The following is a 64,992-nucleotide window of genomic DNA, read 5'->3' as shown; positions in this document are numbered from 1 at the left end:
GCATTTTGCTGCCCTAGGCAAGATTTTGGGGTTTGGTGCACCCTCCCCCCCAACTTTTTAAGTAAAAACTCATACAATCAACACTAGTTTTAGAAGAAAACTTAAAGGTGTATTATGTAATAAATCTAAAGCAACTGACCATAAAATCCTCCTAATATGTCACAGAGACTCAGGAATAATGTTCATATAACAAACTGAACTCACCAACAACAACAGTACAGACAAAATATTCGCATTAAAAAAAATATTTTGCAGACTGCTAATCATGTTTATGTTTTGAAATCATGTTTTGGCATGTGGCGCCACCTACCGCCGTCTACCAATCTTTGCAGTCAGTAGAGTCTCAGCTGCCGAGCAACCACGGGTTGCCAGTGACGTCAGAAAACGAAACCTATTTTGAATTTGAATGTAGTAACCGTTTTTGGCCACATTCTTACATATGGCACCTTATACAAGAACGAGGGACTCGCATAATGAGACTGATGCGGTGTTCACACCGGACACAACGCAAAGACATATGCCGTGTTTCCACTGGCTTTACGCGCCTCAGCATGATTAAGTTGTGTTTCCACTAGCATAGTACCTGGTACCAGGTACTTTTTCTAGTACCGGCTCTGGCGAGGTTCCAAGCGAGCTGAGGCGATACTATGCGCGACGTCGCCAAACTGTGTGGCCTGAGTGCCGTCACAGGAAGAGACGGCCGTCACTAGAATCAGGCTGAACAATGCCTAACTGTAGATCAGTTAAAAAGACTTAAAAGGTGCCATATGTAAGAATGTGGCCAAAAACGGTTACTACATTCAAATTCAAAATACCGAGGTCTTTAAGGTTTCGTTTTCTGACGTAACTGGCAACCCGTGGTTGCTCGACAGCTGAGACTCTACTAACTGCAATGATTGGTAGACAGTGGTAGGTGGCGCCACATGCCAAAACATGATTTCAAAACCTAAACATGATTTGCAGTCTGCAAAATATTTTTTTAATGCAAATATTTTGTCTGTGCTGTTGTTGTTGGTGAGTTCAGTTTGTTATATGAACATTATTCCTGAGTCTCTGTGACATATTAGGAGGATTTTGACGGCCAGTTGCTTTAGATTTATTACATAATGCACCTTTAACAATCCTAAAAACTTGGGTTAATCTCCAACAGTAGCCAGGGAGCTGTCTAAAATCTTAATATTTAACAGAGGATCTCGATTGAGAGCGGCATCACAAACCCTGCTGCTGTATTTCAGTCCAGTGACTGTGTCAGACGGAGTCTGTGCTCCAGTCATGGAGGAAGTACTGAACAAATATTTTAACTGATTGTAATGATTCAGTTACACTGAAAACAACTGCTTCACAAGTCACGAGTCACTCGTTTGTGTGTGTCATGTGTAAATAGATGTCACGGCGGTTCCATGCAGCCGTGCGGTGATGACTCCGCCCACGTTGAGTAGGTACTATTTTGTAGTGGAAAACCGTGCTGGGACCATAGCTGGAAATGAGCTATGCCCTCCCGTCGCGTCAATCGTGTCATAAAATGTATGAAAGCATTGCAAACACATTAATAAACAAGTAATAAAATACTTTATAGTACGGTAATCAGCAATATTTGCACAAGAAAAGAAAATAACTGGTATACAAGTCAGTTACAAAAGTTACAAAACACTGCTATATTGCCTATTATTATATAATAAGATATGTTTATTTGTTGAGAGAAGTAAGGCAGACCTGGGTGGATTTTTATACAGTATTTTCTTTTTTTTTGTGGTCATCTGACGCCCCGCCCCCTCCAGTAGATGGCGCCCTAGGCGACTGCCTGTATGGACTATGCAGCTTGGTAAATGTGCATTGTGGCACACTTCTCTTTTTACAGCCTGTGTTTAATGAAGAAATTGTGATGTAATATTTGGGATTTTGAATCATATCAAATGTCTTTTTTCCCATATCCACCCTGATACAGATACTGAATATCATATTTCCTCATTCCTACCTATCACTATTTAACTAATTGGCCAAAGTCTACTTTTTTCATTAAAGCTCACATAGAGTGGTCCTGTTGCGCATATGAGTTATGGAGGTCTACTTACATACATTAACTTGTTTTTATTGTCAAAAACCTCCTAGTTGCTTTAAACGAGCTGATTGAAATCCTCTTTTCTGACGCTGTTCCTCAACCGTGATATTTCAGACTCAACTCTCACCCCCAGAAGACAGAGTGTGTTGTGATTGGCCAGCCAGTGTAGAGGCTTCCCAACTATCTTGTGATTGGCCAATACCCGGAAGTGACATAATCAGCTCCCCCCTCTGGAACGGTGGATGCACTGCTCCTCATTATCAAAACATTGTTTAACACTGTTTAAAAATAGCTTCGTCACGACTCCCCGCCGCAGTCTTTTATGACTTTGACCCGGAGTCAGACCCAGAGTCAGAAGACACTGTCGCTCGTGAAACACCTCCACAACGGACGTTATTCTTCTTCTGCGGTTCAATGTACGCAACCGAATGGGCCCGGACTAGTGCCCGGAGCAGGAGGATCTGCTGTTCAGGAGAACCGTTGTTTATGTAACCGGACCAGGTTTTTTCAGAGATCTTACTGAGCCCGAGATTACAATAAAATACAGTGTTCTCAGCAATGGCTGAACTGTTTGTTTAGAACCTTCAGGGCTTCGTAAACAAGGTAATGATGCATATACACACTAAAAAACAGCATTAATTGGAACTTCCGGTCTAGGTCCACTTTAACCTGTAAAATTAAATAAAAGTATTTACTGTTTAGTTAAATACCTTATTTTTCTTTAAAATATTTAAATGCACTGCAGTGCAGACAAAAATGCAAACTGGACAGTTGTACTGTATCTTTATTTCTTAGCACATCAACTGGAAATATTTAAACACAACAGAAGATGAACAACTAACTTACCAACTCTCTCTGATTAGAACTTTAAGGTTCAAGGTAACATGCCTTCAACAAGAAGCACAATTATGCTTGTATCTGAAAGCCGTCGGCAATCACACTATAAAAATTAAGTGACAGATTAATTGTAGCCTATTCTTCTTAAACATGAATTTCCTCTTAAAACCTGGTGTCCAACAATGGCAACACGGGCTCGGCTGTTCTTTCCCTCTTGATGTTTATCTATTCATTTTGTCTCTGGACACCAGTTCATTCATGTCCACTCATGTGAGCTGTTTCAAATGTATCCTTTTTAACTAAACTGCAGCAGTAACAACAGAGGTGGATATCTTAAAACCAAATTGTAAAACCACTCAGGCCCTGCAGCACTGACCTTTGACTTATTCACTATATAATTAGTGACTGTATCTCTCAGCTTTAAACTCGCTAAAATCATCCAGTCTGTTTAACACAACACTTATGTTAAGGAAATCTTCACATACTGTATGTAGCTGTAATTTGTATAAGAATTAAATTGAATAGCGACTGAATGCAGAAACCTATTTTCCCATTCATTGTTTGTGAAGCAGCATAAATAGACCCAGTTACGCCTCTTGGTCGAGGGCCAAGATGCAGTAAATACAGCATGTCTGTATAAAATTGTCCATCAAAATAAGAGGTGGCTTTGTCTTTATGTGACTCACTGCCTTGTGCCTCGTGCTTCTGGGATGTGCTGATGTCACTGAGGCTCAACAACGCTTTTGTGAATGAGATAATTGCCAGTTACAGGACGACGCTGTTGAGTCATATTATTCCCCCGCTAAAGACCAACACTGCCCCCTCCTGGACAAATATACTCTTATTGATCACATTAAATCAACAGGAGGGAGAATGAGTAACGAGGAAGACACAAATATGGTATACAGATATAATATAATATTATTTAATTTAAATTAATAATTAATGTAACATCTGCAAAAAGTACCATTTAGTATATATTAATTTATTTTATATTTAATTTTTCTATGTGATTATACAGTGTTTCATTTATGTTAGACAGCAGCCAATTTTATAAACATAAATGTGTAAGTAAGTACCAGACTTGCGCCTAACATTAATATTTATATGTTTATTATTAATAATTATTAGGGTGCTTCTCTTTAACTTGAGTCCCTACCCTTATCTAATGTTTGTGTATACCAATATAAGAAAGAAAGAACAACATAATAAATCACATTTGATGTAATTCAATAAGTAAGAATGTTACTGTGATTTGGAAGAACCGCCCTTTGAGAGCAGGGGTCTCAAACTGGGGGGCCAATTGGCATCTAGAGTTGTCAGGGCCAGTCAAGCAACAGAAAAAAGTCCATATTGTTTGGGGGAAAAACTATGACAGAGTATTCGAGCCACACTGAGGAAAAAAAAAAAAAAAGTCAAATAAAACTAACTATATAACTTTTCACTCAAAAGATTATGACTCAATTCTATAATATTAAGGCTTTATTCTCATGATGATATTGCAGAAATGACATTCATGACGATTTTCCAAAGAATCCAAAGTTTGTTTTGACATGGGATGATGCGTTGTACACAATAACACAATACATATATATGTTTATTTTATGTTTATGTTATAAAAACAAACAAAAAACAGACATAAATAATTCATAACTTGATATCAAGTAGAGGGGTCCTATGAAATCAATGTGGGGGCCACTGTTTGAGACCTCTGCTTTAGGAGTCAGGGCCAGTGCTCTGCTGTTGCATCGCTACAACAGCAGGTGGCAGTGTTTACCCATTACTAAAGAAGGCACTCTTTTTTCTTTTTTTTTACAGGAATCTGTCTGCATGACAAACTGCAAAAGTCCCTCCTTTATGTCTTTACCTATACATTCCCACATGAACTGTGTTTATTTCACATCACTGCCTCCATCTCCTGCCTCTGGTCACCTGTGTTTGTGTGTGCTGAAGGTGTTGGACGACACAATAATGACATGAACACAGCAGCTCAAGCACATCCAGATCGTGTTTGACATACTGCACAGCTCAGACACACTCCACTGATGTCACAGCAAGCATTGATTACGGACACAGGTGCTGTTTTCTGTATATTTAAGCTGCCTTCCAGTCACTCTGGTGCTGTGGGCGGAGTGTAATGCGTCGTCACTGCCTGCCTATCAGTATGACTGTGCTGAACACTTTTGTGCTGAGAAAGGATGTACTACACTCAAACAGTGAACTCATTACACCCGAGCCTGAGTGGAGCAGAGATGACAGCGCTGCATCGCTCAACAGGAGGGGAAATTACACTCAAGGACTAAATAGGTTTAGAACCAGTATCTAGTGATTTCATGTTTCATGCTCATCATGGTTTCTGTCAACTTGCTACAAATAAAGCAATAAGCACGTGTGGTAAAGTTAACAAAAACACTGTAAAATGGAAACAGAAAATGAATCAAACACAGTAGGGACACACACTTTCTCTAATGTTCTTGTATCTGTTAAAGTGCCCTGAACCTGCAGGGTGTTCCCATGTTTCTATATTAGTGCTTGAATCCTTCATGATCATCATTTGTCTTTAATACCATGTCCAAATCCCAGAATTCCTCCCAATAAGTGTGTTTGTAGTTCAGACACACACACGTGTGTCCTCCAGAGACTCAGTAGGACACCTTATCCAGGCCAAATTGCATTGCTGAGCAACATAATGTGTTCAGTAACCTACTTAGACAACAGATGAAGCCTGTAGTCTACGCCAGGTGTCCAATGCAGTACATGTCTGCTCCCGTGTTCTTGTAACCACAGCGTTTCCTGTGATGGATACACTTTCAAACCCTGTTCAGCTGCTGCGACAGTGTGTTCTCAAGTAAAACTGATAAATGAAGTTTGTGCATCATTGTTCTCTTTCAAAATCCCCCCCAACTCCATCCTGCTGCCTAAGTCATTTCCCTGACCGGTGCATTACCATACTCGCCTCGTCATAGCTAATGACGAGAAGAGCCACTCTCCAGGCACCCACAGCACACACTGATGTCTATTCAGGGCGGCTGGGTGCTGTCGGTGGGGGAGAACAGACAGTGTGTGTGTGTGTGTGTGTGTGTGTGTGTGCCTTGTAACATTTTGCTTGTGTCAAAGCAGCAGATCGATAACGCCTGCGTCCTACATCATTAAGTCCCTGTGGGATATTGATTGGGACGTTTGGCCTCAGAAGTGCTGAGTGGCACTTTATGGCCACAAGGTGTCTCACCACACACCCCTCCCCCCTCCCCCATTGTGGTTCCATCTCTGAATGGACACTGGGCTGGTCTCTCAGCTCTTATGGCCCAGAGCTGGATAGACTCTGGTTCCATTCAGTTCCACAGTGACTAGATAAAAAGTGTGTTTCTTCCCATAAGACTCTCCTGAGTGGTTCTGTCCCACGTGTGCAGCGTTTGATTGATATGTCAATGTGCCCTTTACTGTGTAATCAAATGCTGGCGTGGCCTCAACATAAACTCATATTTTTTACCGAGCAGCCTTTGCAGGAAAGTGACAACAATGAGCCATACGCAGGTCCACAGTTCCTGTGAATGCTGCTCTAGAATAGGCGGCATAAACAGACGCTTCCTGCCGCTCCAGCAAACACACACGGACCTCACTGTTACACATGCAGCGGCAAACAGCCAGAAATAAGTCTGCCAAAGTGCTACGTCATCCACGTCATTGTATCTTCACTAGTGTGGATGTAGACACCTGGATTTCGATGTTTCACTCATTGACTGTGTACTAAAGAAAAATGGCCATCGTCTCCCCTAGGTTCGCTCAAGCCAACCTGGAAGTAGCAATATACTGAATAGCCACTAGGAGAAATTCTGTTGGTTACTTAAGAAGTCAGTTTGAATGGAAGTCCACATATAGACAACTATCTATCCATCCATTTTCGACCACTTTATCCTCCACAGGTCACAAGGGTGTTGTGCCAATCTCAGCTGATATGGTGGGGTCATCAGTCCCTCACACGGACACATAGAGAGACAGACAACCATCCACTCTCACACCTATGGTCAATTTAGAGTGTCCAATTTATCTCATCCCCATATTGAATGTTTTTGGACTGTGGGAGGAAAGCGGAGAACCCGGAGTAAACCCACACATACACAGGGAGAACATGCAAACTCCATGCAGAAAGACTCTCGTTCCAAACAGGGCTCGAACCCGGGTCTCGTTGCTGCAAAGGTAAGAATGCTGGTAAGCCTTGGCTGACAACTAGTATTGTCGAATAGGACCCTGGCTGAAGGTGAAGCCTCTGAACTTCCATAAAGCCGAGAGTTCACCAGTACAATACTCTCCCACTCAATTTAGAATGTCCAATTTGCCTTATCCCCAAATCTGAACATTGTTGGACCGTGGGAGGAACCCGGAGAAAACCCACACACACATGGAAAACATGCAAACTCCATGCAGATAGACTTTTTATCCAACCAGGTCAAGAACCAGGGTCTTCTTGCTGCTAAGGCAGCAGAGTCCTCTGAACTTCTGTTTTTCAAAAATATCATCATGACACTGGTCAAATTGTGATTCTGGGGGCTTGAAAATGGGACTTTGGATTCTTAAAATAATAAGTCATGACTGGGTGCCACTGAGTTTCCACTCACATCCTCTGAACCATCTTCTGTCTCAAGTCCTTCTGTTGTGAGCAGCCTGAAGCAAGCAAATTCCTGCGGAAAGTACGGATGAGGCAATATGACATTCAGTAACGCGTAATAACGTGTGAGCGGATTGTGAGAGGGAAAGGCGCATGTGTGCCATGCTTCAGTGATTATGTGAGCTATGTGGAGTTATTCTAAGATAAAAGAAGAGTGTAATTTGTTTTCTATATAAAAAAAGAAGAGACAATATCTGACTGATATTGGTACTGGTAGATAAACTCAAGGTTGTGATATCGGTATCGTATCAGAAAGGGATGAATCCTATGCACGGTTCTGGCTCAGTTGGCATTCTGGAGCCTCAGAACCTTGGTGCTTTCTGGCAAAGCACCCTGCATTCACACCAGTTTAAGAGGAACCAAAATTGGAGGACGTTAATCCGAGTTACTCAGGCGGAAGTAAACACAACACTGGCAAAATCTCAATACTTCCTCTACTTTCCGCTCGTCTTCACAACCTAGAATATGACACGCCCACTGGTGATGTCACGGTTCGCAGGAAAGAACCAGTTATTTCTTGCTTCCCTCGAGAACCAACTTTTGCGGATCCGCACCTGTTATTTTTTCGGTCTGAATGAGCCGGCCGGTTCAAATTGGGTTTGGGAACCGGCAGCCGGTGTGAACGTCCTAATGGTGACTCTAATTTTGTCTCTCTCTTATACAGAGTGACCACCAGGAGGCCCCCTAGAGCATCTCGTTATGTTGTTGTTTTATTTTATCGTTTGTGCATGACAATAACAGTGAGTCGTATAGTTTTCAGTAGGACACAAGTTCTTAACACGTTTTGATCGTAAACTCTTTTGTTATCTTGTTTCATTTCCTATCTCTTTTTTTTACGATTGAAGTATTTTTATTTTTATTCTACACCGTCTTTTGTGCGGTTATTAGACCTTTCCTTGTAGTGTTTTATTTTTACCTTAATATTTAATGATAAAATAATATCAATATGTATTATAGTTTTCTGTTTTTTCCCCCCAAAACTTATAAAGTCATGGTTAGAAATAAATGCATTGTTTTATTTTGTTACTTTTTAGTAGACTAACACCATATTCACCTGGTTAGTATTGTGTCATTTTGAATACATTCTTCTGATTTTGCTACCATTGAAATCAGAATCCCCCCACATCATCATGTCATTTACTGCTTTATTATTGCTGTTGATAAAGGGCCCAACATCTAATTTCCTTAGGGCCCCATGAAGGCTATAAAAGTCTTTACCTATGGTGTTATATTAGAGAGTTTTCTATTATGTCTATTTATTTGCTCTGGCCACCTCACATTAATAATCTAATGGAGCAATCACTAGATTGTTCCAAGAGCTGGTTCCTACTTTATTTGCCTGTTGTGCCACAGCGGACTTTTTTTTTTTGCAAATCACCTCTCTGATTGATGCAATATAGAGGCTTCATCTTATGGCCCAACCCAAAGAGCCGAACCCACCCATTTTCACATGCCAGTCCATGCGTTTCAGCAGCGCTCCGTGTTTTCCAGGCTGCTTTGTGTCTCGTCCCACTCACACACTGTGTATGAGAGCGCGGCGTTGACAGCCAGTGGCCACTGATCAGCTCACTTTGTCAGGGTTTGTGTCTCCATGCAAGACTGCTGATAAAAGACGCTCAGACTCTCGCAATTTTGTCTTTATTTGCAAGAAAAGCTCCAGCAGCAAAACCACGAGTCCGTCCACGGCAACAATAGGCACAAAAAGCCTCTGAGTATTATTTTTTTTCTTTTTCTAGACTCATCAGTGTCTCTCAACTCCCTGCACAATGTCTGGAGAGGACGCAGCACCTGCCCAGGAGCAAAACGCCGTGGACCAGAAGCAGGAGACAAAACCAGCGGAGGAGCCCAAAACTGAGCCGCCCAAGACCGAGCCTGCTCCCGCCAGTGGCGCCGCCGAGGCCGCAGCTTCCCCCGCGGCCGCCACCGAGAAGGTCCCCGAGGAGGAGGCGTTCACCTACCGCGCTCTGGTGCTCACCGGCTACGGGGGTTATGATAAAGTGAAGCTGCAGGTGAAGAAAGGCAAACCGGCGCTCAAGGCTGGCGAGATCCTGGTCCGGGTCAAGGCTTGCGGGCTGAACTTCGCTGACCTGATGGCCAGACAAGGGCTGTACGACCGGATGCCGTCCCCGCCGGTCACCCCGGGGATGGAGTGCTCCGGGGTGGTGGAGGCTGTGGGTGAAGAAGTGACAGACAGAAAAGTAAGCACACGTGGCTGTTTTTTCTTTTTTCTTTTTTTCTAAATCTCTTTTTTCCTTCTTCATTGAAATCACATTTTACTCATGTTTTATGTTTCATGGCTGTTTAAAATGATGAATATTGGTTTGGCTTTCAGTTCGGTCGCGAGCAGATGCGCCTGGATATGGGCGTGTCCGGCTTTGCTCGCAGCTCAGACAGAGGCAGCGGCTGCTGCTCACAGTCAACAACTGTGTCATTAATCTGTCAATTCAAGGCTATCGTGTCAATCGATTAACACAGACGGGCTTAACACACAGAAAAACGTCTCCTTTGTGGGTTTGCTCTGGCTGCTCATCCAGTTATTTTACTTGTGCGTAAAAAGGGAGAGACATCACTTGTGTCAAAGCGGGGATTTTGTGCTCATGTTGCCTTTTAATGTGTTCATAGAGGGAAATTAAAGTGTGAAAGTGACACGAGTTGAGTACAATGAAACAATCAGCAGCAGCAGGCGTCGCCCCTCCGCTCCTCTCTGTCTGTGCTGCGTGTGCGCACGAATGACACAACTTGGTGTGGATTGAGGCAAAGCAGTTTCTGTTGCGGAGGTGGACTCATTGTTGCATTCACCACTTGTGTGTGTGTGTGTGTGCTCGTGTGTTGTAAAGTGTACATGGACACATGCAGATCTGTCATCTGTGGGTGATGCTGTTACTTTCCACCAGTGGCTGCACCTACGCTATGTGTGTGTGTGTGCGCGCGCGCGCGCTTTGATGTGCGCCACAGCGCGCAAGAGCTGTGTCAAGCGCACAGTGAGACCGGAAATGAGGCGGTGTCGATTTCAAATTTAAAGCTTTTGACTCACTTGCGTTTCTTTTTTTTTAATGTCTTGTGTAGATAATATGAGCGATAACAAAATTAGAAAATTAATAATGGCACAAGAATAATAATAATAATAAAAAAAATGTTTTAACTATGTGTCATGCAGAGGGTTCACAGTTCTCCATTATACAGTTTAAACCTTTATGGGTTTAGGTTTAAATGCACATTTACAATTCTGGATGCTGTCATTCATATTTCAGCTTAATTGATATTTAAATTATTAATCAATAAAGGATTTTATTGTGGAGACTTGGGGCGAGTCACGGTTGTTAACATGGCTGACTTAACACCGGTGGCGAGCTCGGAGCCACGCGCGCCTTTTGTTAACGGGGGAGCGACGGTGGCGCACAGACAGACGCACCGAGCGGAAAGGGCGCGGCGCAATCGTTTAAGAGACGGGATCACTCGTCCTCTTTATCAACACAGAGCCTCTCACCTCTCATGACATATGTACAGATATACATTTAAAGTGTTACCACGAGACAATCTGTACATTGTAATGAAAATCAACTTGGAATGACAAGAAGTGATAGAGACTGTGATTGTGTGTGTGTGATGAGTCACAGGTCTATATGTCTGTCTCCTGCAGGCTGCATGGCATCACCACGGTAACGCCTCTGAAAGACCATTAGGCTGTAAAGACTAAAAATGTTAGACATAATCATCCCAGTGTTGACTCACACCGTTTCCTCACACCCAGCCACTTAATATCTGTGGATAACACACGCTTGCACGGTCACATGTGTGATGCACAAGTGTTTGTCTCTGTGCATATCTGGCTGGGAGGGAGTGGCACATATGTCTGTCAGCTCTGTCACATCCACACGGAATAGAAGAGTCAGTGCAGACGTGATCAGTGATGGTGACAAGATGCTGCCGAGGGTAAAGACCCCTTTGTGTTTCCAAAAGACTTAACTGCTTCTTTCCACATTATCAGTATAAAGTAGATTGCATTTAAAGGTCATGCATGATCTCACACACACATGCACAAACTCACAGCTTGTCACCGAGGCTTCACTTCCACGTCCCCCCTTGCAGCCCTCAGCTTATAAAATCAAGAGCCAATCTTTCTAATGGAAGCAGATCTCTAAGATCTGCTGGCAGCCAACTCAGAGGGAATGTGCTGACCCTGATGGCAACTACATTTTTTTTGTTGTTAGCTTTATCCATCTGCATGTCAATATCTGTCCCCCTACACACACACACACACACACACACACACACACACACACACACACACACACACACACACACACACACACACACACACACACACACACACTCGGGTGTGTCTGAATGTTTGCTCCCCACTGCAGTGTACACAAATACTATGGACACATTTAATTATATAATGCAACATAAACACCGTTAGTTAAGTACAGTGTGATTGATTTTTTGATTTTTTTTTCATGAACGTCTATAGGGCTGGGAATTGATTAAAAGCTTCAATACTAAATCCTTTTTTCAACTAAATATTATGTTGCAAAAATAAAAAAAATTGAAAATTATTTAGTTTTAGTCAACCTTTTGTTCTCTTGCATCTTTTCCGTGTTCCGTCTCTGGTCGCAACTTCCTGCCCGGTTCCTGACAGCCAATCACGAGCACAGATAGTTCTTGGTCAAACGACACGCTGCATCCCAATTGGCTCTCTTTATGTTGATTACAGTAGCTCCTAAGGTAGCAACATTTGATATGGAATGACGGCACATTTTCAGTTTTTGGTCGATACCTGAAAGGTGTTTAATTTCAATATCTGACCCAACTAATGTCAACACCCACTTCCTACAAATTTGAATTTAAAAGAAGAAGTGAATTTGCAGAAAAATATTGTGGAGTTTTGAAGGTTGGAGTATTTTAAAACTCCTAAGATGATGAACAGCCTCCCCCCCCCCCGCGCCCTTGGCTTGTTGATTGTTTTGATGTTCGCTGGCTCTGATGTTTTTATGTGGATTTATTACTGCATGCCTCATGTTGTGTTTCAATAACGGCTGCTAACCAAGCGTCCCTTGGACGGACAATAAAGCTGAGTGAAGTAATACTACAATGAGCTCACCCGACATGACCTACGAGGGGGGAAAAAAAGTAGTGAGTAAGAGAGAGAAGAGGGGAAATATCACAAATCACACTCAAACTCCCGTGACTCTAAACATCAGCACTTTTTGTTCCCTCCTCCTGACCTTTTTTTTTCTTTTTCTTTTAATGTTCATTCTCTTCCTCTGTGAGTTTCACTCAGATCTGACCCATATGTTCTCAATTACCTTCCTCTGGCCCACATTGTCAGTCTGGTATTTCCTCCATCCCTCCTTCTCTCCCTTTATCTGTCTCTCTCTTTCTCTTTCTTCGTTTAATCTCTTGATTCTTCCTCCATCACTTGTATTCTTAGTCGGTTCCTCTTATCGTGCCTTCAATCACCCTCCTTCGCTTTCTTTTATCCTCCTCAGGTCCTGTTCTTCATCCGTCCTTCTTCCTCCATCCCTCTCTCCATGATCACAACTTTTCCAGATTGCTTTCATAAACTGTACGTGGCCTGGTGACAGTTGGACATGAGCTGCTGTGTTCAAGAAAGAAAGAAAATCAGATGTGTCAGCTCTGGTTTTTTTCACTCGCAGCACAGTTTGGTTCTTCATAAATTCTGCACATTGTAAGAGTACACTCGCATCAAGGCTTCTAATATTAATCGAGATGTGGACCTAAGCCATTTGTTTGCACGATATGGACGGGCCCTCCTGTCACAGTGAGCAGGGCGTGGCTTCTTATCTTGCGATCATGCATTCATGATAAAGCACACAAACGTACACTGACTCTGGGTAGCTGTGGTTTCCTGTTACTTACACACACAGCGTATACAGGAGCCTTGTGGTTTCGTGTGGGTGATTCATGTAAGAATCATCTTGTGCTTGAACCTGACTCGGTGACACTGTGTCAGAAAATTTGCTTGTCCTTTGACTTTTCCTGATCATTTTTTTTTTTTATATTGTTTTTTTGCTGAGCTCAACAAAGCTCTTTGCCACAAAGCAGCTGACTCGGGTGCCTGCATGCCCCAAAACTGAATCACCATATGATTACTCCATTCTTACACAGAGAAAACTGGAAGTGTCTTTGTCCTCTGCGCTCCCTCAGAACCCGTGACCCCTCGACGCTGACTACATTCGATGCAGTGGCATGAAAGCAGAGAGGAAATGCACAAAGTGTCTGTAAAATTTCTGTGTCACGCTGTGACGATGGCGTAAGAGAAGTGTTGCAAGGCTGCTCCGCTTGGCCTTAAATGTTCCTTCACAGCTTTACGGTAACTCGCGTGCTCTACGTGGGCACAGAATAATAGCAGTAGATGCATCTGAATGGCAGCATGTGAGTCACGTTTGAGTTGAGATTCCTATAAAGGCCCCAAACTCCCCCGTCTATCAATCTGTAACCACACTTTACCCCCAATTGAAACGGCACAACCGATGAGTGCGAAGATGCCACAAGTGCCACAGCAAGAAAAGGGAAAGGAAACTGAAGTAGAACTATAGTTTGCAATCAAACCAAACAAACCTGACCCAGGCAGAAAAATGAGGATATGAAAGAAAGAGGGAGATCTCTCTAATTGGAGTGGCTTGACAGCGAGGAGCATGGCTCCCTCCAGACCATTAGAGAGACTCTTGTAGAGAGGGTTTGTTCCCAGGAGGAAAGAGCTTGTCTTAAGCTCAGCCATGGGGAAGAATCTGGCAGGGACTCTGATGAGTGAAGGGAAGCCAGGGGAGAAGATGTGCCTCATTGTCCCGGAGGAAGAAGGGACACGGGACAATCCTCACGAGGGAAGGAAGAAGGGACAGACTAAGACCATGGACGATGAAGAAGTGGGGTAAGAAAGGCGGCAAGACGTAGACGCAGACAGAATTATTGGAGAAAGGGAAGGAAGACGTTCTAAAGTTGCAAGAGGAAAAGGAGTCAGGAAGTGAAAGAGAAAGAAGGGAAGAGAAAAAGTGAGAAGAATGGAAATGGGGCGAGAGAGAGAGAGAGAGAGAGGTGGATAAGGGGGAGGAAGAAAACAGGAAGAGAGTTATAATTCTGCAGTTGTCTCTGTTTCCTGTGTCCCTCGAGTGGGCTCTCCTGATTGGTCAGTGAAGGCGCCGGGGGAAGTTTACATCCGAGCTGGTCCTTCTGGAAAGAGACAGTTGTGAATCGGTGGATCCTGCTTGGATAACTAGAGAGCAGAAAGTTCCAAGATGTCGATCAGGACATGCAGGAAATGACGCCTGTGGTTTCCTCAGTGACAAAATCTCTAATTATAATCACATATTTTGCAATCGAACTTGGAGGGGACTCAAAGTAGCCTTTGTTGTTGGAACAGTTTGCCTCATCTTTGCACGTAAGCTGTTGTAAGCAAGCGTTGTATTCCTGCTTCACAGCCGGCATCTTTTCCACTGTGAGGCCACAGATCACAGGATGCTCCGCTCAAGTCTGGAACCTCCCGGGGCACTGAATTGTCAGCAGATCCTCTTATTTTATCGAGTTACGTTTTGGCAGGACTTGGTTTAAGTTTAATAAAACAGTTTTTAAAGAACTAATATCCATAACTTCATCGCCTCACAGCGAGAAGATTCCAGTTTTAAACTAGTTCAGTCAGGGGCCGTTGTTCTGAATGTTCTCTCTGGGTTATGTCAGCTTCCTGCCAGTAATATATTACTATAACTTGGTGATATTATGATAATACTATCTTATTTTGTAATGCAGTTTCCAGCTTGGTAATAACGATCAGTGTGGTAATATGGAGGAAATGTTGTCATGTCATTTTCAGGAAATAGCTTGCGTAATGAGAATTACTCTCAGTGTAATACCTTCACATTAAAGTATTTGGGAATTGGTAATTACCATATTACAGTGTTGTACACTTTTACTATTGTTACTACCAATCTATAACTCGGTGAGAATGATAGAAATTATTATTTTTTTATTGCAAAATAATTACCAAACTATTACCATATTGTTCCTGAACTGTGAGTCTAAAGACATGCAGTTATGGGTTATTTGCCGACTTCAAATTGCCCGTATGAGCCTGAAAAGTTGTTTGTCTCTTTGTCAGCCCTGTGATACATTAGCAAACTTATCTAAAACACGCCCTGCCTCTCGTTCAATGTTGCCTGGAATCGGCTCCAGCCTCATAATTCCTATTTTATCTGGAGCTAAACCTGACATTAAGCCACATTGTTTTCATTAACAGGACATGGGAGCATGATTGAAAGCCCCCTCGCTTCACATTGTTTTTCAAGCGCCTGTGTTTTTCCTGCGTTTTCTGCTCCAGGTTGGCGATAAGGTGATGGTGCTGAGCCGCTTTGGGCTCTGGCAGGAGGTGGTGGTGGTGCCGGCGAGCTACACCTTCCTCATCCCGGAGGGCATGAGCTTCGAGGACGCGGCGGCGCTCCCCGTCAACTACATCACCGCCTACATGATGCTGTTCGACTTCGGCAACCTGCGGCCCAACCAGAGCATCCTCGTCCACGCTGCTGCAGGTGAGCACACAAACACACAGGCGCTAAAGCCTCGTCATTATATGTCAACAACTTCAACCATGGCTCAGTTTAGCATAAATTATATTAGGGATGAGATGATACCACTGGTCTGAAACAGTCATTTTAGATCATTTATGAAGCTGTTAACCACACATTTGTGCCATTTCAATGACATGATTCTCCAACTGTATACAAGTAAAGAAGAAATTAACAGTCCAAACATGACTCTGCTAAAGAAAATATATTTACATTTTTACAGTCTGTGCATAGGGAAAAATGTGATATGTCGGGTTTCTGGATTGCAGCGGATCGGACTGATACCGATACTGACTGATACTGATTCCCATGCCTAAATTATAGGACTGGGACCACATGCTTCCGTTATTTCTACAAGTACTGTGATAATACAGTATTCATAATCATCATGTTCTTTACCCCCTTAAACCAAAATTGAATAATAATAACATTTCTTGAGACGACATCCCACTCATATTTCCAAAATCAATGCACAACAAATGTCAGTCAGTTTGGCATTTATCTCAATTGAATGGGGGAGAAATGGTAAAAAACATAACACACTCACGCACACAGCAGAATGCTTATAAAGTTAACTACTACATTTAGCTGCCCCTGCTAATAATAGAGTAAATCCAATCACGCCAAGGACAAAATAAAGTGTTTTTTGGCTATGCCTACTCAGTGTTCCCTCAGCCAATGCTGCAAGAAAATCAAATCAAATGCTGCGCCAAAATAAATAGACTCTCAAGAACAGGACAGAGCACAAACGTGAGCCTTCAAATGAACATTCCTTCAGATGTAACTGGAGAAGAAAAAAAAAACTTCCAATAGTTTTTGAGGTAAATTGGCTCCTGGCACTGATTTTGTTCACAACGCTAGTAGAAATATCACGATTCTAGGAGAGAAAACTATTCAAATTACCCCCCCACACACACACACACACACATTTTTTATTCCTGTTTTCTTCAGCTGCTCTGACTAAATGTCACAAAGTAAAACTTAACAATGTTGTAATCCTGCAACTGAAAACCACATTTAATCAGTTTCATCACAGTATCCGCCTTCAGCAGCCCTGCAATAAACGCTGCTAACTGAAGGTATAGACGCACAGTGGATCTGTTTAAGCGAAGCCGTTCTGCAAAAGTTCAGTGCACAGATGTGAATCTTGTGTTATGGCTCTGAGGAAACACCCTGACATATTTATCCCATTTCTTCCAGGTCTGCTCCTTTTGTTTATACATTTCTGCTCTAAAATATTAAAATATTGCTTCTTGGAGAGGATCCCGCTGCTAATGTACGATATGGCTGCTCGTAGCACCTGCCACCTGGAGTGTAAGGTCAAAGTTCAGAATGAGTGAGTGGGAACTCTAATTGGGGGATTGAGGGAGTAAAAGCACCTGTTTTGGGGCGGGATGCACGGAGCCAGAGAGCATTTGATTTTGCTGTGTTTTCACAGCCAGGCCAGCTGGAGAAAATGAGAGCAAATCACCAAAAATGGTCTCTCTCTCTTTCTATATAGCTCTCACTTACTTTCCCTCTTGTTCTTACTCAAACTGTGCAAAGGGAGTCACAAAAAGATCCTTCAACATGTGGGAGAGTGTGTGGGTGTAGATTGCTAAGGGACGTGAAACCTGAGCCCGTTTCCTCGCTCGGAGATTAAAAACATGACAGAGACAGAGCTCTGACAAACAATCAGCCCAGGTGGACGTGCGTCCCTTGGATTGAACGCGGTAACACTGAATCAGGCAAACTGGAGTTCAGCCCCGAGCTGAATAACAGCAAACAGCATAGCCATCGTTGTGGGATTCTTGGTCACAGAGGAATCCCAAATGTTTGCATACACAATATCATTCAGCTGATGTCACTCATCCCTGTGAATACACATGTCGCCTGAGGTTTGCTATAGGAGAAGAATGCTGCCTGAGGAAGTGTGGTGTTGAAGACACTTTTCCCCCCGGCCGGTTTGGTTTGGAGGCGGCGTCTCTGGTTTCTCGGGGCATGCTGCCATGTCTTGGCTCGGCAGCTGTCCGGACATCAGAATTTTCAAAGCACATTACTGAGGCTACGACAAAAACATTTGCTGAAACCGTCTGCCTGCCCTGCACGCTTGTCGTTTCTGTGCATGTGCGAGTAATTATCAAAGTGCTCGATGCTCCGCTGAGGAGCTAAAGCTTTGTGATGGCAGCGCGCGTGATGGTAGCACCTTTGGAAAAGCTGTGGGTGTTAACGGTGAGTGAGGTGACACTGCAGACTCTACTCGATAGGCGGCATGACTCACACGCTGAGTGTGTGTGTACCTTGTTTTCCTAATGTTGTAGGGACCTAAATCTGTGTACACAGTCACATTATAGGGACTAGTCTTCCTTATCAAGTCCCCATAACGTAGATGACTGCATTATAAGGTGAAGACATGTTTTAATGTAAGGCTGAGGTCGGGCTCAGATTAAGGTTAGGATCAGGATTAAGCCACTAGTGATTATGGTTAAGGTTAGTCTCCAGGAAATGCATGTACAGTAAATCAATGCAGTCTCTTCTGAAGTCATGGAAACCAGTGTGTGTGTGTGTGTGTGTTCCTGTATTTGTAGCTTTGTGAGGTGAGGACCATATAGAGTGAGGACATTTTGGGCCTTTTTGGGGATTAAGACCTAGTTTTCAGGTTAGGGTTAGTATTGGGTTTAGGTTAGGGTTTAGTGTAAGGAGCTAGGGAGTGCATTATGTCTATGAGAGTCCTCACTATGAAGGAATGGCAAATGTGTGTGTGTACAGGTCTTAAATAAGTTGTGTGGACCAATTGTCAAACAAACGTATATTTAAGAGGACATTTTGGCTGGTCCGCACAATTTAAACCGGCTTTTTGAGGATTAAGTACTGGTATTAGGGCAGGGTTAGGGTTGGAATTAGGTTTAGGTCAGTGTTAGGGTAAATGTTGGGGTTAGGGTTAGGCACTTAGTTGTGATAGTGAAGGGTAGGGTAATGGGCTAGGGAATGCATCATGTCTATGAGGGTCCTCACGATGACTGAAGCGCAAGTGTGTGTGTGTCTCAGGGTGGGGAATCTGTCAAAATGTCTTCCTGAAGTTCTCTGATTAGAGGATATCAAAGGTATCCACTGTGACAGGTTCAAAGAGCATTGGAGAGAGCGAGCGAGAGTGTGTGTGTGTGTGGGGGGGGGGGGGGGGTGTGTGTGTGTGTGTGTGTGTGTGTGTGTGTGTGTACACCTCTCTCTCGTCTGATATGTGTTTTTTGTAATATCACAGCCAGGGTTTACACATACGCTGATCAATCATTCGACAATCAATAGCAATAATCAATTCAGTAAGGATTTCTCAGAACCACTTTTTGTGTCTGATAATATATTATTGATAACTCAACCTGGAGTATCTACGGCTATGGTTTCAAACAACTTAGCTGGTAATAAGACGTCCGTGCTGATGCATTTGCCACTCGGCTATCCCCAGCCATTTTTAAAAAACATCACTGCTTGACAGATATTTGCAGTCATCACTCAAGTCCTTGTCACATGACAGTGTTAGAAGAAGACATCTCTCTTTACAGCGTGTTGCCTCTGTTTAGTGAAGCAGTTACCTCATGTTTAAGGTTCACGGATGAGGATGATATCACTTCATCCCGACGCTATCAGAAAATATTCATTGTTTCAGAACAATTTGGTGAATTCATCAGTTATCTATCAAGGTCAGTTGACTATATTTGCATTTGCACTGTAGGTTTAGACAAAAAAAACTAACCATAATGAGCTTTTATTCTGTTATTGAATATACAGTTGGTCGATCATTTGAAATACATTTTGTTTCACGATTGCATGCTTAAAATTACTGTTTTTTGATTAAAAACAAAAGGTTTTCTTTGTCCTGTCAATCATCTTGTGACTCATCGGGTTCTGACGTTTGTGTTTTAAACCGCTAATAATTTATGTATGTACTCAAGAAAATATCCAAATGCCAAGTAGTCATGATGAATCTTCATAATAAATGTCAAAAAAAATGATTTTGTTCAAGTTTAAACACAAAAGACAAGATGAAGAAATGGTTGTTTTCCCCTTTCATAGAACATTTAAAACATTTGTTCTTTTGTCAAATTACCACTGAGGAAAGCAGTGCAATAATAATGGTGATTGTTTTATCATCAAGCCTTTTTCAAAATGTTTTTTTGGAAACAAAAAAACATCTCTCTTGAAGACACCGTTCAATCGGCTCAATTCCTTGTCTCACTTCTCAAGTTTTAAGTATTGATCCAAATCAATTCCATGTAACACAAAAAAAGAACACTTTTTATTTTGATTGTGAAACAGAAATGAGCAAGTATTGTGTTTCTTCGCGACCCTGCCCACATCCTGATGAGCACACACCCCGTTTTTACCACATATAGTATTAGTATGTGGTTGGCACCTCCCACTGTCTCATAAGACTTCATATTTCGTCGTATATCTTCAAAACACAGCAAAGATTTTGTGTATCAGACGTGTCTGCACAGCACTGCATTCCTGTCAGACCAGTTTGTGTTGAGCAATTGTAAAGTAGTGATAAATAGTCGTAACAATGGTTAAAACCAGTGCGCTTTGTTTGTCTGTAGGCCATGAAATCAACAGCTTCTAATCTCAGCAGACACAATTTATTTTCCTGCGTTCCCATGAATCTTCTGCTCTTAGTACATATTTGGAGTGAATGATTGAGGGGCTCATCCTCACTTGACCTGGCTCGTGGTTATTCTTCTAATGACCCGCTGATGTCATCACGCTAGGAACATAACCAGATGTCCTAAGTACATCCAGTTACACAGGTAATTCATCATAATATGATATAATATCATGATGATGATGATGATGATGATGAATATAAATGTCAAAGAGGTAGGGCTGTGCCGAATGATTATTTTTATTACTGATTAATGTGCTGAACATCTTGACTACTCAATTAGTCGTCGATCATTCTTTTCCAAACCACAAAATGACAAATGTTAGATTTGAGGACGATATTTATTTTACTCTCATAGAGGAGCTCCATTGAAGGAGCCGAAATCACACAACATGGTTTTATGTGAATAAAATATAATCAATTGATTTTCAAAATAGTTGGTTAATCACACGTCAATAAACGGTGATGGGAAATAACGGCGTTACTAACGGCATTACTTTTTTCAGTAACGAGTAATCTAATTGATTACTCTTCTCATTATTATAATGCCGTTACCTTTACTGACAAAAAAAATGTGTCCCGTTACTATATTGAAGGTAGTTGTTTTACATCAGACCTCTGAGCCTTGCTCCCCCTTGTCCTTGGTGAGGGCACGAGACAAACGCAAAAGTGATGACGATTGGCTGAGTAAACTAGTATGGTAACTAGTTACCTTTTTAGAGTAACTTGCCCAACTGTCAATAGATAATCCCTTCCTGTATACACACAAACGTTCAGGTCTGGTAGTATTGCTTGACAGAGCCCATTTTCAGATGAAGGATGCGTCGTTTGTGTTCATGAAAACCAAACAGAGGCAGAATAATGGCATGACTTCACTTTTCCACCGCATTTACCCAGGATTTTGAAAAAACCTAATTTTGTAAATAGCTTTCCCTCGAACCCAAAAATTCACCGAAAGAAGTACGAGGGACTTTTCAGATTACCAAGAACTCTCGAGGGGCGAGGCTGTGTGCTGAAGAACTCTGATTGGTGTAACACATTTCGCAGCTGTTTAACCCACCTTTAAATGAAGATGAAGAAAGAAGAACTTATTAATTTCGCTAATGGGTCATTTAAAAAATATGGAGCAAAAAAAAAGACAGGTGTACGGATGAATAGTTGGCAAGCTGGCAGAACAAAATGTGCGGCACGCTCCTCCGTACGTCATTTCTGGAACTTTGAGGTCCGGTGGAAACACAAACCACACAGATGACCGGGAATTATTTTCCCCCAGCTAAATATGTTCCTGGTAATAAAAGTTCCTGGAAATGTTGTTGGAAAAGGACCAAAACAAAGCTTTAAAGATGACTCCCCGCAATTTTTCTTCTCGGAGAGGCGTCCATGCAAAAGTTGCTGTGTGCACACAGTACCTTATAGAATTACAACAAGCAGAAACTAAATCAATCAGTAAGTAGGGAATATAATGCTTCAAGGAATAGTAGATTTTTTTTGGAAACACAATGTTCAACATACTGTGATTTCCTTTTATAAATTGTGACCTTTAGCTGTGACCAGCTCTGAATGTGTGGCAGGTGCTTTGACAATCAGCGGGTCATGCTTTAAATTGTGTGTGTGTGTGTGTGTGTGTGTGTGTGTGTGTGTGTGTGTGTGTGTGTGTGTGTGTGTGTGTGTGTGTGTGTGTGTGTGTGTGTGTGTGTGTGTGTGTGTGTGTGTGTGTGTGTGTGTGTGTGTGTGTGTGTGTGTGTGTGTGTGTTAACCCTGGTGAATATTCCTCAGCTGCCTCTCTCGTGGATCTCTCCCTCTCTCCCCCTCCAAACAATAGCTTGTTGTATTTCCTCCCATCATGCCTCTCTTCTCCACCACACATCTGCATCCTCCCTTCTCCTCCCCCCCTTCCCCTCCTCCCCCCCTTCCAGCCCTCTGTAACCTCCGCTCCCCCTGCACAACCTCGACATATCCGCGCTTGGTTGTCGTCGTCATTGGGGAACGTGCACACGTTTTCCCCCTTTGTTTTCCCCAGAGGGCCTGGGCGGGAGGAAGTTCAGCGACATTTGAATGTATCTCTTGGGTCGGCGGCGGTGCCCGGCTCACAAGCTTTTCCTCCGACCTCCCCATGAACTGGTCCTGATGTTTATGAACTCCGGAGCAGCCACCGCGCCGTCCCCACCCACTCCACACATTCCTGTATACATATGGGGGCTCTGCTGCTTCCAAATGGTGACGTCCACCTGTTTTATTTATGAGATCTTGAGTGACCGTCAAGTGTCGCGCATTGTGTATGCGCATGTGGAATGCATAATATGAAATTAGCTTAGTTTATCTGGTGATTTGGCTCTAGAGCATCCATCACCCTGCCCTTTCGTGTCAAGACTTTGTGACATTTTGGCACCGATGTTGAGCTGTGGTTCATTTCCAATTGGGAAAAAATACTCTTTAATTGCTCTGTAAGGTGCTTTGTTGGTACTAAATTACATGTGTTAATAATCATATCCTTCCTTTGAGTTTTATGTGACAGATTCCACATGTCCTCCTCGAGCTGTTTAATCTGTCCGTAATTAAGCCTTTTATTTCCCCCCGCCAGGCGCCAGCCAATACTAGCAGCTTCCTTACTTTTACAGATACAACATGTCTTACAACAGGTTGCACTGAGGATTATCTTTAAAAAAAAAAAAACGCGTTTGATGTGAGAGGATTGTAGCAGCTGCATGTGGGCGCAGCACAACCTTGAGGATGATGGGTGACAGCAGCCATACTGGAGAGGTTAAGTCCTTGTTAATGCTAATCAGTGGAGCTGAGCTGCTCATTATTTAATGCAGGCATTCTTTTTTTTTTTTTCCAAAGGTATGTGGTGTCCTCGGTGTCCTTCAACTTCAAGCCAAACGAATTCTCCTGTTTTAATAGACATGAGCCAGTTCAAACGTTGAGCCGCAGGTGCCGAATTTGATCCAAAAATGTAAACATCCTGGTGCTGGAAACTGAGTTTTAACCTTTTAGATGTGGATTGATGGTGAAATCATTGTTTGCAGGAGTGTTACATGGTACCTTTTTAAAGGAAGTACAGGCAAAAGGGATCTGGGGGCACAATAACTAAAAGGGTTATCTTGTTTTGTTTGCTTTTGTGGTTAATATGCTGCAACTCAAGATATTTGCTAGTGGCATGGGGCCTAACAAGGGGGTTTTCAATTGTGATGTTATTGCAATCTCTTGTTCTACATAAACGATCAAAGATATCAAGGCGATTCTCATAAATTGTTCTTGATATGGACTTTTTTCATATGCCCCAGAGCATTTGTCTGCTTTATCATTGGTATTAGTCTGTGGCTTTCATCCTCAAGTCTTTACAATGTTGTTGCCAAAGAAGCAGATATCTTTTTTTCTTATACTGCTTTTTGTCAAATAGCATTATCTCTGCAGAACATTCTGAACCCTGGATGCCTGAAGCTTTGCTAAGTAAACACTGTACACTCTGTCGGTGAAGGTGAAATTCTGACTTAAAACACACCTGTGTTACAATCTTAGGAAAGTGTGTTTGTTTTCTAATGTTTCCTGTAAACGCTAGAAGACAGTTTATGAGCAGAAAATCAATGTACTCTCCATGGGTATGTTTGCGTTGGTGTATATTTGCTTTTAAATGAAAATGGTTTGGATTTTCATGGTCGTAGAATGTGACTTTTAAAGGTGCATTATGTAATAAATCTAAAGCAACTGGCCATAAAATCCTCCTAATATGTCACAGAGACTCAGGAATAATGTTCATATAAAAAACTGAACTCATCAACAACAACAGTACAGACAAAATATTTGCATTAAAAAAAATATTTTGTAGACTGCAAATCATGTTTATGTTTTGAAATCATGTATGGCATGTGGCGCCACCTACTGCCATCTACCAATCATTGCAGTCAGTAGAGTCTCAGCTGCCACGTAACCACGGGTTGCCAGTTACATCAGAAAAGGAAACCTAAAAGACCTCGGTATTTTGAATTTGAATGTAGTAACCGTTTTTGGCCACATTCTTACATATGGCACCTTTAAGTACTTTATGGACGACTCACATATACACTGTGGTGGCGGCATCACATCAACACCATTTCATTCACTTCGAATAAAGTGGTATCACAGATCACCCTATGTCAGATGAGATTGAGCACAGCGCCTCCTGTGACCCTCATGTGGAGGATGAAGCGGTAGAAGATGGATGGACGGAGGGATCGAGCGGTGTTGTGGGTCCACTGCTACACCAGAAGTTGAGAAATGTTTGATTTTCTAAGCAACAATCAAATCGCGTTACGCATTTATCTCAAACACAATACTGTTCAAACAGAGTTCGTCTGGCACAGCAGACATAATCGCCATAGTTAAACAGACAATGCTCTTCTAACCTGGAATAATCATCTCAGAAAAGGACGAAAGCTTACTCTACGCAAAAATAGAATAACCACCGTAGGCCACAGTAGTTCCCTGATGTACAGTGTGTGGATGAGTCTCACAATCTGCAGTCTTGCAATTAGATGTCACTGATTCATACACGCTGGATTTTAAAGCTCGTGGAACAGGTGGCTGTTCTGTATCTCCTGGGTGTGGTGGATGAGATTAGCCTCCTGGTGTATATCTTCATGGCTGCAGTCAGGCTTGTAGGCAGCTCCTCAGGCTTTATGGTCCTCTGGTGTACGGCTGAATGCAGATGGGATTGAAAAATGGGAAGGAAATGGTTGGGAAGAGTGATTATTGCAAAAAAAAAAAAAGTACAGCATTTAATTCCTCCCTGGACTCCCTTCTCGATTATTTATCTCATTCATTATTCACCAGCTGACAAAGCCCTTTGCTATGAGTGTAGTTACATCTCTCACTTTTATGGTTCATTGTTCCTGGGAGCCGTGATGTGGCTTGAAAATGTTGTTTCCTCTCCGCCGCTCGCCCTCCACTTTGTCTGCTCGGGAGGTTATACCCTAGTTTGGAGAATGCTAATTCAGTGTGACCACTAAGCGGGAGTCTGGGCTGTGTGGTTGAACCGTCTCTCTGTGTTCCCCCGGCCTGGCATCGCCGGCGGCAGATCAGCTGCACTGATAAGAGAGGGAAACCAGGGCAACCTCCAACCTAACCCGCCAATCACATTACTCGCTCACAGTCTCGACGCTGCAGTGGCAAATGACCCCATCCACCCCCACCCTAACCACAGCAAACAGTCACAGGTGTATGGGAGACCTGGGTCAGGACACCTGTGAGCATGTGTGTGTACTTGCATTTATATCTTTGTGGGGACATTTTGTCTTAGCCTCACAAGTTTAAAGGGCTTTCTCTGGGTTAAGACATGCCTTGAGGGTTAGAATTAAAGGTGCATTATGTAATAAATCTAAAGCAACTGGCCATAAAATCCTCCTAATGTGTCACAGAGAATCAGGAATAATGTTCATATAACAAACTGAACTCACCAACAACAACAGTACAGACAAAATATACATATTTTGCAGACTGCAAATCATGTTTATGTTTTGAAATCATGTTTTGGCATGTGGCGCCACCTACCGCCGTCTACCAATCATTGCAGTCAGTAGAGTCTCAGCTGCCGAGCACCCACGGGTTGCCAGTTACGTCAGCAAACGAAACCTAAAAGGCTTTGGTATTTTGAATTTGAATGTAGTAACTGTTTTTGGCCACATTCTTACATATGGCACCTTTAAGGTAAGACACTTAGTTATGTCATATGCATTATGTCCTCACTAAGATGTAAAATCAAGCTGTGTTTGTGTACGGAAAGAGAGTATATACTTTGTGCCTCTACATGTCTGAAATGTTGTGAAACACCTTATTCAGGAAATCATATAGTGGCCACCTTCGCACACAAAGGATGTTTTCTTTTTTTTAATACACTCACTCGGTAACTAAAAATGTGCTTCCTGTTTACTGCACGGACAGCACGTTAAAGGTGAGAGCACACACGCACGCACAGCCTAATCTAAGAAAAACACCAAAGTTACATAATGCACAATAATACCTCACCAGTGCACACGTTCACAAACCCTCGGCCGTGTTACTTTGCTGCTGCACAGAGTGGCAATAAAATAGAATTTATTTGGTTTGGTTTGTTAACGTTGTAAAGCCGCCACAGCGAGTTTGGGTAAAAAAGAGACACTTGGGTTCACATTTGTATCTCATACTTTTGTCAGCCGCAGGCTAATGATAGGTTCGGAGAGACGAGAGTCCTTCAAGAAATGTGGAAACCAAAAGTAGAAGTAAAACGAAAAAAAAAAAGCACCAACACAGAGCTAATCCCTAGTACTCGGTGGTGACAGTAGCTCCATGGTGCATCCCACTGCCCACGCTGTGACAAGAGTGAAAGATCATATTCATTCAATGACGGCACAAAGCTTTAATATGGACGTCAGGTTGAGGCAGAGTACTGAATTCGAATAAAAAATTCTGATATATCTTCGTCCCCTCGTGAATTATCTCTGGGTGTGGAGCAACAACAGTGGCCTCAGTGTCGAGTCTGGATTCCTCTGTGTTTTGGGGAAAATTCCTCTTTGCTGCTCACAGTCATGTTGTGGAAGCCAAGTGCAATTTGTGCCAGAATGTGAGTATGTGAGGTTTTCAGGAGGGAGGACAAAACCCTGCTGTGTATCCTGTTCCTCTCCTGAGAGAGAAAACAAAATCGATATGTGGACGTTATTTTGTTTCCTAATTTTTAAGTGTAAACAATGCAATTTAAGCAGGAACAAATGGAATTTGCAGCAAGAATGTTGCTTCTTCTGCTATTTCTAAGTGCTTGTGGATGGTCTTCATTCCCATTGCAACCCCCATCAAGAGCTTTCTCTTGGAGGAGAAAAATCTCAATCGAGAATTAAGGAAAGAACAGGAATTTGAAGAACTGTGAATATTTTAATCGCAGTACATAGTTGTGAAGATTAGCGGGGAACTTTCAGCCACTCCAGACCTTTTAGGTCTGCAGCTCTGCTCCTGTCTCTTTTGCCCAGTGTGTGTGTGTGTGTGTTTTGTTTGGGGTGCGGTGAAGGGTTCTTGGCACGGCTAAGCAGTCAGTCTTGTGATGGGAGATCAGCAGTTGGGAGATTGTTCTCAGGGGATTTAGTGACAGGTACCTTCTCCCTCAGTGGTCTCAGTTTCTCCCTGGGAACACAAGTATTACCATGGTGAACTTTTGTTTTGCCCTGTTGTCGTCTCGCACTTACAGTCGCGCTCTCCCTTCACTTACTGACGTCAAACAACGAGAGGGAATCACTGTGTTTATGACAGCAGCGTTGGTTAAATATTACCATGTGATGTTATCATCATCATCCTGTCGGGCACCTCTTTACACCTGTAACTGAGGTTTGCTTGGTCATTAAAATACTAATGTTTTGGGATAAAGGCTCTTTGTCCAAAGTCCCTGGACAAAGAGTCCAGAGTCATGAGGTGAGTATGGACAAACGTGTGTTTCATACGTGACAGATGAGTTAAAGCCTTATGACACTCATTCTCCATTATCCACTTATTTGGTTGTCAATGCAGAGACATCTCCACCAAAGAGCTTAGTTTTTCTGACTTTTAAAGTCGGCCTTCAGGCCAACATTCACTCTGTAATAGATTTAAAACATGATGGGAGCACTACCACATGGCACCGTCAAAATACGGAAGTCAAATTATAATTCAAGATCTTTTAAAGGAGACATATTATACCCAATTTCTCCAAATTAACCTAGTTCCCTGGTGTCCTAACGAACATGTCTGTGACATGCTTTGGTCAAAATACCATAAGAATGAATCACCACAGCAGTTCAATCACCCTGCCAAAACAGCCCTGTTTTGAGTGCCTGTCTCTTTAAATGCAAATGAGACACAGGAAACTACGTCAGCATCACTGAGGCTCCGGCAGCTAACAGCAGTTAGCAAGTGGAAAAGCCATCGTTTGTCGACTTTAGCAGGCACATTGCTGTCATATATAACATGTATCCACTGGACACGTAAATCCTCTGAGGCTGGAAGTTTGTGTAGAACTCTGTGCTGCACTGTGCAGCCAAGAATAGAACACTCCGCAGACTTCCACTCTTTCAGATGCTATTGCCATAGCCTGCACTCTTGCGTTTTTTTTAAGGACAAAGCGTAGCTCCGCAAGACAACAATTCCAGGAATATATCATTGTGACGTCCCAATGAGTACGGAAGTCAACATCACATGTTTTATCTCCTGTACTTAGACTGAGTCGGACCACAAAAACATGACTGAGTCATCTTTTTTCACTCTTTGCCTACTGATAGGGCCTCCAGAGTCCCAAATATAAGTATTAAAACGAATAAAAAGTTGATTTAGCATAATATGTCCTCCTTTAATTGAAGTGTTTTCAATAGCAAAAATGGTAATTACAGAGATGTGAAATGAGCACAGGTATATATCAATCACAGCACGCACCAATGTACCCAAATAAACATGAAGTGAATGGGTAGAAATTAAAATGGATGGTGGCAAAAGTACAGGAATGCAAAAAAGTTACACCAAAGGCCTGCGCTAGGCCTGAGTAAGAAGATATTAATAGTGTTTTTAGTTGGCATAAAACATTGAACAATCAATTGCAAACAACTCTAGAAGAAGAGCCAATAGAAGCAGCCTCTCTTTTTAAACGTTTCAACTTGTCATTTGGACAGAGTCCAAGAAGAAGTCTAAGAAACAGAGACCAGAAGTAGTGGAGAAATTTAATTCTCTCTCCCACCACTTGATTTACATTGTGCTTATTATAAAAATGGTCAATGACGTCAGAAACAGCCAACGGCAGCAAAACCACCCAGTTTCTGCATTCTACATGTTCTTCCCGTGTGTGTGTGAGTTTCCTCCGGCTTCTCCGGCTTCTCCGGCTTCCTCCCACAGTCCAAAAACATGCAGAGGTTAACTGGACACTGTGAATGGTTGTTTGTCTCTGTGTGGCCCTGCCATGGACTGCTTTTTCGCCCTGGGGTTGGCACCAGTGGCCCCCGCGACCCTTGTGTGGAGGATAAAGCGGTAGACGGTGAATGAATGGCAGCAGAAACATTTTCATAACCCAGCTCAAACACTGCCCAGCACACACAGTCACAGGCAAACAAATGCATATTTGCATGTAGTGTTTGCATTTATTTAAAATTTGACATTTAACTGTAAATGCACTGTTTATACTTTAAGGCCACACATTCGCAGGTGGCGTCTGAAATGAATGAATGACCGACCCAGTGATAGCGGTGTGATTGTCGTCAGATGACTCTTACATGTTCAGCAGAAGAGCATTGAATGAAACAAAATGGCTCCCTTTGCTCAGTCATTGTTGGCAATTTGGCCGAGGTTTCCTTGGCAACAAAAACCTGGTTTCTCACTGAGGACGAGCAGAGATGGTGATGTTGTAATGCAGCCGCAAAGAACACTCGCATCCAACCGCAACAGCTTTGATTTAGCTTTTTTTTGTTTTCCCCTCAGTGTCAGTATGTGTGATTACAGTAATGCAGAGAGGTTTGTTCTCCTCACACGGATTCTGTCAGAGCGGGGGAAAAAACACACAAATCCAGAGAAATATTTGCTCTTTGTTCTGAAACTGAAAAAGACTGAAATGTGTCATTTCTAATTATTCCTTCCATATTTTAACTTGGGAACCATTTGTGTTACAAAGTGCCTAGAGGGCTTTTGTCAAAAAACAGGAATAAAAGGCTGTGGAATAGTTGGAATAGTATTCATATGCACATTTAGGAATAATAATTCTGGTCTGAGATTAGTACAGAGGAGCACCTGAATAGGCATTAATCTTATTATTAGACTTTAGATTTATTCGATTTTTCAGTACATGTGATAATTCAGGCACAGTCAGAAACTAGAGAAAATAGAAAATAGTGCCATTAGGCTGTTTTTTACAAAAAGACAAAGAGGCCAGAGGTGAATCATTGTCATCTAATGCACTGTATTCTGACCGATCTTCACAAATTATGCCATTAACTCTTTTATATTCTGTAGATATTATGTTCGTCATCACATATCATTAAAGAAAATGATTGCACAGCCACAGAACTGATGAGTCTGCTGTCATTTCCTCCTTTTCTCAGTTTCTAGGGACAAAGAAAGTGATGAAAAATTCAAGGAGAAAATGTAAATGTGCAAAGACGTTTCACACGCGAGCATGTGTCCGTCCTCCTGTCTCTGTGAATGTCTCACCAGGCGTGTGTTTACTAAATGTTTATCTTCAGCTGCCTCAGGAAACCAAATCAGGATCTCATCAAACCTGTCGCACATCCTCGTCTATTCCACTTTTTAACTGGGTGTTTTTTTGAACATGTTCCTTTACTCTGTCTTATCAGATCGTCTTGTTCTCTTTGCTTGGTCTCGACCTTTCGCAGACGACCGTTCATTTCAAGTCCTCAAGTCGACCCCTACTTCAAACAAGCCACTGCTTTATCAGTCACCTATTACTTCTTGCTCTGGCTGCTTTTGCAAACACATTTTTCCACAATGTACACACTTCCAAATACAGGGAGAGCATTTGCAGATACCTGAAAGCACACAGTCTTTCGGCCACTGTGTGGCACACAGAGTGTTTTCAGGTAGTGTAAAAAGCAGTTTTTTTTATGTCATTTGTCCTAGAATGTCATCCACTTCTATTTTTCTAATGAATCAGATGCTTCAGTGACTTTTTTTTTTGTCCTGCAGTGGAATTTTTCTGCAAGGTTGTTTTCAACAAGCAAACAAAAAAAAAATAGATGTGTCATTTGAGTGACAATGGCCACTTTCTCCTCCTGTGTGTGTGTGTCTATTCTCCTGCAGGCTGCCTGGGTTAATGTGATTGTGTTCAATGCAGTCTTTACATACCCCAGAGCAAAACACGTCCACACATTGACTGTCTTATTTGGGGCAATAATGTAATAATGTAAATCACATTTACCTGCCACGGAGAACGTCTTTTTGTTTTTTGTGCCTTGAACGATCAATCTCGACTCGTCTTGAATTCTTGTCAGCGGCGTTTGTCGTAGAATCGATCCTAAGTCGTGTCTCTAAATTGATTTTTTTTTTTTTCACAAAATCGTTAGGATATAATTAACCCCACCCTTCTTCTTCTTCTTCTTCTTCTTCTTCTTTCAGGTGGCGTGGGCATCGCAGCCACCCAGCTGTGCAAGACGGTGAAGGACGTGACCGTGTTCGGCACCGCGTCGGCCAGCAAACATGAGACCATCAGCCAGGGTGGCGTCACGCACGCCATCGACTATCGCACCAAGGACTATGTGGAGGAAGTGCGCAAGATCAGCCCAAAAGGTGATACACGCGGTCATCAAACGTTGGGAACAGTGATCCAAAGATCCATTTCCACCTAATTTAACAGTTTGATTTTGGCACCCTTTGTTTGGGAATCTAGGGCGGATCTACACACACTGCAGTCCATTGATTTGTCAACTTTATTCACTATTTTATTGCACAAACTATAATGTCATATCGCAAGAGGAAGAGATAAAAGGGAATGCAGAATAAGGCAGAACAAGTAAAGGTCATTAAACTAAGAACAACCTACACAAACAAACAGAGAAAAGGAAATAATACTCAAATGCACATTTTGGTCTCTGCGTTTCAGTTGTTTCATGTTTATTTATATTCAAATTATCGTGTTTGTGGCATTAACAGTCATTACTTTTTAAATTATACCTTGCTTTATGACAGAGAGGCTGTTTGTGTTTCTTTTTTTTACTGTATATTGAATAATGTGTCGCGTTCACATTACTCCAATTCAAGGTTTGTTGTTCCAAATCCATACAATGGTGAGCTGAGCTGCACTTTGTAGTGTTTCAAAAATGGCCCCACAAGTCAGGATTTAAAGTAATAGTTCACGTCTTATGAGATAATTTCATAAGACAAAGAAAATAATACTGTGCGCATTATTGAACGAGCCACAAAGACGGAGAATATACACTTTCATACACTTCAGTGTGACACGGTTCTCAGCAAAACCACACAGCACGTCGCGAGTCATTTTCCCAACCAAACATAATCCTTGCACTCAGTGCTGATGATTTCACTCTCTATGTAGATGTGGCCCTGAATGCTGCTGCTGCTTTTCAGCAAAATGGAGGGAGAGAAAAAAAAAAGCCATCCAGTTCCTGTTTCTTCCTTTGCCCACTGCTGTTTTCTTAGCAGGACGGAGACTCTTATTATGCTGGAGGCTCATTTCATAGTCCCCGCTGTCTCTGTTCTTTGTAGCATGGAGAGACGGAGACAGATAGGAGGAGAGCGGGAACTGACACTTTGGACAGAATGTATCTCATTAGCAATGTGGATCAATGTGCAGCTCACTACCTTTCCCTCTGTCTTTGGCTCACTGTCAATGTGTGTGTGTGTGTGCTGTGGTCAAGGAGGAGTCCTGCTGTGAGCCTCCTCAAATCCACAGAACCAGGGTTTAGTGGAGCAAGCAAGGGTGGCCCAATTTGAAGGGGGGCCCCGTCTAGCAGAACTAAGGTTGAGCTGACAAGGTCAGACATTAATGAGCCACAGAGAAACCTTAATAGACCTGTTGTCATGCTTTACCACCTGTTAGTAGTTTGCTCTGTTATTCTGTTCACGCGGGAATGGAATGAATAATGATGGAAAGGCATTTTATCCGTCTTTTCTTATCAGCGACAAGATTGAAAAAACATAAAACAAGACGGATCTCCCACCGCTTTCCTCCTCTCCTCTCTTGGCACAATCATGGGTTCTTCTTCATGTAAACATGGCACAACTTGGCTACACTCACAACTCCCAGTGAACTCTATCATGTGTAGGGGGGGCCGTTGAAGAGACTTGGCACGCTGCTCCCTCTGAATTCACACCGGTTCTAACTCTTATCTCTCCCACTCCAGGGCTGGACATAATACTGGACCCTCTCGGAGGATCAGACACCCATAAGGCCTACAACCTGCTGAAGCCTATGGGCAAACTTATCACTTATGGTAAGTCAAAAGAGAAATATCCTTTACCTGGGATTACATTTTTTTTCAATAAACAGCTCCAAGATCCACTGTGTAACATTTTTTTGACATTATCCTGCTTAAAAAACCAGCTCAGACCAGCATTTTGCTGTGTTTTGATGCTGATCTATGTTGGCTAGTCTATGTCCATGGAAACTATTCTGGTCTATGTTGTTTTTTTCCAGCAGGGTACGCTGTTTTCCACCAACATTTCCAGGAACTTTTATAGAATAATTTATTCAAATCAAGCTGATAAGGTCGAATGTGCCGCACATTTAGTTCCACCAGGTTGTCGGCTGTTCAGATATATGCTCAGCCGATTTGTGTCGCTGACTCAAAGTCCCGCCCAAACCTCCTCTTCCTCGTTAAGGTCTTGTTTAAAGGTGGGTTACAGTCACACTGGCTTAAACAGCTACAAAATGTGTTACACCAATCAGCGTAGAGCCCTGCCCCTTTTAAGTTCCTGGTAATCTGAAAAGTCCCCTGGAAAATGAGAAAAGTTTCTGTGGCAGACAAGGGGCTATTTATTGGTGTAAGTGCAGATTGTTTCAAACAGAGATCTCCTCTTTGTGGGAGTGCATCAGATAACTATGGTGACCTTCACATCAGTAAGGATGTGGTTCCTTCATATTTGCAGATTAAGCTTCATAATACAACTAATAAAAACAATTTTTTATTTGAAAATGATTATATATTTTAGTATTTCTGCCTAAATGTTGCACAGTGGGGGCCCACGGTTGGTGTAGTGGTTAGCACTCTTGCCTTTGCAGCAAGAAGACCCGGGTTCCTGGGTTCGAGCCCCGTTTGGAACAACTTCGGAACAAGGGCCTTTCTGCAAGGAGTTTGCATGTTCTCCCCGTGTGTGTGTGGGTTTTCTCCGGGTTCTCCGGCTTCCTCCCACAGTCCAAAAACATGCGATATGGGGATTAGGTGAATTGGTCGCTCTAAATTGACCGTAGGTGTGAGAGTGTGAGTGAATGGTTGTTTGTCTCTATATGTGGCCCTGCGATGGACTGGCGAACTGTCCAGGGTGTACCCCACCTATCGCCCAATGTCTGCTGAGATAGGCACAGCACCCCCCGTGACCCTCTGTTGGAGGAAAAAGCGGTAGATAATGGATGGATGGATGTTGCACAATGGACCTTTTAAATTGATAAACTGGTGAGTCCAGAAAAATTACCTTTAAAGGTGCATTATGTAATACATCTAAAGCAACTGGCCATAAAATCCTCGTAATATGTCACAGAGACTCAGGAATAATGTTCATATAACAAACTGAACTCACCAACAACAACAGTACAGACAAAATATTTGCATTAAAATAAAAAAATTTGCAGACTGCAAATCATGTTTATGTTTTGAAATCATGTTATGGCATGTGGCGCCACCTACCACCGTCTATCATCAGTTAGTAATCATTGCAGTTAGTAGAGTCTCAGCTGCAGAGCAGAGCAACCACGGGTTGCCAGTTATGTCAGAAAACGAAACCTAAAAGACCTTGGTATTTTTAATTTGAATGTAGTAACCATTTTTGGCCACATTCTTACATATGGCACCTTTAAAAATCACTTCTGTAAGCAAATCTCTCTTCTGAGGCAACGCTAACCCCCAGAGCTGAATTCAGTCTCCACTTTAAACACCAGTGCATCTCATGTTATGCCCAGAGCCAAACATGTGGAGCCACACAGCAGGGAAGCACTAAATTTAGCTTATCTGCAAAGGCTAGCAGTTATTGAAAGAGGTGTCAATGAAGATTAAGTCATTAGCTAAGTGTTATTTTTATATATTGTATATATTGGAAGAATTTAATGCCAAATAACTAATGACGCACCCATTATGAAATTATGGGCTGATGCTGATACTGTATACTGTTTTTTCTTTGATTTTAATCATACAAATTTATGAATTAACTTACTACTTGTTAATTAATTTGAAGAATCAGGGTCTGCATTTTATTTGCCAGTAGGCTGATAACAAGGTGATAATCGGTCAGTACCATATTAAAAATAACACTTTAAAGTGTTTAAAATAGTCGTGGGCTTCCACACTTGCCATGGAGTTGAGCTGCTTCCTGGTGGGCAGCGTGACCTCTGTGACCTCCGTGTCCTCGGCGTGCCGTGTGTCATCTGTGGGAGGGCCTTTATGAGCTTGCTGTGTTGCAGTGCCAATCTGGAATGCGCATGTATGCAACAGTGGGCAGGGTTCGGCATCCATGGAGAACAGGGCTCTGCCTTTGCATGTTGCACAACAACCCACTGCCCAGCGGGGTGCCCCACCACCCACCCTCACCCATTCACCCTCTCTCACCCCTGCAGAACACGCACCCCGCCCGTCCAGTCCCTCTGTACTGGCTACTTTCTCTTCCAGTTTATCAGAAGTATGCATGGCCCCGAACAATGATCGTTCTATGCGGACGAAAACCTGGAATGTGTCTGAATGTAGCAGCCTGGGTCTCTCTCCTCTTCTCTCAGAGAAGAAGTCTTTGTGTCCCGTTATTCCCCTGAGAAAGAGGCAGAGACGAGCGAGGGCATTGGAGGGTGAAGGCGGAGACAGGGGAGGTGACGTGGTGACTGTCAGACCTGAAGTGCGAGAAGTTTCCAGGGTGTTCACGTGCAAAAAATATGCAAAAATATACAATGACTTGTGATGAATGATAAATATTTGAGTAAAATATGAAAAAATTATTTAAGTCACCCTTTATGGTAAGTTCTTAGCCAAACAGAACAAAATGTAATGTTTATTTAACATGAAAGATTTATCAGTCTGTTATTTTTGTCAATAATTATTTGGTCAATAAGATAATTATTTAGAGAACTGCACACAGTATTCATCGTCCAGCCGTCAGAGATTCAGGTCCTTTTCCTTCTTTTCACCGTCCTCCTCTCTCAGGTACGGCTAACATGCTGGCGGGCCAGAAGAAGAACCTCCTCGCTGTGGCCAAGAACTGGTACCACCAGTTCTCCATCCACACGCTCAGCCTGATCCAAGGGAACAAGTCGGTGTGCGGCTTCCACCTGGGCTACCTGGAAGGGGAGATGGAGCTGATCACACAGGCCATGAACACCATCCTGGACCTGTACAAGCAGGGCAAGGTCAAGCCCCACATCGACTCCACCTGGCATCTTGAGCAGGTTTGTGACATTTGCGCTATTGTCTTATATGTGCAGTATATCTGGATTAATATCAGATTAACATAGATAAAGATAATGTGTGTCACATTATCTCTTATTATTTCCATTTCCTTCTCGTCAGACTTTGTAGATGTCATTGATGGATTATATTTGTAACATTTCTGCATTCAAATGTTGTATATTTGGTTCCATTATGAACTCTTTCCAACACTTTTTAAATCCATACAAATCTGTATTTCTATTCAAGGTTTTAACCCATCCATGCTATCATTTCAGGGTCAACGATCAGAGTGAGGAACGAGTAGTAGTACTAGTTAGTCGGTGTTGACCTTTGATTTTTGATTTTATTTTAGACTACTCACCAACGTTCTGCGGTCGTATCGGACCCCGTTAAGCACAAACATGCAGCGTAACCAAACAAAGCAACCAAGGACGACAATTCACATGATGCTACGCTGCTTCCCAACGTCATCAAACTAGGTCTTTTGTTATTGTTTTATACCGTTTAGAGACATTTTCTACTACTCTCCACCAAAATACACTTAATCTGGAGCTATTTGACCCATACGATGGAGATAAAATCATGTATAAAGTTTTATTATATGGATCCACTATGCATAATATAACTCTAGTTTGTTGGATTTATGACATTTAAGAAGTACAAAAAGATTACCGTTGACATTTCATGACTGTTTTTGCCTGTTAAAGGTGCATTATGTAATAAATCTAAAACAACTGGCCATAAAATCCTCCTAATATGTCACAGAGACTCAGGAATAATGTTCATATAACAAACTGAACTCACCAACAACAACAGTACAGACAAAATATTTGCATTAAAAAAAATATTTTGCAGACTGCAAATCATGTTTATGTTTTGAAATCATGTTTTGGCATGTGGCGCCACCTACCGCCGTCTACCAATCATTGCAGTCAGTAGAGTCTCAGCTGCCGAGCAACCACAGGTTGCCAGTTACGTCAGAAAACGAAACCTAAAAGACCTTGGTGTTTTGAATTTGAATGTAGTAGCCGTTCTTGGCCACATTCTTACATATGGCACCTTTAAACTAAGGAAAAACACCAAACTCTTATGAAGTGATGAAAAAACACATAATGTGCATCCATTGATGGTTTTTAATAATATTTGATGCAGACATAGGATGTGATGCATATTTTAGTGGACAAAATATGCATTGATCTCCAAAAAGAAGTGTTGAAAGAAAATAAAAGAGAGGATGAAGAGTCGCAGGTTGAAGACCCCTGGTGTAAGTGAATGTAGGAACATGACGATTCAGTGCGGCATGAATTGTACACACCAGCGGCGTGTTTTTTCCACGCCACGTGTGTGTGTGAATGTCACGTTTGGTGGCGACGATGGGCTCTGCAGGAGCTGGGTGTGGCCCAGGTTAATGCGAGACCCGCGGTTAATAATGTGAAGTTTGTGCACGAGACGCACTGTGTCGCCTCTGTCACTCGCTCGGCCACACAGAGTCAGATTGTCGCGGACCAAATTAACGCCGCTAACAGATATGAATAGAGAGGGTGTGAAAACCGCGGAGAGAAAGAGGGAGTCAGAGGCCGACGTCTTCTGTTGTTAGAGTTGGAGCTGGTCAGTGTTTTCAGTGTGTGACTGAAGCCGGAGAGAAACACTTGCTTGTCTTTATCCGCCATCTGACGCTCTTTCTCTGCCTCTTCCATCTGCCCCGCTCTTCATATCTGGCTCTTTCTCTCCGTCTTTAGGTTATTGACTGTGTCTCTCTCTCCCTCTGGCTGTATTCTCTGCTTCTCCTGCCTCACAGCACAGTGGGCTTTTTTTTTCTTTCTTTTTTTTTCTCTCCTGTTGCTATGGTGACATCCTTTAGTCAGTGTGTGCGTCTGTCTGAGGGAGGGGCCCTGATGGACGAGAAAGAAAGTGTGGAAAACAAGATGGAAGAATATATATCTCAGTCTGACTTGATGTTTGGAGATTTAATGGTAAATTTCTGATGCTTTAAGAGGCATCAACGACAAAATGTTGTTAGAGGATTTTATTATTTTTTTTATGAGGAGCACAAATACCGTGCCCTGACCCCGTCCACCACAGCAGTTCCATTTCCACCATAATCAATAAACATGCCGGCCCAGTATTTGAAAATTAGTGTCATCCTCCTTTCCTGTGGTTTCTCTTGGTTCATTATCTACATCTGCGCCGATTCCCAAGAGGATAACAGTCATGTCTGTAGCTGTGAATAAATATAGCACGCTCCAGTCCGACATGCCTGGGAGCCGGAGGAGCTGACGGATCTTAAAGAGCAAAGAGCTGAAGAGGGTGGAGTCGTCCAAAGAGCATCTCACTGTGACTTTGATTCACATTGAAGACGATACTTTATAATTCCCGGACTCGGCCCTCCCTCCTTTCCAGCGAGGCGTGCTCCTCCTCTGAAGGACACCAGTTGCTCTCTCTGTCCCCCTTAACCCCCACCCCCGCCCTTCCCCGTCGAACACCCACACTCCTTCTCTTTCCCATGTGTCTGAATCGTCAGGGCCACGTTGTAGCCAGGCTTTACGTTGCTAGGAGATGGTCCCGTTGCTGTGGCACTGGTCGTTAGGTGGTCTGCCTGCCTCGCACATACGCGGGGGATTGGAGGACAGAGGGAGGAGGGGAGTGATGGAGAAACGAGGAGAGACGAGGTGGACAAAGCTCAGTGGTCAAGAGGAGGGTGGGGCTGGTCTGGCGGGGATTCTCCTGTCGTTATGATTGACAGTTAGGCACATAAATCCTTCTTTTGGACTGGTGGGGGCTGAGCTGATTGCTGTTCGTTGCGACTGTAGCAGAAGAAAAAAAACACTATAATTGTGCTCTGGGATAAATGGCGGATCAGCCACTTTTGATTGTGCCACCGCTTAATTCGATGTCCCAGTCCTGCAGACTCAGCTGTGATGAAATACTATCTTCCAGCGGGGATTTATCGATTAATTCATCTGCAGTGGCCTCCTTCGTCACCAGAATCTTGACTTAATGCACTTATCATTATTATTTTATTAGTCTTACTTGTGATTATGTCCATTAAAACAAAATTAAAGCAATTACATTGAGTTACGACCACATTGCTGCTCATTAATAATGTATAAAAGCAGTCGAATCCAAAAACCAAGACCAGGATTGAGTCCACAGTCTTTCTACCGTGTTTCTTTAAACATGCTCTTTCTTTCTGTGTCACTCTACTCCTTTTTCCTTCTTATAATCTTAAATAATAAAAATGTAATTAAGCATTTCATTATATTTGTGTTTAGAAATATACTCCATCCATTTGCATCATGCCTTATTGTGTTTAATTCATTTTGATATCCGCCTGCCTCTTCACTGCGTGCTGCTGCAACTATTTCATTTCCGATCAGAGATTAGGAAAATATTGTCTCAACAAATTCAATTTCACATACACAGCATATTAAATTCATATTTGCGGGGTGAGAACTCACAAGATGTGTTTCTTGTTTGTGATATGAAAACAAATGATCAGGACAGAATGCTGGAGACTCTTAGAATACTGTGTAAAACTGCAGATCTTTCTCAATGACAGGTAAAATCTAATCCACCTTTCCTTCTTTCGTCTGTCCATCCTTCCTTAAGTAACTGTCCCTCCTCCGTTCATCTCTCCTGCAGGTGGGCGACGCCATGAGGAAGATGCAGGAGAGAAACAACATCGGCAAAGTGATCCTCACCACAGAGCCCATGCCCGAGGAGGAGAAGAAGGAGGAGCCCAAGAAGGAGGACAAGAAGGAGGAGAAAAAGAAGGACGACAAGAAGAAGGACGACAAGAAGAAGGACGATGGCAAGAAGGAAGAGAAGAAGGATGACAAGAAGAAAGAAGAGCCCAAGAAGGAAGAGAAGAAGGAGGAAGAGAAGAAGGAGGAGGTCAAGAAGGAGGAGAAGTGAACGGGGAGGGAGGGATAGTCGAGCAGACCAGCAGGGAGTTTGAGTCCTGGGAACAGGGGATGTGGTGTGGGATGGTGGAGGGAGGCATGGAGATGGGTGGGAGCTTATGCTGAATGGGAAGATGGAAGGGTGTATTACATAATTACTTTCATCTCATCTGTTTCACCCCCATAAATTCATAATGTCGGCGATTACTTAGGCCTGGCTCCACCCACGCCCCATCAGGTATTGTTTTCCAAAAAAAAAAAGAAAGAAAGAAAGAAAAAAAGTCCACTTGCTTGTACCACAAGAAAACAGCCTTTTCCCTATTTGTAATGACAGAGACAAGTGAGCCTTGATGGACCGTGGGCAGCGTCCAGGCCTGGGGGACAAATTACTGTTTCCTTAACAACCATCCATCTTCATTCACGCTCTAGCCCCACCCTCAACCCCCATGCTTCCCCACACCTCATCTCCCACTGTGCTAAATTGTTCTGCTCTGACTTCCACCTGCCACCACCTCCTCCTCCTCACTCACTCACCACCCCCACCCTCACTGTGCTAAACCCCCTCCCCCTCCCCCCCCACACACCACACCACACACCTTCCACACCACTACCCTACACCAACCAACCCACAGGCCGGACCCACAGACAGGCGCATAGGCAGGCTGGGGGGGAAAAAAAAGCAAAAGAACCACACCCACGCACACGTTTGCTCTCTCTGATAGTTATGACACTGAGAATGAGTCAGAGACGCGTGTGATTGGCTCATGCCTTCAATCTCCCCCCCCCCCCCCGATGATATTTGCATCATGGTTGTGCTCGTGATTGACTTGGCTCAAACAATAGTGTCACTGCTGCAAGGCCTTAAACTGGTGGCAGGAAAAACAGCTCCATAATGCATGTGTGCCCCCCCCCCCCACTACCAAATATCTATGGAGTTAATACAGCGGCTGCCGTCCTGCACTTGAATATGAATTTGCTTCATAATAAGCCTTCTCTGTGCAGCGTTGAATAGCGAGGCAGACATCATTGCTCAGCTTCCTCCTCCTTGGTAACAGATTCTTCTCGCTGACCAACTGTTGGCTAGAAGAGCACAGTGCCAATTAAGAGAGAATTTGCCTCTACTCAAAACGATGCCACAAACACAAACATACACTCTCTGAATGTGATGAAAGAGGCACTGTCACGCGGAGACAGTGAAAGCGTCTCAAACGGGCAAGTTAAGAAGGTGAATAACAGTCCCCCCCCCCCCCGACCACCACCACCACCCTGATCCTCCTCGAGGCATTCCGTGGCATTCTGCTCCTTTCACAGTGGCCACTTGCCTGTCGATCACCCTGACCTGGGAGAGGAAAATTAAATTCAAGCTGGCGTCCATACTTTGCCTCCCCTCCTTCTCCCTGCTCTCTCTCCCTCCTCTCTTTCCATTTCCCTCTCTTTGGTCGGCATAGCAACAGGCGTCAGGCTCGTCAGAGAAGGCACTGTGGTCTGTTTCTCTGACTTCCTCTCCCTGTGTCTCTCTTTTCTGCCTCTCTTAACCCTATTTGCCAATAGCCGGAGCCGTGCACCAGTATTTCAGAGTGTTAAATGTATTCAGATTTTTTTTTTTTTTAAATCTAGTATTGCCTAATTATGCCTTTAGCAGTATGCTGGCTTAAACAGCAAATGGCTCCCTCTAATGGCCAGAGTTAATCTTGTCTGGCAGGTGCCATGTTAGGACTCCACAAGTGCAATCATCACAAATCCTGGGTGGACTCTAAATTGCTCATGTAGGCGGACATAAACTTAAAACCTTAAAAGTTTATCCCCCACAGCCGCCTGCCTGCCTGTCTGTCTGTGACTCTGGCCTCAGTGTTGAGACTCAGATGGTGACTAGTGACTTTGTAAAAAAAAAAAAAGAAACAAAAAAGAAACAAAAAAGTTGTTGTGTTAGCATGAGTGGCCTCCCTCATGTGCTGTGTGTGGTGTGCCATTGTGTGTGAAGACGTGTGTGTGTGTGTGTGTGTGAATGTGTGTGCGCGTGCGTGCGTGTGTGTGTGTCCTCAGGTCGTTTGTCAGGTTTTAAAACCCCTTACCCCCCGTGCCGCCCTCTTATACTTCTCTGCTACAATATTGTGTAGCTTCATCCAAACCTTCCCTCCATACTCTCTTTCTCTCTCTGTGTGATATGAGGCCTGTGTAATGAGGACAGTTGGTATTAGTATTTTTGCACTCTGCTCGCTGATCTTAATGCACTTACAAGCATGACAGTCGCACTCCAGTCCCACGCAGGCTTCGATTCTGCTCCAGGTCTTGCGGCCTGCTTCCCATCATCCTCCACCAGTGTATGTGCTGAAGCTCAGTGACGCCACACACACATACAGAGACATACATGTCGGTCCCATCATCACACAAAGGTTCCCCCATCATTTTCAGCTTGCCAGTCCTGGTCCAGGCCAACTTCTCCTGGGTGGCAGCTAAAATCAGAGCATTCATCCAATCCTTAACTGTGGGAAGTAAAACATGGAGCAGGGTGGAGCGCACTGGGCTGGAGTGTGACGGCCACGCTGGTGTGGGGAGTGACTGTGTCCTGTCAGCCTCTGGTTAGTGTTCTGTTCTAATCTGCTGGGCTCCCTTTGTGAACCTGTGGACGGTGCTTCTGTTCCGAGTGCCATGTGAGAAACAAACGCTTCAGTATGAATTAAAAAAAAAAGAAAAGAAAAGAAATAATGTTTTACTTAATATGTTATTTTTAATTTACCTTTATATTTTTATGTTTTGTTTGTTTTGTTATCCAAGGGTTTAAAGTTCAAAGCTCATACTCTTTATGTGGGGACCTGCCAACCTGCACTCCTTTTAAATGTGATAAAGTCTTTATGTTGGTCTGAACCATGTGTGCCAAACTGTATGTATATTCCTCTGTCAATGCTTTCAATATTAACAGTGCATAAAAAATCTGAAGAAAAATTCTGCTTTTGGATGCATTTCCGTCAACTTTGAAGAAACAAAAACAACTAAAAAAAAGTAGTCGTCGGTGTCTCAGTTTTGTATATGAAAATGCTCATTGGTGCTGACAGAAATCTTGCTGCAGTTTACAAGACACAATTTGTAGTTTTCTGACCGATTGGAGACTTGCTCGAGCATGGGCCTGCGCTGTGCCTCTCCTCCACCTCCTCCTCGCACACAGCTTACCTCAACCAGAGGCTCCTCACTCACATATCTATACCCTTTTCACTGTGCTTCCACCTGCATGTTTACGATCACAGTGAGAAGGCAGTGGACACGGTGCATTTAAGGTCCCATCACCAAAAGACCCAACATCACAAAAACTGCTAAACCCATCCAAATCCAAAAGCTTGGTTTCGCTCTCGAGAGATTTCTCTATCTGAGGGAGTATGTTTTCACACAGCTGTGCAGAGATGCCAATTCTCACACAGCTACACACACAAAAAAAAACAGTTTATTGGCTGAGCTGCACCAGACACAACATTTCCGCCTTACAGCTGATCTCAGTTCACTCAAAAGATTATTAGAGCCGTTCCTCTCTTCCCCTGTGCCGCTTCCACACACAGAGCAGCTCGGTTCGGAGCAACGTCACAGTCTCGCAGCAGCCAGCCAAAAACTCTCCATATCACCCCCCCCCCTCTTTCGCTTCATTCACATTCATAGCAAATAAACAATACTCCGACATCTGGAATTTGAAATTGCATGAATTCATCAGCATGTGGAAAACAGATTTGATTTTTTTTTTTCTTTCGACATTTTTCCATTTGGTTTCGTTGAGCTAAGATGCCTTTGAGCTGAACTCAATCAGTGGGCGGGTGTTTGCCGTCTAGGCTCGTGGGCTAAACTGGATCTGTTGGTTAAACTCAAGCCCGCCTTCTTTCTACTTTGGCGTACTGCCTAAGTGCTTTTCCATCATGGTTAAGCTACAATGTACAGTATGTCATCTTAAAATGGTTTCCCAGCCGTTGCAGACACTTGCAAGTCAAGCAAGAGCACTTAGCGATTCAGAAATGCACGGGAGGAAAAAGTAGCTCAGAGTCGATGATAATAAACAGTTTGGTTGTTTGCAGTTTTAGTTTTGATAAACAGCGAGTGTGGCACTGCTCCTCTGTTTGACTTGGCTTCTTTTAGCTGAACATCCACACAGACGCCCATCATTCAGCTGTGAGCTGAATTTCTTCCTCCTTTTCTTTATGGTTTCTCAGGTCATTCCAAACAACAACAACAACAAAAAACACACAACTTACACACTGTTTCAACGTCTTCATTGCACAAACCGTCATCTCAATTTTCCCTTCACTCCATTTCAGTTTGATGCACGCTTCGGCACTGCGAGAGACTCCACTGTCAGTGGATGGCTTCCAAACGCAGAGACCCACTTTGCTCACTCATCAACACTTAGAACACAAACAGCCACATCTGCCTGCAGTTATTGTTTCCTTAGCAGTCATTATAAAGATTATGCAACGCAGCAACATCACAGCAATGTCCAGAAAGTACAAAACCTGGCTGGGTTCTATCACGTACAGTGATAGGATCCATGCGCGTAAAGTCGACCAGAAGACACGTGTGTAAAGTAGAGCTTGCCGTCTCTTTCCACGTTAGTTGTAAATTCATTGTAGAGGCATGGTGTCGGAGAAAGGAATGCTCTTCCAATTTTTCAAAGTTGCCAACTGAAGCCAATCCACTGCCCCCGGTGCCACCTGACTCCCTGTCCTCACCTTCAGTGTGGGCTCTGTCATGGCCAGCTGGCACATTCATGAAACCAATCTCTGGGAATGCTTTAGACACTCTTATGACATCCGTCCCCGCTGCACATCTCCTGTTAGAGTTCAGTCTCCACTGGTTCATTTCTACAAGGCATAGCTAACAAGTTGATTTCTCAGCTCGTACTCAACTCTGTCTTTCCTTCGCGTTGTTCCCCCCCCCCCCCTCGACTTTGTTTTTTAAACCCTTTAAATTGATGCTGCTTCTGTGCTTGACTCTGGGTTTACTGCGTGGTGCCATGTTGTCCACATGGCCTCTACAGCTTGTAACGCTTCAGTGTGTAATGTTACCATATGCCTTACATGTTTTCCAGGACTAATAAAAAAAAAGCATAACAAAATAAAACGTTTTTTATTTCTGTACCCATTCTAAAAAAAAAAAAAGGAACGACAGAGCTTTTTCTCTTGTTCCCTTAATATTCATAAAACGACACAGGGACAAAAATATGTATACATACGTACTTGCACATTAAGGAATGTTTTTAAATAATGGAGAGATTAAAAATACCACTTAAAAATTAAAATATAGAATATCACTTTACCTTTAAAAAATATACAGTTGCAATAAGAAATTTAACTCTATCATCTAAAAAAAAAAAGGATTTAAGGTTATAAAATGTTATGTAAGAACTGATTATTCGTTAAATTTTGCCGGTTACTCTTCTATCCCATGGGCGGTCAGGGCCTGGGACAAGCGAGTCAAGTAAGTGGAATCTGGGTAACCGCTCCTGAAAGAGACACAGAAGAACGACCGTTCACCTCATGATGCATGAACTGATGTCCGTCACCTTTAACTCATGTTGCTGGCCTCACTCACCCTGTTTTGCCTCCGTATAGACTGGTCTTGTGTGGGATGCAGTCCCAGGTGACCCGAGCCGCCGCGTCTTTGCCCGTCACTTTGAAGGTGAGTCCCAGTCTGAAGGCTTTCTCCATCCTGTGCAGCAGCTTTCTTGCCTTCTCGCAGTCAGGAAGGAAGGCTTCGAACACGCCCCCTTGAAATGGGTTTCCTGGAGATGGGTGATCCCTCTGGTAGGACAGAAAGGAAAAAACACAGCCATAAACAAAGGCTGGAGGTATTACCATACATAAGTGGTGTTATTGGAGCTCTATTTGATGGTGTCGCGCTGTGCAGAGGTGCAATGTTTGCAAAGGAAACAGGCTCATGCAGCGTGTTGCTTTCAGATCACACTGGAACAAGAAACAAGTGCAACACTTCCTATGCAGAAGTTAAAATTAAATAAACATATGTAACATGTTATTCATCCTATGTGCAAAATGTCTCACTTCAAGTGCAATATCATAAGACACATTCATGTTTATTAGGGCTGCAACGATTATTGAGTGTTTTTTTCAATAATTAAGACAAGCTTTCTGGTTATTCAGCTTCTTGAATGTTAATATTTTCTGGTTTCTTTTCTCCTTATAACAAAGAAAACATTAAATACAAATCAGTTTTGGTTTGGGGACGATACAAGTAATTTGAGAACATCATCATTTCCAGGTATGGATCAACATTTTTCAATATTTTCAGATATTTTACAGACCAAGCAAGTTCTCGATTAATTAATTATGAAGCCCTAATGTTTATTATTTATTACCTTTACCTTTCCTGTCTTTGTGACACTGTAAATGTCCCTATTGTGGGACTAATAAAATATTATTACTTTCTTATCTTGTAGTAGAACTGGGCAATGTGAACAAAAAGGTCAAAAGGCCACGATTAACATTTTCAAATAGGTCAATATCACTAATTATGATAAATGTCAGACGAATAAAGACTGATTTTTGCCTTTGGGTGAAAGTTATTGAAACCCATAAATTGTGGTTTTGGAATTTTTATAAACAGAAAACAACAATATGTCACACATCTGACAAAAACTGATTATGTGTTAAACCTCCGTGTTTCATGCAGTGCATAAACATTATTATTATTGATATACTGTGTAATTAGCATTACCATTGGAAAGATTGATATTGTGTATATGTATTGTTAATGTATTATTGATATTGCCCTCTCACATAGTTATTGAACCTGCAATAAAGACCCTGCACTTCAGCTAAAACATGCCAAGTTACACATCATTGAGCAGCCATTGCTGTTTCTCCCAAGGCTAACCCTTAATGGGCACATTGTGTAAAAGGCTTTTATTAGAAACGATTGTTCTTGTAGAAAACTCACCCCTTGGACACCATCAGGAATGCAGTAAGTGATCTTGATGACAGAGTCCTTGCTGTGACCAGGTAGGCTAATGTGTAGCTTAGCTTGGCTCATGTTGCCCTGGATGCCCTGCGGTATCGGCTCTTTCTCGTGACACACTCTGCAGTGGACGTGCACAGCGGCCAGACACTTGGCGCACATGGTCGCGCCACACTTGGTTCTCATCACTGACGCCCCATTGTCCCCACACACACAGATGAACCCCGTGTCTCTTTGACCTGACTTGGATTCCATTGGGGGGTGGTTGTGGATCTCTCCGAGCCTTTCCTGCATACTGTCCTTTTGGGTAGTCTCATGAGCTGTTGCTGACCCGACGCCGTTCACACGTCTTAAATTTCTGTAATTTTCTGCTGTAGATACGTTGACAAGTGTTTCTGTTTTCTGTCCATCCATCTGCATCGAACCAAGGTTTTTGACTTTCTCCTTAATGACAGGATCTTTTCTCACCAATGGTTGGTTGACAGGTCCATTCACAGTCTCCGTCTCCCTGAAGTCACTTTTTTGTTTGGTTTCTCCTTTCTCCTTTCCACCAGCGCCCTCTGCTTTGTCCACTTGGCTCTCTGGCATCACCTGGTATTTACTACTGCGGTGTGGAATAGTACTTTGCTCTTCACTCATCTGTAAAGAAGTGAATGGATTACTGTTGGAATTTCCAGAAAAGACCTCGCACAGTGTCGCGGCTACTTTAGAACACAGATGTACTGGACCAAGGAGGTACAAAGTATCTTTCAAAAACAATGTTGTAACCTTCTTGAAGCGGCTACGCACTTCAGTACAGCAACTCTGTAAAGTTTCATCTTCTGGATCGGTGATGCCCAGGTCTGACAAACGCAGCTCCTGCACAGAGAAGTCGATACTGACCAAATCAATCTGTTTCTGTAAACCCAGCTGACAAGAATTTATTTTAAACACATCTGTTCCACTTAAGGTGATAGTCACATCTCTACTACCGTGTGGGTGGTATTCTTTTATCTGGACATCAGAATCCGATGTAAGGTTGTCCACTCGGGTGCTGTAGGCTTTTTTGATGTGCTGCCACATCACCTTAGACACTTTGATCTCAGCATTATAGACATCTGGGTTTTCCTTGCCTGTTTGGGTACTAAAGCTGGACGACCTGGCCTTTGCTCTGAAGGTAGACTTGCTCGAGTCGTCATGACTCCTTTGACTCACCTCAGCCTTCTGCTGAGGTGTTCCCGAGAAACTACTGGCTCGCTTCATTGTGGGCGCAGACTCTGCTGCCGGACGTGTATTACTGCCCAACAAACTGGAAGGAGTCGTGCTGACGGGGGACGTTAGAATCTTGGGCCGAGCATCTACTACATTTGATTGCAGTGATGTTTTATTCTGCATAACTGAATTCAGGGTATCTCCACTCCTGAACAAGATGTCCCCTCCAGTGTTTTGGGGTTCCGCTCTGGATAATCTTTCTCCAGAAATCCCCGCTGCTTCGGACAGGACGTCGTGCCCTAATATTGGCCCAGTGTGCGTTATTCGACTAGAAGACAGACGCCCTCGTAGGGTGAAGTCAGCTGGTTGATTGCCTAAAGTAGTCAAACCTGAATCCTTGAACCGAGCTGCAAGTTTACACTTTTTGGCTCCTTCAACAGTCCTCTGATCCTCCTCTGACCTCGGCAGTGGGTGCCTATCATTGTCGAGACCCCCTTCGATGGAGGACACTCTCACATCTTCAGCAGGACTTGAATCATATGCAGAATATCGAAGAAGACTGGCTACATCGTCTTTCTTAGGACTCCCTCTGTCGTGTTTTAGAAGAAGGATTTGCTTGGCTTCAGACACGTCGCTACTGTTCCCAATTATGTAAATATATTTGTCATCTTCATTCAGAAGCAGTTTGGGCAGTTGGACCTTTAAGCTTTGTACCACCTTTTGCAGTCCTGCTCTTGGAGACAACAAAATCTTAGGGAGCTGATCTCGACGAATCTTGGTCTCGTTCTCTTGGTAAAGCCTAGTGATTGCCTTCCGTGCCATATCCAGGCGCTGCTGCTCGTGACCACTCTTCCTCCCTTCTTTTGTAACTTGTAGAAACAGAGTAGTCAAGCCCTGGCTTGTCACATCCACCACGTCAACACCGTATTGACTGAGGATGAGTTGGTATTCTTGGCAGCAGTTCTTCTGCAGGTACTGGAACATGTCTGCATCCAAAATCAGTAAGAAGTCCTCCTCTGGTGTGGCAGGACGCGCCTGATGCTGCAGATCTGCACCTTCAGCTTGGCCAACATCTCCGCTGCCATCGTCGCTGGGTGCCAGGTCACCGTGTGTGCTTGTGTTGTACTCATATGACAGGCTTTGTTCTCTTGGCTTATGGGGTTTCCTGCTGTGGTTTCCTGAGCCCTGAGTGTGAGACCTCTTTGCCATCTGAAACGACCTGGAGTCAGCGGGGTCAGGTTGACCTGAGTCTTTGTCTGCTGATAGTGGGCCAAGTAGGTGAGCCAGGGCAGCCTGGACCTTGGTGTAGGTACCACATAATGTACAAATTTCTTCATTTTCAGAGTTTATCTGGACATCAGGGTGGCTCTCGTGGAGGCTTGTCAATGCCAGAAGTCCCCCAGGAAGCTCACTGTACTTGACAGTTGCAGCTAAACTTAAGACGGCCTAGAATTATAGGAGAGAGACATTTTATTGTGTATGTATAGACATTTTAATATATACTGTAGTTGAATACACGCTAATTAAACATACCTTGTCTGGCCCTGGGCTTTCATGCTGCTCTGTCACAGTGAGCGTATGTTTCTTCCCATCCACTTCCAGAATGTGCCGGCTATGTTGAACAACTCTCTGTGCCACTGTGTGAGAGGGGTCACCAGAGGGAAATCAATCTCAGTCCGTGAAGCATCCTGACTTAGCGATTTCACCATTGGCCACTATACTGACTCGCATGCCAACAATCCAGCTCATTGTAAATCAGTGGTGACAACCAATGCAGTGCAATAACTTAATAGTACTTTGAAAAAGGGTTGTGGGCAAAGTTTGGAGTCTTTAAAGTTAATGAAACATTTTATGTTGTACCGTGAAACCTGCTTTTTAATGTACTTAATATAGTGAATATTATTCTTCAAAGAATACTATTCTTATTGGGGTGGGGAAAGGGCATTAATAGTGCAAACCAAGTGCATAATTAAAAAAAGGAAGCACCTCCCCCCCACACACACGATTCACATGCATAGAGGTGCACCACAACATGACCCTGCTGACCTTCACTCTCCTCAAAGGCGATGAGGGCAGACACAGAGATTGTCTTGACAATTGCGACAGAGTCGACCTCCCCTCCTCCGTTCTTGGCTCTCAGGAAGTGGATTTGAAGTTTGTCTCTCAGTCTGTCATCTTCAATGTCTGTGGGTAGACCACTCACCCTCACGGTCTTGCCCCGCTCTGCCATCTGCTGGGAGAAACACAGTCACTGCACTGCACTGTGAGGGGGCTACACTCTCAGGGTGATTAGAGGCAGCAACACAGGGACGTGTGCGGAAAATAGTGAGAGTGAACATTGATATGATCATACTGCTGCTGATGCTGCTGATGATGATTAGCACAAAGCCAAGAAACAATGCTGTTTTGAGAAGCTGCCATTGTTGGTTTCATCGAGTCATGAAAAGACCCCACCCTTGCAAACAGGGACAAATTTGATAATATCACACCCTCTATTGGGGTATCTGGGACACTGCATCAACATAAAAAAAATTACAAATACTTCAGCTGCCATCATCTCTCTAATAACTCAAGGAAAATGTCTGCCTGTCAGACTCAGGGCAGCTGAGTGTGCACTAGTTCTTTCAAGGATCGTCTGTGTGTTCTGTTGTCCTTTGATAACTTTGATGGTTGATAAAGACAAAGTGCCATGCACATGATGCTGGCAAACGACACTGCGCACCGCACACTCTTCAATTTTCCCAAGATATTGGTACTTCACCAGTTTTTATTAGCTGAGCCATTTAGTTGAGTGGTTAAAGTCTGTTTTTGCCATGAGTTTGGGTCCTGGCCTGGTTTATAGAATCGGCAGCTCGGCCAGCAAAGTCAGTGGCTAGTTTCCATTAAAAAACAATGCAAATGGTAGCATCATTTTTCAAATACTCGAAAAAAAAGAAAATCTGCATTTATCTGTAGTTTCCATCAACTGTTTTAAAGCAAATATTGGGAGGAGGTTAGTAATATTTGCTTCTTTTCCTCATAGTGTCTGCCGCTTCCACTATGAGGGTAATTTCAGTCACGTGATTTCGAAAGGTCCTCTTTTTTTAATTTGTTGAAACCTTTTCCATTGTACGGCAGGCTTTAGGAGTAATGAGTAATAAGTAGAGGCTTCCATTTAGACAATTGGGGGGCCCTCAATCAAGATTCAAGATTCAATATATGTGTATTAGGGTGACAGTGGATCCCAGTGGATCCCAATCTCTCTTTGCTATTATGAGCATGTTGGTTGGAATTCTAGAGTAAAACATTGGTGGATAATAATTTACAAAGCTATTCTCGGACTTCTCCCCTCCTACCTGTTGACTCTTTATTAGTCAAAGGAGGCTCTTTATCGGCTTTGTTCCCAGGATATTCTCTCACTGTCTGTTCCAAGGGTCAGAACTGAATTGTGGGGAGAAAAAAAAGGGCTTTTATGTTTGCTGCTCCCTTTGCCTGGAATGAACTGCAGGACTTGGACTTGGACTAGATATTTTTGGGAGAATGCTGGGCGACTTGGAGGCAAACACATCTGTCTGAAAGACAGCTTATGATTCTGATTATATTTGATGATTGTATGTTTTTTGTATAGTATGTATTGACCACTGACTGTAACCTTGTACTTTGTAGCTGTCTTGGCCAGAAAAAACACACAGGATTTTTTTTTTTTTTTTTAAATATCAATGTGTTTATTTCCTGGTTATATAAAGGTTGAATTAAAAAATGTAATACATCTCAACAAGGGTGCTTCATACAACCACACTTAAAAAACTGAACTATCCCTTTAATTCTCTACTTATTCCAGTGTTGTTGTGGGGTTTTTTTTTAACTGTATCTGGAAAAACGCTTTAGAGCTACATTTTTAAAATCAGTTTTGCACACAGATGAACGTTAAATGTGCAAATGACCACAGTGAAGTGAGCAGATTGTGTTAACGCCCCTTTATCCTCCCCCTTCACAACTGCAGTTTGTCTTGATGGCAACACATCAACAAAGAACAAACTCCACCAACGGCTGCATTTATTTATTTACAATGGTTTTTAATGTACATTTATCCTATGATGCTTTCCAAATGATCAATATGTATTGATAACCAGTTTAGGTTTTTGCTCAAATATGATGATTTCCTCTCAACTCTCTCTTCAGAGTCTGACTGTAGATAAACGTAGATGTGAGAGAAACGTTAACTTTCACACGATGTTTCCAGGAAACGTGAGCAGACGTTGAAGAGAAGAGTCACAGCAGTCACAATCAGAGCCGACGAGGAAGTGGCAGAGAAGAATGAAAACACACCAACACATCTACCGACGGATCGCGCGCGCGCGCGTGTGTGTGTGTGGACGCGACGCTGCTACGATTGTGTCACAAACCACGTCTCACATGTGTAAACATCACTGACCTGAGCGAGTGTTCGGCGGACGCTTTCTCTCAAGTCTTCCCCCCTCAAACCAACCGTCACACTTTAGAAGCCACTGCAGGAAAAGTGAAACTAAACTACACGCTCAGTCACTGCCGCGTGTTTCCTTGTATCTGCGCCAGAGGGCGCTCGAGTGCGGCCTGCGTGTTATATGCATGTTGTAAACCAGCTTCTACTCTATAAACCACAGGGAAACGTTGTAGGCCAGCTGTAAACTGCACTGCACCTTTAATTACAAACCATTACATTTACAAACTCAGAAAACATAAACAAATGAAGGAAAATGGCATAGACGGATAAAATAAAATAAAAATGAAGAGGTATTATACATTAGTTTCCTTTGATGTAGTCATAGTTACCATATCAGTAACAACAACCAGTCACTATCATGTCACTCTGCCTGCAATAGCTGCCGTTATATTGTTATATATTATATTTTTGTCCTAATATGTCCTTACAGTAGGGAATAAGGGCCACAAATATATTTGTGTTTGTTCAGTGGCCCTAATTGTCTTCCATGTCTTCTCAACAGATGTGGAGTATGTTCATACATACTGTTTATATATACTACAATATGTCATTGCTCTTTATAGCCAACCTTTTATAAAGAGCAGAAAAAAACTGCTTTGAAATAAAACACAGAATTATACAGACCAAGTCCTTCTATTGTTTGTGGAAATTAATGAAAACAGTAAATATGTGGATCCAAAGATGGATAGGACAAGTTTGGTCGGGTTTGGGTTGGTTTTCAATAACACACTTGACGTAATGATGCACAAAATATTAAAACACTTATTTATCACCTTGATCTCTAAATAAGAGGTGTTCAATTTCAAAGAAGAAAATTAAAATATATGTATATAAATACGTTTTTTATTCAAAGGGCTGAAGAGCCACAGGTTGTAGACCCCTGCCATGGGTTTGTTTGGACTTAGTTGTTTATATTGTGGAAAACTATTTTTGGCTTTACATAAAAACAAGCGAAACTGTACAAGACTTGGAGTTTGTTTACAGACATTTACATCTTGTACATTTTGTACAAAGAATGAATTTCTTCTTTTTGTGTGAATTGTGGCAGCATCATAGTAGAGTTTACACACAGAATGGGTCCACTCATACTTCCACACGCCAGTGTGTGGCAGTAATGCCCGTGTGCTACATTTGACTCGAACTCGAACCGCCATAGAAGAAGAATCTTATGTTTTGTCCAATCAGAGGGTCCATTGCTTCATCCTGTGCGCACGCGCATAACGGGAACTGCTTCATGTGTGGTACGCCGTGGAGGTCACAGACGTCTGAGATTACCTGAGGTTAGTAGTGATACGCAGTGGGAATAACTACTTGTAATGTCAATAGTTTGTGTAACATTAGTAAGAAAAAACATAGGAAACGCTAGTTGTACGTGTTATTCGTAGACACCGTTGTAGATCTAATAGTGTCTGCGAGGCACGCTAACATGCGCACCCGGTGTGCTATTCGGACTCGACAGACACGATGAGAATTTTCGTTTTAAAGTGTGTTTCACGTGTTGAAAGTTGGTGTGTTTTTGACGTATATATATATATATATATATTGTCAAATCTGTTTGAACGCGTGGTCAATTTAGCACAGGCTGCCTCACTTCACTGCTAGCTGGTCAGCTAATGCTAGCTTAGTGAGCTAGCACCCTCAGCCTTGGCAGCAGTCAGTCCAAGGCCACAGCCTTTCAGCTGTCAGTGGAAAGTGTGGGTTTACCCTGGATTTACATAAACACCGTCACGCACGATTAGAATAGATTGATAGCGGAGAGGCATACTGTTGGATTGAGTGACCGTTTCCTCTTCATCCTCTGCGTCAGGTTGCTGTCATGGCCAAGCTGCTTGAGTCTATTGGGAAGTTGGGGCTGGCCCTCGCCGTCGGTGGAGGTGTTGTGAACTCTGCCCTTTTCAACGGTGAGTGCAGGATGGACACCTGATGCATGCACTGCTTCTGAATCCACAAATGTATGAATGTTTTGATTTTCTTTATCGCAGGGTTAGGGTTAGATACTGACACATGCAGATGCTATTTGGTCTTTCCTGTAGTGAAATCAACAATATGTTTGCATAGACCTGTTGCAGCAGATGTATCAATAAATTAACTTAAAAGGTAATTGTTGTAGAGGGCTAGCATAGAAGTCAAGGAGGTAACAGCCTAATTAGCCTACTGTTATTAGTCATTAGTTATCTCGGCAGATCTTGGTGTGTTCGCCGATATCTGCTAATACATTTTAAAGCCAATATCTGCCAGTGCCAATAATATTGTACAAGTTGATTTATTATCATCTTGTTGATTATTCATCAATGTAAGAATCCCAGAGAGAATAGCTATTTGGCTTTGCATATATTCACATTGTCTTGATCGAATAATGATCAAGACATAAATTGTTATATTTCTCAAATGTGAAAATGGTTATTAGCGGCACTAAACATGGCTCTTTCAGCTTAGTTCTAGTTATTTTATCTTGGTCCTGCTAAAGCTAAGTAGACATTTTGTCAACACATACAAGCTTGAGACTTGAAATTGCTGAGTCCAACAAAACATGAGGTTGATCAATACTTTGACCACATGTTAATGGAATCCTCAATCAATCAACTTGTATGGCTTTTTGAACTGAAAGATGCTGAAATTATTAACTTAAGGTTCAGTGTTCCCATGTGCCTGAAGTGTTTTTAATGTTGGTGTTGTAATATTAATGATTATATTAGCAGCAGCCCTGTAACAGCATACAGCATTTCAGAAATATAATTCACATGATGATGATGATGATGATGATGATGAGGATGAGTTCTCAACATAGTCATTGTAGATCTTTATCCAGTAAAAACTTGTATGCTGTCTACACAAACCCTATTGTCCTCGAGATTAATTGTCTATAGTTGTTCCACAGTGGATGCAGGGCACCGGGCTGTGATATTCGACAGGTTCAGAGGAGTGCAGGAAGCCGTTGTTGGTGAAGGAACCCATTTCCTCATTCCCTGGGTTCAGAAGCCGATCGTCTTTGATTGTCGTTCCCGTCCACGCAATGTGCCCGTCATCACTGGCAGTAAAGGTACATCAATTAACTACTTAAGTGATGCTTTTTATGCCTTTTGATCCTGCTATATGTACAATATAAACATTCTGTTTACAGGTGGTTTTGAAATTATTTAATTTGTCTACATTCTATGTGCAATTTATTAATGTAAGGAAAAACATAGGCTAATATGCACAGTGTGAGTTAACTCTGAACCATTAATCCCAAAGATCTGCAGAATGTAAACATCACACTGCGTATCCTCTTCCGGCCGGTGACCAATCAGCTTCCACGAATCTTCACCAGTATCGGTGAGGACTATGACGAGAGGGTGCTACCATCCATCACCACAGAGGTCTTGAAGGCTGTAGTGGTGAGTGTTGGTCTAAAGAAACGTTCAGAGAAGCAAGTTAGATTTTTGAGAATGAGCTGATTAAACTGACATGTAAACGTCCATGTGTCTCTTTCTCATAGGCTCGGTTTGACGCTGGTGAACTCATCACCCAGAGAGAGCTTGTGTCTCGACAGGTCAGTGAGGACCTTACAGAAAGAGCTTCCACCTTTGGCCTCATCTTGGATGACGTTTCACTGGTAAGAAGCTGCAGGCAACTTTGGCAACGGTGTTCACTTTATATCTTAGTTTTGGTTTTTAACTGGGGGAAATATTTGTGATGTGTTCTTTCAGACACACTTGACCTTTGGCAAGGAGTTTACAGAAGCTGTTGAGATGAAGCAGGTGGCTCAGCAGGAGGCCGAGAGGGCTCGTTTTATTGTAGAAAAGGTATTGTTCATAACATCCAGATCCGTCCGTTTAATGCTTGTGTATTCAAAACTTTTATCAGTCTGTATTTGGGGGAAAGAGTGAAAAGTTGAATTAGATTTATTTGTTTGTCCTTTTAGGCAGAGCAACAGAAGCAGGCTGCCATCATCTCAGCAGAAGGTGACTCTCAAGCGGCCTTGCTCATCGCCAACTCCCTAATGGAGGCTGGTGATGGTCTGGTAGAGCTACGAAAGCTGGAGGCGGCTGAAGATATTGCATTCCAGCTCGCCCGCTCCCGCAACATCACCTATCTACCCTCAGGACAGGGCACGCTGCTCCAGTTACCACAGTGATAAAATCTTACATGTTCTCCCCAATTTTGCTGTCTCCACCTGTTTTGTGGTTGGAGGATTCAATAAAGGACTCTCAACTTTACACACATTTCTCCCACTTGTTCTCTAACCAACTCTATACTGGGCCCTGCCGCTTGCGGCAAGGTGGGAGATGGTGAGAGGACCATTTTTGAAGTCCACCCATGTGTAAGGAAGTGGAGAAGGGGCTATTTGCTCCCTCTGTGTTAACCAACATGCATACAGTATATAATACTTTGTTTTGAGAATTGACAATGCAGTAAATTCTCCTAATATTGGTCTTCACTTCGTTGTTTCAGATACAGATCACTAAATCTGTGTAAAGCCATTGTTTTACACTTTAAATTCACTTCACCACTTTAAGTTAAAAGTGATTCATTCCTAACACCCAGTTGTTAATTTGCTGGACTGTTTTATCAAATAGTTCCAACTATATTCAAATCTGTTATGAAAGGCTGTGCTTTGATTCCCACTTTAAACTGACTGCTGAGGGTTTATTCATTTGAGTTTTGTTCTGACTTGCTATATGGATTGAACTGTCTGAAATATATCTACAAATTACAGCTTCATTAATGATGTTGTCATGCCCATTTGGAATGTGCCTGTCAGAAGGTAGATAATGATCATTCATTCTCGACTCTTGTCACTGTGTCTTTAGTTTGTGTGGAGACGGTAGCCCCAACTTTCACAAATGGCTCGGCTTAATAAAATTGTCTTTCTACCTCTTAGTCGTCATGTTTGTTGTTTGAGGCAAGACCTTTGGTTGTAGGGTGTGATCATAAGTGTCACCACGTGAGGATGCATTATTACTCATTTTTGATTCAAGAAGTAAAGTATCTATACAAAAATGAACGGTTGGAAAGAGTTGAAGCTTTTCAATTATATAATTAAAGATAAAATTAAGTTATTGTGATGTAACAAAACACTATATGGATATATGGAAGTGCTGATCCACAAGAAATCAGTTCAATCTGAAACCGATGCAACATTGAGTGTGTTTACATGCTCACCAAAAAAAATTATTATTGGGTTTTTGTAGTTATCTGGTTATTCAAGTACTCATGTAAACAGAATAAACTGATTTCATTATCAGTTTATTGCTGTTATGGTTTTTTGAAAAACCTGTTTAACACACTGGGGTTTCTGTCAATAATCTGATTTCTTAGAGACATGTATACACTTTAAACGGTTTATTCCAGTTACCCGATTATTGCCATTAATCAGTTTTTTAGTGCGCATGTAAATGACTCACTGTCTTCATAATGTATTGATAGAAATCTGCAAATACTGATTTTAATTGTTCAAAAAGTACTTCAAGTCAATGTTCATGAATTTAGTCAAATAATATGGATCAAACTAAGGCCCATGGGTGGTTTCCCATCAGAGGGCATTCCAGCTAAAATAACATTCCACCTTCCAACCTGGGCAGTTTTATTCTAGCTCCAATAAAACTGCCCAGTTAAAAATTGATGTGGAATTATGAGCTTTAATCTCAGTAATCTGTCTACTGTAAACCCAGAGGAAATAATTGTGGAAAAATATAAATATAAAGGTGTGTTGTCATTGGGGACATATTTTATTAGGATATTTAACTTTGTTTTACTATTTGACACCTTATTTTATTTTTGCCGCCTTCAGTTTGATTATAACTACTTTTATTTTTTAACTTGAATTATCCCTGCTAAGACTTATGATGGTGTTTTCTCAGTTCTGTCATGTGTTTTTTTTTTTTTATGATCCCCATTTGCCTTTAGCTACTCGAGGCAACAACGATACTACACTATTGTGAATTGTGTAAAAAAAAAAAAAAAAAGGAAAATTGAGGAAGAAAGAAAAACCTCACAATAAATAAGTAATTCAGGTTGACACAATGATACCACAAACACATATAAAAAAATCCTGTGAATCACTTTGAATGACATCTCTTTGTAAGAAAGAATAAAACATACGTCTGATTGGTGGTAGACAATGAGTAAGTGAGTAATAAAGTGGTGAAGTGTTATAAATGGTGACAAATAAATAAATTAATGAACACATGGAATTGTTATTATTATTATTACAAAAACACCACATTAGAGAGTGAAGGTATGTGGAGGTAAACGGAGCAGATTCATTAAACTTGCATAGTGTTCTTTAAAGGGGATAAGTCGTCCTCAGAGTCTACTCATTATTATTTAATCAATCAGTGATTTCAGCCCAGCGTGCGCGCGCACCGTGCCCTGTCTGGCTCGGTGGACAGACCCAGACACGCGGGCGCGCGCCTGACCAGACAGCGGCCTGAATGCCTGGGATGAGCGCGGGACGGTGGCAGTGGTGCGCGCGAGAGCTTGGCCGGGCCACGTAGCGGGGCTGAGGAGGACGCACCGGCGCAGGTACCTCCGCAGCCCGTAACGCACATCAACACATCCTGTCCCACATTTCGAAACAAAAAAAAAGAAAGACCACTGGCACCTCTAAGTACACATCCGCCAATGTAGAGGGAGGGTGAGCGAGAAAAGTGCGCGTGCAAAACCCGAATCTGTGCAACTCTGATTGCACGAGCGCAAGAGAGAGGTCGCGCTTGACGGAGGTAAGAAACCGACAAGTAAACGTTGCTGTTTAACTTAAATCTAAGCTTCTGCGCGGGTGACAAGCATGGCAGTAGCTGGACAAAGCCGCACACGGGTCGCCGGGAGCCGGCGGCAGAAGCTACGGTGAGGGAAATGTCGGTGAGCGGAGCTAGCAGTGACTTTGTGACAGTGTCGAGTTGAGTGGGTTTGTCAGACAAACCTTCACAGCTGTCTGTGTTTTTCCCAGAAAAGCGCCGCGGTTTTTTTCTCTCCTTCACATCATAACATGAGGTACGTAGCTAACAGAGCGTGACATCGGCGGCTTTCCCGTGCCTTTCGTGGGGCTCCAGTAACTGTCACACTTCTCCGCGAAGGTGCACTGTCAAAATGAAGTGCAACGTTGATGCTAAATACCCGACGTTTATGTTAGCTTTGAGCTAACTAGCCCCAGTCGGGGCGGTTTGGGTTAAAAAAAAAAGTGAACGTCCTCTTGTCTATTGCGAGCTCATGCATGTCAACAAATTCTAGTCTTCTGCTGGTTTAGCTTGTGCAATGTAATATTGTTGTTATTCATGCTGGGTAACCTCATTTATGGATGCACCTTGGGCTAATGTAGCCAAGTTAGCTTGTGATGTGTATACAGGTTAGTATCTATGGAATATTGCTAGCTAGCTAAGTAGCCTAAGTTGACCGGGCCTGCTCTGTATTCCTGATGTTTGTTGTAACGCTTCCTTTGCCTCAAACGCATTCTACTGTCACTTAGCTGAAGACGATTGCGTTGTGCAAGATGTAGCACTATAGACACAGAATGTAGCCGCTTTATTCTATCTGGCTTCTCTTTCAAAATGCATGGCTGGTGTTGCTTTCGCGCTGTTTAACCCCCAGGAGTAGTAAGGCAAAGCAAGTTTATTTATATAGCACATTTCAACAACAAGGCATATCACAGTGCTATACAATTAAAATAGAAAGAGAAATACATCAGCAGCAGCCGCGGAATTAAAGATATAAAAGGCAATAAAAACATTTAAATAGAGAGGCAAAAGAAAGAGGGGAGAAAACGAAATGGAAGGAAACTTGCAGTTATGGCTTAGGTGCAGGGGTGATGATGATTACACAGTGGCAAACAGTTAGGTTTTCAGGCTAGATTTAAAGGAATTCATTGATTTAGCAGACTTTAACAGACTTCTGGGAGTTTGTTCCAAATCAAAGGCAGCTTACCCTTGTGTTGTTCTGGTTCTGGGGTCACAGATCAAACCTCACCCAGATGACCTTAGTGGCCTTGTTTGTTCATAGTGAGCCAGCAGATCATAAATGTGTTTTGGACTTAGTGCTTTATAAACACAGCAATATTTTAAAATCAATTATTATTGTTATTATTATACTTCTTATTATAAGAATAATAAACAGGTCTTTTTCATGTGTGTGATTTAAAATCCTTTCTAACTCCTTAACATACAGTCCTTGTAATTTATTTTAATGTGCCACAGTGGGGAGCTGCGTCTTTTGATTTTCACAAAAAAATATATCTTATCTGTTTCTGACCAGCTTAAGTGTCAACAGAAGGCTATGCCTGTTTAAGTTAAAGAATGTTTAAAAAAAAAACAATGTTAAAACCTTTTTTCTTATTTTTTCAGTCACAATAATAATAATAATAATAATAATATCTTGAATCAATTGATTTTGGTCAGGATAATCGTGGTGGGCCATGCCTCGTTTGTGTTTCATTGTTGTTGTTGTGCATGCTGAATCAGGCGATAAGGAGAAGATGCATTTTCAACATTTCCATTTCAACTTTCCTCTTCAGAATAGGGACAATATAGTAGTAAATGGCAGCAAACGATGCAAGTGACATTGGATGGTAGAGCTCAAGATGGTCCTCTTCTGTGATACCTCAGACCAAAAACAATAGTTACTGCTCTATGACCTGCTTATGGGTTTAAAGAGCAAATACCCACAGGGGCACAGAGCACCCCTGCAGTGCTCCGCACCACACTGCGCACTGGTTAAAGTCTTATGAGTTGGGACAGAGTAAGGAATGTGAACCCTCACACCGTCTGCTACAAGCTGCAAAAGGGAAAGCTCATTAAAGTCTCGGCTTGAAAAACAAGCATGAATTTGAAGAGCACTGCTGCATAATAAGAAATAAACTTGACATATTTTTGGCTGCTTAAGATGTCTCGTCTGCTTTACTGTCACAGCTCTGCCAGGGTTTGGTAAATACGTTTAGTGCCGTGAGGCTTCCTTCCTGTGTCATTCAAACTATAAGCCAAAGTAAAATACAAGATTTTGTGGCTTTCCTGAATGAAATTAGTTTTAGGTTCTTCTGTCTCTAGAGCATAAATAAGCACAGTTTTAAATTTTTTGTTATTGATTAAATGTTTGATTTTACGTTTGAGTTTGATTTTATCTACTACAGTGAGAATTATTGGGTAGGCCTCCCAGTCTGCTTGATGAAGTGATTGTGTCAAATAATTACTGGTGATATTGAGAATCTGCGCTCTACACGATCCCCACATCAAAGCCTCGCATTGTATTATAAGTGAAACTCTGAAATGACTCATTGATAACGACATGTGAGTGGAAGGCTTTTACTCAGTTCTGGTTACATAACAGACTGAGTGTTTTATTCATGTGCATATTGTATTTCTGGACAGTTTGCAACAGTGAATTTAGCATTTCTTTTGTGAGAGGACGATTAAATACAAAGATGGCTTCCATTATCATTTACTTTATGCATGCACAAGCTTGAAAGAGAATAGAACCAGCTGATCACATCTGAAGTCAGGTTCAGGCAGTGTGTTTTTCTCAATTTATATTTATCCAGAAGCAGGATAATCTATCAGGCTTTGAGTCCAGGACAGCCATGTGAATTGAATTGTGCTGTGAGTGCAGCGATCACCCTCCTCCTGTGGTCTTAATGCTCTCGAGCTGCTTTCTCAGAAAGGATCAGTTTGTTGGCATACACAGGAAGACAGATACGTGTTGTATGGGCTGATCGTTGAAATCTGCATTAAATATTCTTCACTTGTGTTTTGGTTTGACTAAATTGGAAACCCATAAAAACACTACGTGTCACTCTACAGTCTAAAAGTGTTGATATTAGTAGAAGATATAATTAGTATCAGAACTTAAGTTATGATTGGATTTTCTAATTTACAAATCTGCTTTGAAAAGGTATCAATTCAAATAAAAAATGTTGAAACAAATTTTATTATTAATATGTTGAGAAAGTGTTAACTTAACTAGGACTAGTAAATGATGCAATTCATACATTTGGGTGATAATACTGCTCTGGGAAAACAGAAATCACGCTTTTAGTGGCTTAATATGAAATAAACAATTGTGATAACAATAATGAGCACAGTCGTCAACATAATCAGTTTGTTAATTTCTGCATAGTTCTGCTTTCATCCTTGTGCACTCTCGTTCCTTTTTGTAAACCTCTTGCAAAGCTTTCATTTTAATCATGGCCGTAAATTAAAGATTAGGACAAAGTCGTTCTCTTGGGTCAGGTGGGCACTAATTAAACCGTGAAAGTCCCGCTTGTCCTATTTATGATGTTGTTGATGATGCATCAGTTGTTCAAAGCAATAAAACATTAGATGTTTATGAAGACACACAGGCGGATGTTTGCTGTCTCAAAGAAGGGAAATGTGTTTTACGTTTCGTACTTTGGGAGGTTTTCTATTGAATCAACCGCCCGAGTGCACACGTTAGTGAGCAGGGTGTATAGAAGGTCGTTTGAGGTCATCCAGCTGTCAGGCTACAACACCCTGAAGTAACAGAAGCTCAGGAACAAACAACCGTATGTAAGCAAGTCCACTGTAAACTGCATTGATTTGTTTTTTTAATGCTGTTGTTTTCATCTTTAACTTGCATAAACTTGATGATATTACTTAGGTTTCGAACTGTGTAGTGCTTAAACATAATTGAAAGGTTGAAATACAGTTTCCTGTGGTTGTAACTGCATTACAGGCTCCTGAGCTGTGGTTACACTATGCTCCATAACAGTCAATGGGTGGTGTGCACACTTTAGTATTGTTTGAAACTGAACACAGTTTTGTGTTTCATCAGTTGTTTCTCATTAAATGTGTTTTTGATTTTTTAAATGTTTCACTAAAATGATCAGAATTGCTATAATATCCATGAACTTTTAAAGTTTTTCTTTTGCTCTTGCGTATATTTAAAAGGCATTTATCTCTAACTAAAGAAACATTAACATTACGAAAATATATGTTACCTTACGTCACCTTAGAATGCAAAATCTGCGTGTTATACTGTATTATATAGTGAGCTTGTTTCACTTGTGGTCTGGAGATATTTACACTTCTTGTTTGTAAAGTTGAAGCCTCGCACTCATTTGTAAAGGCTGTGGTTTCAACTCCTACACATGACACTGAAATGTGTGTGGGCAAATGTGATGCTCAGTTTGACGCTTGAAAATATGGTTATAGTTTCAGTGCACAGACTCAAGTGACACATTGAAAGAAGGCCTTTTTTTCCCATATGTCACATATTTCTCCTCATGTCCTATCTTTTCTTATGTTGCAGGTAATGCTCTGTAAATGGCTCTTCAAGCAAGACACTGGAGTCCTTGTAACGGTTTCATGTCTGGCATTCAGCTCGTCTTTACCTGCTCTGCAATTTGAAGACACTGGCACCCACTAGACCACCAGTCATCAGAGGAACTGGATCTGGCTCTTGCTTACACTTCATATAATTACTGAGGAGGAAGCTGGCTTCAGATGTTCAGCATCAAAGACAATCAGCCTTTGATTTTGCAGTCAGGTTTTTTTTTATAAGCATATGACATTAAACTGGGAAGATTTTGTATGTCTTTCCAACAGCATTCCCTACCTTGGACAACATGGATGCTCTTTTTGAATCAGGTTGACTCTCTCTCACCTTATCCCCTCCTTCCTGTTTCCTTCGCAGAGGGAAGGTGGGGGATTGGTGTGGCATCCCCT

The 64,992-nt window shown here is 42.4% G+C and overlaps 2 protein-coding genes across 2 annotated transcripts; both read left to right on the top strand.

The window, feature by feature from the left end:
* Nucleotides 1-9,133: 9,133 nt before the first annotated feature.
* Nucleotides 9,134-45,788, top strand: vat1 (vesicle amine transport 1). The gene is made up of 6 exons (XM_083896864.1): nucleotides 9,134-9,760; nucleotides 15,898-16,105; nucleotides 31,857-32,027; nucleotides 33,602-33,691; nucleotides 36,599-36,840; nucleotides 40,484-45,788. The coding sequence occupies exons 1-6, from the start codon at nucleotides 9,329-9,331 to the stop codon at nucleotides 40,754-40,756; spliced, it is 1,416 nt and encodes a 471-aa protein (XP_083752990.1). The 5' UTR covers nucleotides 9,134-9,328; the 3' UTR covers nucleotides 40,757-45,788.
* Nucleotides 45,789-54,558: 8,770 nt separating this feature from the next.
* Nucleotides 54,559-58,197, top strand: phb (prohibitin). Its single transcript, XM_083896595.1, has 7 exons — nucleotides 54,559-54,621; nucleotides 55,149-55,242; nucleotides 56,220-56,381; nucleotides 56,576-56,718; nucleotides 56,820-56,936; nucleotides 57,031-57,126; nucleotides 57,246-58,197. The coding sequence occupies exons 2-7, from the start codon at nucleotides 55,158-55,160 to the stop codon at nucleotides 57,456-57,458; spliced, it is 816 nt and encodes a 271-aa protein (XP_083752721.1). The 5' UTR covers nucleotides 54,559-54,621; nucleotides 55,149-55,157; the 3' UTR covers nucleotides 57,459-58,197.
* The last annotated feature ends 6,795 nt before the right edge of the window (nucleotides 58,198-64,992 follow it).

The sequence above is a fragment of the Microchirus variegatus genome (assembly GCF_963457635.1).
Source record: "Microchirus variegatus genome assembly, chromosome: 10".
NCBI lineage: Eukaryota > Metazoa > Chordata > Actinopteri > Pleuronectiformes > Soleidae > Microchirus > Microchirus variegatus.
Note: the sequence above shows the minus strand (reverse complement) of the source record. Positions and strands in the feature narration are given on the sequence as shown.

Bases quoted from the DNA above. Each gene is read 5' to 3' on its own strand.
- vat1 (XM_083896864.1), top strand. From the start codon at position 9,329: ATGTCTGGAGAGGACGCAGCACCTGCCCAGGAGCAAAACGCCGTGGAC. The intron at 33,692-36,598 runs GTAAGTCAAAAG...CTCCTCTCTCAG, and splicing joins GGGCAAACTTATCACTTATG to GTACGGCTAACATGCTGGCG. The intron at 36,841-40,483 runs GTTTGTGACATT...TCTCTCCTGCAG, and splicing joins CCACCTGGCATCTTGAGCAG to GTGGGCGACGCCATGAGGAA.
- phb (XM_083896595.1), top strand. From the start codon at position 55,158: ATGGCCAAGCTGCTTGAGTCTATTGGGAAGTTGGGGCTGGCCCTCGCC. The intron at 56,382-56,575 runs GTACATCAATTA...TTAATCCCAAAG, and splicing joins CGTCATCACTGGCAGTAAAG to ATCTGCAGAATGTAAACATC. The intron at 56,937-57,030 runs GTAAGAAGCTGC...GTGTTCTTTCAG, and splicing joins TCTTGGATGACGTTTCACTG to ACACACTTGACCTTTGGCAA.